At 45.1% G+C, this 60,948-nt stretch overlaps 1 protein-coding gene across 1 annotated transcript; it reads right to left on the bottom strand.

The window, feature by feature from the left end:
- Window positions 1-351: 351 nt before the first annotated feature.
- Window positions 352-16,582, bottom strand: NPFF (neuropeptide FF-amide peptide precursor). The gene is made up of 3 exons (XM_082247696.1): window positions 16,454-16,582; window positions 12,692-12,810; window positions 352-864 (listed from the first exon to the last, which is right to left on the bottom strand). Exons 1-3 carry the CDS (start codon window positions 16,577-16,579, stop codon window positions 744-746), a joined length of 366 nt encoding a protein of 121 aa, XP_082103822.1. The 5' UTR covers window positions 16,580-16,582; the 3' UTR covers window positions 352-743.
- Window positions 16,583-60,948: the final 44,366 nt, after the last annotated feature.

Here is a 60,948-nt window from a genome sequence, read left to right as displayed (position 1 = left end):
GGTAGTAGCAACTAGATTATCTAGCATTTCTATACTATGAGCATACTTTGGTGACTTTTTAATCCATGATATTTTCCATGACAGGAAAAAAGGCCACATTTTAGATATAGTTGGGAAGGATTAGGCCCTTTGTCAGTCATTAGGCCAACCTGTTATGGGACATAAATTAATATAAATACATTTAATAAATTTATATAATTAAAAAAAATTAATAAAATTTATTAAAGTGGAAAAAACACTTATCTCTGCTAAATTCAACTTTCAGATGGAATGTACCAACAAAGTATAAAGGTAGATAACAAGTAATTACCACGCTGAACTAAAAAATGTTTTAATGACACTTGAAGGCATACATAGTAAACTAAATGGTTGGCCCTATAGACTTGCTGGGCCTCATGTATAATACAGAGGAAAGAGAAGTGAAAGTGTGTGGCACAAAACAACCAATCAGATATTCACATTCATTATTTGACCTACATGAGAAGAATAAAGGATTCTGGTTACTGTCAGCATCACCTCCATTTTTTTTTTCTTTTCCTAAACATAAGGGTCAACTGTACATTGCAACAACAAATCACAAAGGTAGAATTGGTCACTGTGATACACAGGTATTCTGCACTTTGTTAGTAAACAGTCCCATTGTATCTTGTATATGTGGTCAGACTATACACAGGAGTTCTTTCAGGTTGTACATTTTGGAAGTGAGATATTTATTGGTCAATCCTGTTATTTGTCTTCTGGGTTTATTTTTTTCTCCCAAAGCGTTGAGGTACTGCCATGCTCCAAAACTGTGGTGCCGAGTCCCATCCTCGAGAATGAATCCGTCCGTCACCCAGTATTGAGCTGTGTTCATCTCTTCCAAACCTTAGGTGGAGAAGGACACAACATTTAAAAGCAAATTCCATCTTCTACCTCTGTGTTCCTAAGCAATACAAAACTTGCACACTTATGTTTTTGTTACGAAGGTGCACCTGAACTCAAACAAGTGAAGCTTCACTTATCTCACAGAGAACATCTTTGTTAAAGTGGAACTATCTAAGCACCAAAAAAAGAACGCTATTCAGTCATTTTTAATGTTTACCACCTCCTTCCCAAGCCTATTCTGACACTACTTTTTAAAATCTACTTTTTTTCTGCTAGAAAATTACTTAGAACCCACAAACACACATATATATATATATATATATATATATATATATATATATATATATTTTTTTTTTTTTTTTTTAGCAGAGACCCTATAGAATAAAATGGTGTGTGTTGCAATTTTTTATGTCACACGGTATTTATGCTGCGGTTTTTCAAACACTATTTTTTTGGGTAAAAAAAAAACACCTTCAAACACAAAAAAAAAACAGTAAGGGTAGCCCAATTTTTTTGTAGAATGTGAAAGATTATGTTATACTGAGTAAATAGATACCCAACATGTCACGCTTTAAAATTGCGCCTGCCTGTGGAATGGCGGCAGACTACAGTGCTTAAAATTGTGACGAATACTCATTGCTCCCGGTTTCCAGGGTTACAGAGAGAGGGGAACAATGTAATTTCCTCTCTCTCTCTGTCCAAAGCAGCCACGGCCGCTTGCCGGATCGCTCCCGAGCTCCGTGATGGGACCGGAGAGCCTGGGAGAGGCGGCGGCAAGACCCCCTTCCGCCACCCGCAGAAGTGATTGAGTGGGTAATAAGCCATCACTGGCTGTAAACAATGGTACTGGGATGATGCCTGTAGGTGCATTCATCCAAGTATTGCCACTGAAACCCGAGGACGTACAGGTACGTCCTTGGGTGGGAAGTGGTTAAAGAAAACTCTCCCATCCATCCATGAGGCCCCTGAGGACAAGAATTGGCTGGAAACACGTTGGGGCGGTGCTGCTCACATGACTTCACGCCGCCGCGATGGCTGTTTATGGCGGCGTTCCACATTTGAGTGGCATTTTACTTATCTATTGATAATGTTCGTTTGCACCTTGATGAATTTTAATAAATGGAATTTATCGCGACACTGTTTATTCTGCTTGGATGAAATACTGAGAGGACAGAGTGTATGACCATTCACCTACTGCATATATACGGAGATCCTGGTGACATGGCCTTATGGGCATGGTGATAAGCGCTATGATTATGTTCATTTGGTGAGTTTGCATTGCATGTGGGGCTAAAGGAGTGACGCATTAAAGTTTGTTCATCACTGGTGCACTTCTCCTATCTGCTGTGCAAGATTGCATCAATCTACTACACTACAAGTGTTTTATTTTTGTCTGATTTTTTCCCATGATCTTTTATGTGGAGGAGACTAAACTAAGTGCGAACACTTAAGATTCCCTTTCCGTGGGGAAGTATTCAGGTAAAATAATATTTCTCTATTGTTCATTGACAGACGCAGCTTCATATCTTCTTAGCCATTGGGTTATGCTCCTCCTATCAGGAAATGGACACTAGACAGGAAAAAGGTTTCACCACACCCATGGGGCTGTTCCTGCAGGCCTAACCCCACACACACTATTTTTTTGGGAACCTTTTTTTTGTACTTTATTCTTTAAGTAGAGTTCCTGGAAAACTACATGCAACAGCCGGCTGGGTTTCGGACTGGATATTCTAGATCCTTAAGATCTCCCAGCCTGGCCAATGAGCGTGAGCAGGTTATAGTCCAGCACTAGGCCTCGCCACGACAGAGCCCCGATGGACGGGGACGAGCCCGCTAGTGGACCGTCTCGCTGGGACGCGAATGACCTGGAACGCACTAAGTTGAGGCGTACCCCTTGGCTGGCAACACCCCCCCTCCTGGGTGGTAGTCTTTTTAGAGTGGCGCCCAAACGATCTGTGTTATGGTGAGTAAGAGCCCCCCATTTCTCTGGCGGTCTCAGGTGGACGTGGGCCCCCTCCATGTAATAGTCGGACCCTCGGTTCCCCTGGCCTCTTGGATATACCAGGCCCCCCCCTTCAGCTGTCCCCCCCCCCCCCATTACAGGTTTCTACCTTTGGGGGGCAGATACATTGCGGCCACGAAGGTGGTTCCGCGTGAGGGAGGGCATTTTTCAGGAAGCCTCCTGATCGGTTTGGTAAAATTTTTTTGGGTCTCTTGTGGGGTTCCTCACACACTGCTAACAGACTGTGTTAGGCTGGGACGTGCTGTACCGGCAGTGCAATTGCGTTTTTGCGACTTTTTTAAAGTGACACTACATCTTTTTAAATTTAGTGAACATGGAGTCCCAGGACAAAATTTCACCTACAGACCCCCTCAGTACAACTGTGGAACCTTCTGGGTCACAGCCCCTGTCAGCTCTTACAGCAGTTTTGGAAAACCTAGAGTCAAAAGTGGATTTGGTGTTAAAAAGTAGCACTAGCCGTAAGCACCTTTTGCCTTCGCCCCCTGTTTTTTAGGATTCAGAGGCAGATGTGGCCGCCGCAGACATGCTGGTGGCTCTGTGTCATCACAGTCTGATGGCGAAGAGGACCTTTACTCGTCACCCGCTGCACGGGAAAGTGCATTGGTGGAAGCACTTATAGTTTCAGTCCGAGAAACTTTAAAAATGGCGGATGAGTCTACAGTGTCAGGAACACAGGTGTCTTTTGGCTCCCACAACTCCCAGAAATCGGGCAAAGTGTTTCCCTGTCCAGAACTTTTGACAATATTGTCAATGAACAATGGGGGCGCATTAAGCACATGTTAGTTGTGCCCAAGCGTTTTAAATGCCAATATCCCTTCACGGATAAGGTTTCCACTCGGTGGACCGTGTCACCAAAGGTGGATCATCCAGTTTCCAGACTGAATAAGTCTACTGTGGTCCTGGTGGAAGAAACCCGTTGATAGACGGATTGAGCCTCTGTCCCGACATTTACATGTGATAGCGGACTCCATATTGAAACCAATTTTTGTGACCACCCTGGTGTCGCAGGCGGTCACTGAATGGGTAAAGTTGCTAAAATGTGTCTTAGAAATTGAACAGCTCTCCCTGGGGCTGATTGAGCTCTTGGATCAAATGGCTGAAGCCCTTCTGTATATATGCAATGCGTCGTTGGATGCGGCTCCACTGGTAGCCAGAGTGTCCGCGGTGGGGATTGCTATTAGGCGCATGGGAGAGGTTGTTTGGATCCTCCCTGGATGATGTGATCAAAGGCCTTATGGATGCGAAGAGTACTCTTCTCCCTCAACCCCAAGGGCAAGGCACCACGTGTCAGATGGGTGCCTTCTTTTACTAGCCATAGGCGGCTTTTATGTACCTCTGGGTCGCAAGAAAAAGGAAAGCCATTCAGGTCTTCTGGGAGTTCCAAGAAGAAGTGGTCAGGCAGACCGAAGACAGGCCAATTTGGGTTCTGCAGACAAATACTCGTCTGCATGAAGGGGCGTCCTCACCCGATTCTGGGGTGGGAGGACATCTTTGCTTCTTTCCGGAACCATGGACTTCCTTGTTTCAGGACAAATGGATTCACGAACTGATGCGATTGGGGTACAAAATCGAATGCCGGTCTGGACCGTCGGACAGGTTCTTCCCATCCAATCTGCTCCTATTTCCAGACCGTTTAAGGGATCTCTGAGAGGCGGTAAAAGATCTGCTATTGCAAAGGGTGATTGCGGTGGTTCCCTCTCAGGAACATTTCTAAGGGATTTATTCAAACCTGTTTACTGTGCTGAGTAAGGAAGGCATTTATTCAAACCTGTTTACTGTGCTGAGTAAGGAAGGCAAAGTGTGTCCAATCCTGGACCTCAAGGCTTGGAACTGCTTTGTGCGGGTACAGAGGTTTTGAATGAAGTCCATTCGCACGGTAGTGGCGTCCCTACACCAGGGAGACATTTTGGCCTCCATAGATATCAAGGACGTATATCTACACATCCCTATCTACGCTGGACACCAGCGTTTTCTCCGCTTCGCTATAGGAGATGAGCATTATAAATTTGCAGCGTTACCCTTTGGTCTCACCTCGGCCCCCAGGGTCTTCACCAAGGTGCTGGCTCCGGTGTTGGCATTACTGCGCCTATGGGGAATTTCGTTACTGGGGTACCTGGACGATCGCCTATTGAGGGCGGACTCTCACTCAGCCCTGTTGGGCGATTTGACTGTCACTGTCCAAACACTGCAAGAGTTTGGTTGGAACATCAATTTCAAGAATTCTACCCCGATACCTTCAATGAGACTGGATTATCTGGGCCTGACTCTGGACTCCACTTTGGCAAGGGTCTTTCTTCCCCCCCAGACAAGTTGCAAAAATTGCAGGGGGCCGTGGCGTACATCAAGGAGGCACCAAGAGTGTCTTGGCGGCCCGGGAGGTGGCTGAGATTCTGGATTTGGTGGAAAAGTTTGTCCCAGCTCTTTCTGCTGTGCACATCCCCGGGGTGGAGAACTGGCAGGCGGATTACCTGAGTCATCAGGTGTTGGATAAGGGGGAGTGGTCCCTGCACCCGGAGGGATTTCACCTCCTGTGTGTACGATTGGGGAGACCCGATGTCGACCTGTTTGCTTCTCGTCTCAACAAGAAGGTTCCGTGGTTTGTGGCCAGGTCAAGGGATCCTCTGGCCGACACCACAGACACACTGGTGGCAGACATGGTAAGGTTGGTCGCCAATGCTCCTTGGAGGTTTCCACTCAGGGAAGATCTGCTGTCTCAAGGGCCGATCTTCCATCCTTTTACAGTCACTGGCTTTAACGGCGTGGCTGTTTAAAGCCAGGTATTGAAGGATAGAGGTCTTTCTGAACTCTATCTGGATTTTTGACTTACCATAAAATCCTTTTCTCTGAAGTTCATTGACAGACGCAGCACCCGCCCCTCTAAATATGAGTGGAATGGGGTTGTTGTCTTCTAAACACTGCTAGCAATGAAACTATGGGCTGTACCAGAGTGTGTGTGGGGTTATGCCTGCAGGGACAGTCCCATAGGCATGGTGAAAGCTTTTTCCTGCCTAGTGTCCTATTCCTGATGGGAGGAGCATAACCCAATGGCTAAGAAGATATGAAGCTGCGTCTGTCAATGAACTTCAGAGAAAAGGATTTTATGGTAAGTCAAAAATCCAGTTTTTTCCCAAGACTCAAAAGAAATCATTGATTCTTTGGTGAGTGACCCTCCTTTTGATTTTTTTTAAAAGGACTATATTCATTATATATGGACTTGTGCTGAATATAATTTTTATAGGAGTGTGTTTCACCTTTTAACTGTATTTGGGTGCTGCAATCCTTGTACTATCACCTTAAAGCTATAAATTGATTCATGAAAACACAATATTCATTTACTGAAGATGTATACCAGTCTGCTTTAGCCACCCATCCACAAAGAAGGGGGCTTACAGCAATATTAAACCCAAAACCAAAAATGTAATATATTGCAGCTTACCAATCATTAGGATGTGGTGGCTGCATTAATTACATTTTTTTTTAGGCTTTTTTCCTCTTTCACCTGGTGATCTGGCCAGTAACACCTCCTGTGTTAGAGTGCCCCCACCCTGGATGATGGCATACAGGGGGCACCTTTAGACAGCAGCATTGTCAGTCTGAGGGGGAGAGTAGTGTTAGACTAGCAGATTTAGATACACTAACAAATTGAAATCAAGCTCTAGCTCAAACTGCGGTTATACAAGCAGTTACAGCAACATATTTCTTTTTTTCTTTTGGGACGAAGGTTTTATATGAATAAATAAAGCTCATCATTGTAAGCACTCCTACCAGTGGTAACTGTTACATCTGTAGGAATGCTTGTTCTGTTGGAAAAACAACAGACCTACTGGCTGGATCACCAAATGAAGAGAAAGCATAAAAAAGAAAACAAATACAGCTACCACATCTAAGAATTGGTAAGCTGCAATATAATAAATGTTTGTTTTTGGTTTAATAACTCTTTAATTACAGTGAAAGATGGCATGCCAGTCTAACTCTTGTAAAGTGTGGCAACTTTATCTTTTTAAATATTAAATGTGAAGTACTCTGGTGAGTCCTGTGTATGTATACCTTGGTTTCATTTATTCCTGGGACTGGAATGCTTCCTACACGTTTAGTATAATTATCAATTCACACATAGGCCCAAACATGCCCTCCAACACAGACAATCCTAAGGAAGGCTAGAATCTTACAGATAAAGTATGAATCCAGGCTTTTGGTCTCATCGGTTATATAAAACATTGCCTCTTCTGGTGTTTATGCCACCCCTAGATCACTTCTGTGTAGTGCAGAATTCATACTTTCATTCCTATTGGATAATACAGCTCTCAATGTACTTCTGCTATGAAACTTGCTGCCCTCATACAGGGAAGCAGTAGCATACCCCCAACTTTTTAAGATGGGAACGAGGGACACCTATTAGCAAAAGTATGTAGGAATAGGACACACACCTTCACTGCCCCCTTAAAGGAGAATTAGGAAAAAAAATGATTGCTGAAACCCACAAGTGCATTTTTTTTTTACCACTACTATTCCATTATACTGACATTTGACATCTACAAATGCAGGAATTTAGAAATTGGATGAAAGGTTTAGCACTGGGAAACACTTTTTGAAAGATAATTTTATATACCACTATATAGATCAGACCAAAATGAGGGCAAATGAGGAGGAAAGAGGGAATTTGTCCCATATCAGGGACAGTTAGGAGGTATGCAGTAGTGTGCCCCCCCCCCTTTTCCTTGTCCATTCACAGAATTCCTTGTATTCTGTGAACCATTTACAGGGGGAGGAGTTGTACCAACGAATCGGTTCATGAACTAGATGTGCGCAGTCTTCTTCATTAGCGCGTGCACCCCAAATGTATTAAAACTTGGACAATGTTAGTAGGGCAGAGGTTGTTGTCAGTAGAGCAGTGGACGGTGTCAAAAGCTTTTTTAATTTTCATAAATTTTTTAGGAGCTCTGTTGGGGGGCTTTGGTGAAATATCTGCAGGAGGAACCTGCACTGCACACCAGTGGCGGCTGGTGCTCCATGGGACGGACCACACCAGCTCCAGCCTGCACTGTCCCCCACCAGCTCCAGCCTGCACAGTCCCGTCCCCCCCAGTCGCCAGGTCACTCACCCTGGGCAGGCAGGGGCGGCTTCCTCCTAAGTCTCCTCCCTCCTCCTCCTCCGCTCCTTGGCCAATAGCATGGCTTTTCCTTTCAACCAATCGAGAAATGGGTCTCAGGACCCGCTTCCTGATTGGCCAGGAGGAGAATCAGTGTGGCAATAGCGAATATTCATTCGCTATTGTCACACAACTGGGTGGGCTCAGGGCGCAGAGCTCTTCCCCCCTGAGCCCACCCTTTTTTGAAGCCTATTACAGCCTCTGGCTCTAATCACGTTTCAAAAAAAAAAACAACCCTATTGGGATTCATGCGTCCGGCGCCCCGCATGCAGATTAGGGGGCCGGACACATGGATGGGGGGCGGCACCCCTGCGCCCCCAATGCACCAGCCGCCACTCTCCCCTGCGCACGCCTATGCTCATGAATAAGTAAAAAATTCTAGCAAGTTCAAAGACACAATGTTATTGAACTGCAAAAATAAATGAATGGATAGGTAAAGCACTGCCAGCAAGTAAAAAAAAAAAAAAAAAAAAAAAAAAAAAGTTTTTTTTGTGCCTTTACCTGCAATTACATTTTAAGTTGGTGACAGGGTCTCTAAGTAATTTTGGACTATAGGATTATGGAAAATAGGGCGATGACTATTGCACAGCTTTAGATGTGGTCTTCTATTTAGAGCTCATGGCTTGTTCTAGAGCAGTGTCTGATCAATATTTTCCTATGTGCTTACTGGTTTATTAGCCTTATGTTAACGTTTTCTACCAGATAAAAGTAACAATCATGTATCAGTGTATGTTTTTCTAGCTGTAGGCCCGACACAGATCAATAACTCAATGGGTTATATTTTGGCATCAATCATTTTAAATGTTCTGCATTGTCATTTAATATCCACCCACAGCAAGAAGGATCGTGTAATAAAGGGCTACCTAACAATAATCAATAGAAAACTTATCATTCAATGCACTTCTGTACTGGATTTTAAACAAAGAATGATGATCTCCAAGATATACTCTATATAATAGCACAACAAATGCAGCAACACAGATGTATGGGGGGGGGGGGGGGATATGAATTGATATGGTATAGCGCACAATATTTGAAGCATGAGCCCTTCATGACTAAACAAGAAATCATGGGCCTGATATTTTGTTGGACAATGAAATCAACAACTGTGGCCAAGATGTGATAATGTTCCTTAGCAAACGTTTGTTTTTACATCTAATAAATGTACCATTTTTATTGCATGAGATTGTGTTCTTTTTTCTTTATCATCGCTTTAACAACTTGACCTCTTAAAGATTTACCCCCCCTTCCTGGTCAAGCGATACAGCATAGCATTAATTTAACTGACAATTGCGTGATCGTGCAACACTGTCGTTTTCCCCACAGAGCTTCCTTTTGGTGGTATTTGATCACCTCTGCGTTTTTTTTTTTTTTTTGCGCTATAAACTAAAAGACTGACAATTTTGAAAGGGTAGAAAAAAAAAATCAAAATTTCTTCAATTTAGGCCAATATTTATTCTGCTACATTTTTTAGTTAAAAAAAAAAAATCCCAATAAGTGTATATTGGTTTGTGCAAAAGTTCTAGCGTCTACAAACTATGGGATATTTTTATTTTTTTGTTTTTATTAGTAATGGCAACGATCAGCGACTTAAAGCAGGGCTGCGATTTTGCGATGAACATTCTGACACTGACACTTTTTGGGAACCAGTTACACACATGAAAAAAAAAATATATATATACACTGGCTGAGAAGGGGTGAAAAATATATAAACTGGCTGAGAAGGGGTGTAAAATTATACACTAGCTGAGAAGGGGTTAACATCAGGGGCAGTCAAAGGGTTAACTGTTTTTCTGAACTAGGGGGAAGACATGAATCCTAGTCCCTACCTTGCAGAGGACCTACGAATCCATGCCTTCCCTCCTGTCAGAATGGCAATCTGCCTTGTTTACAGGCAGATTGAAGTTCTGTCTCTGAGGCTGATGATCAGCAGGTGCCGGCAGACATCGAGTCCGCTGTACCTGCTGATCGGCTCCCGCTGTGTGTAATCACAGTGGAAGCGCGCCACCTACCCAGAAGTGCAGGATCATGTGTGTGTGTGTATAAATATATATATATATATATATATATATATATTTTTTTTTTTTTTTCGAAATCGTCCCTACAAGTAAGCCTATATATATATATATATATATATATACACACACACACACACACACACATGATCCTGCGCACAGCGGCCACCCTGTAGCAGCAAAACTGCTATAGAGAGGTCAGCAAGTGGTTGTAAACCTCAGACATGAAAAAAGCACATCCATCTATAGTGTACTTATCTCAAACCAGAGCACTAATTGTAGTTTGTCTGCTGCTTCATTGATCTGCTATCAACACGAGTTACTTCAATTTTTCTGACACAGAGAAGTAAAAAGAAGACAGAGAAGGGAGCACCAGCACACAGTCTGTGGTTGACAACCTCAGCTTTGTTCCTGTGTGCTGTGTGTGTCTCTTCCCTCCAATTAACTCTGAGCTCTTCTCATTGAGATCTGTAGTGTAATTTCAGCTCCCAGCTTTCTGAACGCTCAGACAAGGTGTAAAAATTCTGCACTTTGAATGGCTGTAGAGAAAAGATGGCTGCAAATAAACAGGTACAACTTATGTAATGGTTTCATCTCTGTGTATCATCTGAGGCCAGTTACTTCACTAGGTCTGTGTTTTACAACCACTTTAACATAACGCACCGCCAAAATGTTTCCCTGTTCCCATGTTCATTGAGGGGAAAATGAATTCATTTACAGGGATTCTATTTGTATAAGTGTTACACAAAACTATTGTTCATATACTCAGGCATAGGAAAGTTTCTGCGGTTTTAGGTTTTGGTTGTTAGTTTGTAAAAATCAAGCATTTCTTAATGTAATTATTGTATGATTTGCTAGTCCAACCTTACATATAGCTATTTTTTAATGCCATTTTATGGTCATTTGGCTACAGGAAATTAAATGGGGGAGTTCTAAACAAACCTAACGGCACTTTTTTGGCAGCAGTTACCTTTAGAAGAACTACCTGCACCTAATTTAAGCAAGCATTTCCACCAGTGTCTGTAACATTACTGACACATGGCAAACTTTAAAAACCTATTGCTATGGCAGCAGCAAGTTCTGAAAGAAGTACTGGCAGTTCTCAGATTTTAAAAAAATAGTGGTAATTCAAGTGGTAGTAAACTATTTTTTTTTTCGAAATCGTCCCTACAAGTAAGCCTATAATAAGGATCATCTGTAGGTACAGTGAATATCTCCTAAACTTGCACCAATAGGGTTTATTTACACTGGATGCCACTGGTGACGTGACCGGTGCATGCGTTCTGAAGATCTGGCATACCGTGGCCGGATCTCCAGAGCTCTGTGCTGTCATCGCGGTTCCAGCCACTCGCACAGCCGGAGCTCATGAACCCGGAAGGAGGACCAGGGGAAGATGGAAGCCCTGTCAGCTGTGACTGCGCCGCTGGAGGGCTTCATTCTAAGGTAGGTATTCTATAATGTGCCAGTATGTGGTGCATACTAGCATATTATGCCACTGCCTTGCAGGGGATTTTTTTTATTTTATTTTACATGCCACGGGCGGTTTACTAACGCTTTAAAGAGGTTGTAAACCTCCAGTAAAAAATAAAAACCTGAAAGACAAAGGCATAATGAGCTAGTATGCATTGCATACTGGGTCATTTTGAAATACTTACCTTAGAACAAAGCCCCTGCAGGGGCGCCAGCACACCGCTCACACGGCCGACATGTTCACCTGTATTCCTTCCGGGTTCACGTCCTCCGGCCATCTGGTTGGCCAGGGCCACGATGATGTCACTCCCGCGCATGCACACAAGAGCTGCCGTTCACGGCACAGGGCTCTGAAGGAACATCACGGGTGGCCATTCCTTTAGAGCGCATGCGCCAGTTATGTAACTGGCTGCATTCAAAGTAAATATCTCCTTAATGGTGCATGTTTAGGAGATATTTACAGTACCTATAGGTAAGCCTTATCATAGGCTTACCTGTAGGTACAAGTTAGAGGAAGCTTTACTTCATCTCGAAGGCTAACTCTGAGTCAGAGGTATGCCAGTTTTTAGAACGGACTGTGTTTGGGAACCTTTCTGCACAAAGCTGTATCCCTGGAGGGAGTGATTGCACGGAGGAAGGACTGTCCAATGTGGATACTCCTTCCTCAGTGCAGACAGGAACAGACTCCTATTCAGATACATGAATCAGGCGCAAGCACCGGCACTTTTTCCGAGCTGTGCCCACACAGAATTCTAAAGGTTGCCTATGACACCCTTTATGAATTTCCCCAAATTGTGTGTACTGGTGCCATTTGTTGTAAATAAAATGCTGTATAACGCAGAGATGACAGTTCTTTATGGACCTTTGTTTTTTTGGGCATAGATACAGTTTCTGAGTCGTAGATGCTCAGTAACCTATGATGACCTAAACTCTAAAGGCTAAAGGGTTTACTCTGCACCAGAACTGTAAAACTACATTTGATTGGATGTTATTGGCAATAGCTCCTTTGGGTTTCCCTAGGCGTACTTGTCTCACTCAGATTTGAGGCTGGGTTCCTCCAAGCCAGGACGCTGTCCTAAGTTCACACAGTAAGGTGCTCTTGCTGAGATTTGGCCAGCTTTGATAAAGACACATAGACACAGCTAGGGCAAGGAGCCATGCGGCTGTTACCTTTGTGGTTGGAAGTGGAAGGAGCTGCGTGATGTCCTCCAGTGCAGAAGAGTTTTTAAAAAGGAGCTCAATGCGCCTTTTTCTTGTGAGAAGGGCTGCGATGAGATGCTTTCATCCAACTAAACAGAAGTGAAAAAAGAAACATAGATTAACAGTATTATTAGTCTTGGCTTAGTGGCTATCAGTATTGTGCTGGGGTCTTTGGCTTCAGTTCCTAGCAGGGACATTGTTTTTATTGAGGAAATCTGTAAACCCAAGAACAAAACGCATATATTGCAGCTTACCAGTCCTTAGGCTTCATGTACATATAGCCTACTTTGACCGCCAGCTGCAGGAAAACGACAGATTGTGCCACGACTTTGCCACGTTTTGCGGCCGGTGGTCAAAACATTCCTATTCTGAACACAATACTTTGGTGTTCAGGTGTGGGTGTTTGAGGTTGAAGAGCCCCTAACTGCAGCAGCTTCTAAACTCTGGTAAAAGCCTATGTGTACATGGACGCACAGGCTATGGAGTTGAGTTTAGGAGCTTTGGCAAAAAAAAACAGCAAAAGCTCCTAAACTCAGGTTTAGGAGCTGTAATGTACATGAAGCCTAAGATGAGGCAGGTGCATTAGTTTTCTTTTTTAAGGGTTGGTTCTACTCACAAAAACTCAAAAGGTCAACTATCTCAGAACAGCCTCCCCAACCCCTAGTCCCTTTAGCTTCTTTGATTATTCTCTGCCACCCATGCTAGCTGATGTAGCAGTGCCAATAATCTGAAAACCACACTCTTCTGAACCCTTCTCTCTTTTTCAGTCTCCCTCCCAGAACAAAGAGAATCTCATTGGCCAGTGAGTGTCCGCATGTTGGCACTGACCAATGACCGCTCACTATTCTAGGCTGTGTACTGCACTTTTCACTCTGCTAGCATGCATGGCAGAAAGTAATCATTGTAAGAAGGTAAATTCAGCAGGGACCAGGTTGGGGGGGGGGGGGGGGGATTAGTGTGCCGTGAGTTAGTTTATTTTCGTTTTTGTAAAAAGGTGAACATTTGAAGGCTTTTTACCTTTTTATTTATGTTTTTGAATTCTTTATTTAGTGGAATGCGTCATAATACAAAAACATGACTTGACATACAGATTGATTAGAGACAGACCTCCATAAGTATTCTGCGTGAAAAGGGCAACATAAAACAATGACCTTCCCACAGCCGGTATTCTCTTTATTTGTACCTAGTGATCCTACCAGTCCTAGGGTGACAATGCTGACCCCCTGTACTGTATCTATAGAGAAGCAGTGTTGTCAACCTAGGACAGGACTACACAACACCAGTCCCTCTTCTAATATAAGAGGACATGTTTTGTAGTCCTCAGAGAGAGCTGGGAACAGTGTAACTCATAACAATGCAGCACAGACAGAGCACGGGAAATTATTCCTGCACCATTTGTCAGTTCACACTGCGATCTGCGAACCGATCTGGGGGTATTATTAACTTTGTATTGACACCAGCAGCAGTTCGCACAGGGCATTGTGAAATGCCTGCAAGACACATGCAATGCGGGAACCTGCACAGGGTTCGCGGTGGTCCCAGCATCGCATAAGTTTGAACCCAGCCTTATACAGGCATGGTTCACTGTTGTCACCAGTAAAAACCACCCTAAGGCTCCATGCACCCTGGGCTTAAAAAAAAAAAACGCCAGTTCCCTTGGCAGAAAAAAAACGTTATAATGGAGCATTTTTTTGTACATAGTTTAGGAGTTTTGCATTTTTTGCTGCCAGAAAGCTTCAAACACAAACCAGAAGGGTTTTTTTTTTTTCCTGCCTCTAAACACTGAGCCTCTATTTGTCCTAATGTGCATGGACACATAGGATAACAATGAGGTGCTTCTACAGGCAAAACACAAAACGTATGTAGAAGCAGCCATTTTTTTTTTTAAAGAGAATGGAATGTGATCACTATCAGAGTGCATGTAAACAGGAGAGATCAGCAGCCCAGATGCAACAAATGATTAATTAGAGGGTAAAAACAAGCATTGTATAAAAATAGTAATTATGGCCCACTGTGCCTCTTTTTTTTCCAACTAAATGCCATTAATTTGGGGGTTTACATCTACTTTAATGTAAATAAACTGACATAAAGCAGGTTACAAGTCTGTGATCTTATTTAAAGTACTCTGCCATGAGAGAAATGAGACCACAAGTGCAACAAATTAAGTTAAAAGTTGTGGCTTGCATACAGGTATTTGCAGACACTGCTCTATATACACTGGGCTGCATACTGAACCCTGGGATTAGTGGCCCCATAGTGTGCCTATATGTAAAGCATCTCAATGTTCTGTCCGGGATACATGTTTTATGTGGATACTTTGCATTGCATTGGTTAAATACAACATGCACATTGCAGGACTGCTGCGGCTCATCAAACCCTATAAAATTGGATGGGTAGGAGCCCACCTTGATTTTACCAATCTTCAATAGCCTTTTAACCACCTATCTACCCACCCTACTTTTTCTAGTGGCTGAGAAAGTATTGAGGCCAAAGGATTAGCATGACAAAGAAGAAAAGACTTTCAGGGGTAGTTAGGCTACGTCTGTGGTTGTAGGAGGTTAGTTTTCTTTTTTATTACATCAACATTGGTGACAAATATATACTGAGCAATCAAAAATAAGTTTTCATAGTTCTAACTTTACTCTGCTTAATGGGGATTTAGAATTTTACACCACTGAGTATACCAAAACTTTAGAATGCCAATATGTTCTGCGGGATTATAAGCATATTAGGTCAATAGTATGACTATACAGGCATACCCCGCTTTAAGTACACTCGCGAGTAAGGACACAGCTTGTTCAGCTTGGCATGACACTACTCCTGGTTTTTAACATTGGCGTCTATAGGAAATCTTGGTCAGCTTGACATGGCACTGCTCCCAAACCATAAGTGACAGGGATACCAAACTTAGGGAGCACCGAGAGGGGACACAGGACTACAACATATCCTGTTTGTGGTCGGCCAGCTTGCCTAGGTAATCTACAATGTCATAGTCCTGGATCCCCTTAACATGCTCCCCAAGCTTGGTGTCCTTGTCACATGGTTTGGGAGCAATGCCATGTCAAGCTGACCAAGATATCCTATGGAGCTAGTGTATTTACATGCATTGAGAAATGAAAAAAGGTATTGCTTCACTTTAAGTACATTTTCGTTTTACATACATGCTCTGGTCCCATTGTGTACTTAAAAGTGGGGTATGCCTGTATAACATCAATAGCATGAGTACATTAAAGTAATAGTATGAGTATATTATATTAATAGTATAAATATATAACATCAATGGTATGGGTTTATTACATCAATAGTGGGAGTACACTAAAGTAATAGTATGGGTTTATTACATCAATAGTAGGAGTACATTAAAGTAATAGTATGCGTGTATTACAACACTATTATGAGTTTATTACATAATAAACATGAAAGGATAACTACAGCAAGATTATGTAAAAGGGTTCAAAGTTTAACATTTCAAGTTTTTTTTTTTTTCCTGCTAGAACCCATTCATAGGTATACTAAACAGTGGTTGGCCATAAGAAAAAGAAAATCGATAACAGACTGTACTGTGATCTGTAACTGTGCACATTGACTATCTTACCTGTAAGTATATTGCATATCATGGTAACTAAAAATAAAATGCATGACATCTAAACTATCTGTAAAGCACACATTCTGCTCTTGTGTGTACCTGTGGATGGTTCCTGTATAGTATGCTCACCTGGAAGCTTGTCTTACCTGTGACTCTAGGAGATTAGGAGGCACTTCCATGAAGTTTTCAGCGGAGTCCTCATCTGCTTGGTGAGGCTGAGCCGTTCTGGCACAGGAGAGGAAGGCGAGGAAGAGGAGGGCGACTATCCCCATGGCTGTGTAGGTCAGGTGTGATAGGACGGGCTCAGGTCTCCTGTATATATAGGTACCAGTCAGGGGGCAGAGCCAGCATCCCAGCAAGGTGGAGGAGATGAATCATCATGTGCAGGTGCCACATGGTACTGTCACAGCTGGGGAGATTTGGCTCTGGGGATGGAAGACACTCCCTGAAGTGCCAATAAAGCTCCCTCTAACATTATTACTTGGATAAATCCAGCTGAATTACGTTTAAAGCACTTATTTTTTGTGGATACTTAATTGAAAGCTGTTTGTCCTACTAATGCTCGGGGTCCCAGTGGAGGGAGCTGGGGAAAAGATTTGCCTTTTTATTTCACATATATTCTTGGGATGACTGCTGCTAATGTAAATGGCTGGGGAATGTAGATGTCCTTTTCTGTTATTCTAGTGTATTTAGTACATCTTGTCAGCAGAGAGGACCAAATCCTAATAAATGAAGTGAAAGCAGCGGCAGAATAAATAGTCTTAATACTTTCCTGTGCGATGGACATATGGCTCTGCCATCCAGGAGCAGCTCTGGGGAAGGCAGTACTGATGACTGTACAGGAATGAGAAGTTCCATGTCCTACTTTATATTATTGCACTTAGGTTCATCAATTTACTTTATTATATGTATTTGTATAGCGCTAACCATATACTGCACATAGTGCTTTACATACTGTACATTCACATCAGTTCCTGCACTGAAGAAGCTTACAATCCCTATCTCACATGCATACATACAAATATTAGGGGCAATTAAAATGATTGTAAAGTCTCAATGTTTTTTCCCCTAAATGCACTCTATGCAGCTGCCCCCCGACCCCCCCCTTTACTTACCTGAGTCCAATCCGATCCAGCGATGAGCACGAGCCCAGCGGCTCCAGCAGTTGTCTCTCTTCTCATTGGGCAGATTGATAGCGGCAGGAGCGATTGGCTCCCGCTGCTGTCAATCAAATCCAGTGACATGGGGGGTGGGGCCGAGTCCCGCTGTCTGTGTCAATGGACGCAGCAGTGGGACTCGGGAGCGTGCCTGCACGGGTGCCCCCATGAAAATCCGCTTTCCATGGGGCACCCAATTAGGGGAGGAGACAGGAGCTTGGTGCAAAACCAGTGCAGATAGGTAAGTATAACAAGTTTATTTTTATTAGGGAAAATAAACAAACAAACCTTTACAACCCTTTTTTACGGTATATGTGACCCCTTAACTTCTCATGTGTGTGTGTGTGTGTGTGTGTGTATATATATATATATATATATATGCAGCTTGATGAAGGACATATACATGTCTGAAACTGTGCAGTCGCTTGTAAATGTATGTTTACTTATATGTATGAAGATCAGAAGTAAAGGATATTTGGAACAACAATTGGATTGCATCTTCTATTATTTTACACACACACACACGCCACTTTATTAGGAACACCTGTTCAATTGCTTGGTAACACAAATTGCTAATTAGCCAACCAATCACATGGCAGGAACTCAATGCATTTACCCTGATCTTCTTCCACTGACTCCAAAGCAGCATTAGAGTCCGACTACGGGGGCGACTTGAAAGACATCGGTGAGGATTCATGCACAGATGTTTATTGAAGTCACCTAAAGTAGTCGCAAAGTCAGCGCCGCACCGATTGGGATGGTGCCGGATAGGCTGTGATTTGACATGTCAAATCGCGCTGATGTAAACGGGGGGGGGGGGGCGGGGGTAAGAGATTTTTTTTCTTTCAAAATCATACTTACCTAGGTGGATACAGCATCAGTCCGAAGCTGCATCTTTCCCCCACTGGCTCTGAGAACCAATTGATCAAAGACCACAGATCCTTCAGTTCTCAGGGTTCCGTTAGCAGAGAGCTGGTAACTGTCAGTTACTGCTGTCTGCTCAGCCCCCCCCCCACCCCCTGCACTGGAGCACTGGGCTGTGGAGGGGGCAGGAGCAGCTGGCTCAGGCTCTCAGTGGCTTGCGGACCGACTCTGTGACTTTAGCCTGCTATCTTCTGAAAACAGGTCACATGGGTGCAAAACGGACTGCACTCCTGTGATCCACAGAAGTACAGCAAAACAAGCGTTGTCTGTACTTCTCCTTTAAGGGGGGCATTCGTCTCACTAACCGCCAGTGTAAGAGTCATTTTACCCTGACCAACAATTAATTGGCTTTAGAAGGGGTTCCTTGAGGCCTGACAATTGTTTCAAGGGTTCCACCAAGGTAAAAAAAAGAATGAGAAAAGAGTGTCCTAAAGAATCTTGAGCTTTAATTGCAGAAGGTGGTATCATAGTGAAATCCTTTTATGCTTTGCCATTGGTGATATCGGTCCTAAATCTGTGCCCAAATGGGGAATGGGAACTTTTTTTTTTTTTTTTTATCTGCTCTACCGCAATAGGACAGAAGTGCTTATTTTGTTAGGAATATACTGTACTTCTAAACCTTTATCTACAAAGAATACATTTACCTAGGCACAGCACATAATCTATATAGCTGTCAATATACACTATATATATATATATATATATATATATATATATATATATATATATATATACACACACACTGGCCACTTTATTAGGTACACCTGTTCAATTACTTGGTAACACAAATTGCCAATCAGCCAGTCACATGGCAGCAACTCAATGCATTTAGGCATGTAGACGTGGTGAGGATGACTTCCTAATGTTCAAACCGAATATCAGAATGAGAAAGAATGGGTTGATGGTGCCAGATGAGCTGGCCTGAGTATTTTAAAAAACTGCTAATCTGCTGGGATTTTCACACAACCATCTCTAGGGTTTGCAGAGAATTGTCCAAAAAAAGAGAAAACAGTCGCAATTGTGTGGACAAAAATGCCTTGTTGATGTCAGAGAATGGGCAGACTGGTTTCGAGATGATAGAAAAGCCACAGTAACTCAAATAATCACTCATTACAACCAAGGTATGCAGAAGGACATCTCTGAACGCACAACACATTGAACCTTGAAGAAGGTCGGATACAGCAGCAGAGGACCACAGCGGGTGCCACTCCTGTCAGCTAAGAACTGGAAACTGAGGCTACAATTCACACAGGCTCACCAAAATTGGACCAAAGATGATTAGAAAAATGTTGCCTGGTCTGATGAGTCTTGATTTCAGCTGCGACATTCAGATGGTAGGGTGCCCCTGATGATGTCAGTTGTGACTAAAGCGGTTAGGCGGAAGTACACACACCACTATGAATACGCAGTTGAGGATAGGCTATCTTTGTTTTTGGAATTGTGGATTTTTGGCGTCTGCAATACAGCTACATGCTTGTACTAATCTGAGAATGTGTGAGTGCATTTGAGCTTAATAGTGGCTTTCAACAGCAATACACTATTGTGGCCATTTTTTGCTTCGTCTACCTGAACATATCTGGTGTTCTGGAATTTACCCACTGACATCTACCTTGGGATGTGCTTCATACCGGATGGTGCTTTATGCTGGATGATTGTCTGTGCTGATGAGCTGGAATACACACAAGCGCAGATTGACCACTCTAATGGGGGATCACTGGCTATCTGGTAAGCAGGATTTGAGTGTGTGAGGTGCCACCCAGTTTTCATAGGTTTCCTACTAATCAACACTGCTGAGGGACTACTGTACTATTTTTCTCTCTTGGTTTTTTATTGGGACATTTTTTTAAATATTTGCTCATCAGTGAGATTAGAGTCAGAGGTTTTCACTTTTAGTGCTGTACTTTCTAATATAATTTTTGCTGCTGCCACAAAGCATGGCATCGATATCCTGGCATGTGTAAACTTCTGCCTGGCTGCCTGTGCGGCCTAAAGGGGATGGGAGGTTGCGAGGGGAAAATGCGGCTCAACTGCAACTGTATAGAAGCCCTTAAGAATCTCTGAACGTGCGTTTCCAAAAACCCACTACTAAACCTCTGCCTTTCCTACATATGGGAGTCTGCAAAATGCTATTACTCTTTAAGATCAGTTTCACATATGTGCGGCTGCGGTTCCCAGCATGGGGTCCGGTGCGTCCCTGTTTACTGATTCAAGTGCAAATTTTTGCCTGAATTCGTACCTGAACCAGACCCAAACACACACAAGAATGCAGACCACTGCCACCCTGGACCTGTGTGAATTGGCTCCATTGCGTGCTGGGCATTCGCACATACAGTATCTCTAAGTGAGTACACCCCTCACATTTTTGTAAATATTTTATTATAGCTACAGTTCATTGAGGGAACCATGAATGCCAACATGTACAGTGACATACTGAAACTTAGGCCCCTTTCACATGGGCAGTGCGCCCAACGGAGTCCGTTTTGCTCAGCGGGGATCGATCCGCCGATCCCCACTGAGCAGGCGGGTGACCAGTCCCTCTACGCTTACTTTGAAGAGACGGAGCTGTCAGAGCCCAATTCTCTTCTATGGGAGATCTGATTAAAACGGACCGCCTGTCCGTTTTCATACGATCTTATCCTCCAGACAGATGGAAATAGGGTTTCCATCCATCCAGATTTCACAGACAGGATTGGATCGGATAGCCGCGGATGTCAGCAGAAAGGTCTCCGCTAACATCCGCTGCTTCATAGGGCTGCATGGAGCATCTGAGCAGGTCCGCCTGAAAAACTGACAGGCGGATCGGATCGGAAAGCTTGCATGAAAGGGGCCTTAGGTTCTGCTCTCTGATCCTCGAGAAGGCTGCTCACATTTGGGCTATCCGCTCTTTAATAATTTGTCCAACTGAATTTCTTCTAAGCAGTTTATATACAGCTTTTCAGGAGCTCAAAGCTGTTCATGGGAAGTTTTCCAGGTTTTGTGACAAGGGGAGCAAAAGAGTGTATTTAGTTTGTAAGCTGCAGTCAGTTCTTTTGCTCTATAAAAAATTGCTACTGGAAGTTATTTAATAGCAGTCAATGAAATTCTGCCTGCTTCCACTGATTATTCACAGGTCTTAATGTGGAAATGGTCCATGTGGCACCAATCTAGGAAAGACAAGCGAAAAATACTGCCTATAACAGACATCAGCTTCTATTCAATAAGCCGAAAAGAACATGAAACTCGCTCAGCTAACTTTTTTTTTTCTGGTTTTGCTTTTTCTCACAAAAGGTCAACTCCATTCTGACATATCTCTTCACCAATCACCAAGAGGCAGTGAGATTATGTTATAAGAAACCTGTACTGATTATCAGGATTATTTAGGCTGATTTTGGAAGTTCTAGTACTTTGAACAACAGTATAAAATAAGCATACATACAAGTGAAGTCAAGTGGCAAAAACATTATTCTGCACCTTTAAACGTTTAAATAAAATAGTAAAAAAATAAATAATAATAATAAAAAAAAAAATATATATATATATATATATATATATATATATATATATATAAAGCACCTCCTGTGCCCTTATGCTTGCACACAAATGCAAACGGATACTTAGGTTCAGAACCACACGTGGGGTATTGATGCAAAAAGAGTGAGAGCAATAATACTGGTGCTCCCACATGGAAACACTTTGATCTGAGGAATCATTCTTTCCACACCGTTGCAACAATAGTAAGTTGGAAATGATTATGTCCTTCACCTGATGTTTACTCTATACTGCTTTCCTTATCTCCTCTTGGTGCTTCGGGGACCACTTTTATTATTTTTGATTTTGGCATTCTGGAAAACTGAGCCTTTTCTTTTTGGTAGAGTCTACGTAGCTGTAATTCACAGAAAGCCTCCGGCTGTCCTTTTTTGGACACACTGAATTAACATACCTTTTCCACTGACAGTGTCTACCTTTGGCTGTTAAAAGGTTCTGTTTTTTTCTCATTGTCTTATCTTGATATATTTTCTAATACTAAAGTACATGTTGTGCATCATATATATTAATTGTCTATGTGTGCATTGTATGTATTTTGGTTCATTTACCCCTTTCCACCTTTGAACTGGTGTTCGTTTATAGGACAACGTTCATCAGTCATCTCCCATTTCTCTTTTCCATTTTTTCTTTCCATTCTCTCTCTCTCTCTCTCTTTTTCTTCCCCCTTTTTCCTTTTCTTTTTTTCCTTTCCTTTCTTCTCTTGTCTTTCAGGTAACAGGACACATTGGGTGTTTTCTATCATCTTCCACAGTCACTAGAATATAGACATAGGTCTCCTTTCCCTAGTAAATGAACACTAATATTTTTTCAGGCTGGTATTTTGCCCCTATGTGGTAGGCCACAGATGTGGCTTCTTGTAGTCTGGTGCATCTTCTCGACCACCCCTTGCGAGAATGGAAATACCTCCATTTTGGGAGACGACTCTTCAGTCACGAATATGTTCTCTTGTCCTTGATTGATATCGCTAATATGGTAAAGTTTATTCTACATGTCTGTATGCATTGATGTTATATCATATAATCTTTGTATGTGCCTTAATTGTAAAACATGTCTTTTGCAGACATCACAGACCCCTTGAGGAAGACCTTACTCCATAGGTCGAAACGCGTCATGTCGCTAATATGGTAAAGTTATTCTACATGTCTGTATACATTGATGTTATATCATATAATCTTTGTATGTGCCTTAATTGTAAAACATGTCTTCCAGACATCACAGACCCCTTGAGGAAGACATTACTCTATAGGTCGAAACGCGTCAGGTTTCCGCATTCCATTGGATGATCTGCATTATGCGATTGTTGTTCACTCGTGCAAGGTCATATTGCTTTGCTTGTAACCAGAGCTCATAATTTACAAACTTTCCCTTTCGGGATTTTTACTATTTTTCTCTATTTATCAATAAAGAATTTTTTATATATAAAATTTTAGTCTTATACATTCTATATAATTCTATACATTTTTTTCTGCCATAAAACCCCTGGTGGTTTTTGCTCTTGTTCTTCTAGTTCATATTTGGGGTGTGCAGCCTCTCCATTATATGTGTTGTTTTTCTCTGGTGCCATAGCTAACCTTTCTAAATGGATAAATAGTTAAGGATTTTAAAAGGTCTATGGACAATTTTATGTACTTTTTTTGTCACCATTTCACAGGCGTGTGCAGTTTTACATCTTGACATGCCTGGTATCATCATCATATTTTATATTTTGCCACAAATTCAGTATCATATTGTGTTTGTGTGCACTAAATTAATTTAAGTGTATTTTTTTCCTGAAAATTAGCATTTAAGAAAAGGGTGCGCAAATATCGTGTGACATAGATTCTAACAGCCACCATTTTATTCTCCAAGCCCTTTAGAAAATATATAATGGTTGGGGGTTCAAAGTAATTTCCTAGAGAAAAAAAAAATTTGATTTTAACATGTATGTGAAAAATGTAACGATTGCCCCAGTAGGCAAGTGGTTAAAGCCATACTATTCCCCATAAGCTTCAGCCTAAAGTGTAAGTCCAGGCAAAATCAAACAACACTAAACCTGCTCTGTGCCACATTCTAAACCTAATCTATCTAACCCTGTAAAGCAAAAATCGCTGTACTTACCCATTCTACACCCAATCCGGTCTCCAGTGACAGAAGCTCTGTGCAGGAGAGGACCGACAATGGCTATGAAATGAATGGGAAGTGACGTCACCCATAAACTTACAATGGGGCTTCCGTTGTTGAGTGCCTCCTGCACCCGCCTCCACGCTGAAGCCGTCGCTGACAGCTCAGCGTGGGACCAGACCAGGTTTGGCTGCAGAATAAGATAGGTTCAATTTATTAGGTTCCGAATGTGGCACAGAAAAGGTTCAGCATTTGTCAGGTTTTGCCTGGACTTATCCTTAAGCCTACATTCACATTGGTCCAACTTGACATGCGATTTGACAAGTCAAATCGCATGTCAAATCATAGCCAATTGCCGGCATTTGCATCGTCTGAATCGGTGCGACGCCAAGTTTGTGGCACCGCATCGATTTCCTACTTTTGGAGACTTCGGGGACAATTTCAATAGGTATCTGTGCAGGAACCCGCAGTGATGTCTGTGAAAGGCAAGTCGGACTGAAATGCCGGTTTCACAACGTGCAAGTTCAGCTAAATTCACATCATTTCAAACATGCATTCAATGTGACCCTAAGCTTAAAAGACTGATAGGCTTTGTGGTGATGGCCAAACACAGCTTACTTTTTGACACCAGCTTGAGATGCTTTTGGGATTATTTAGAATTCAATGACAGGCACATTCGACCTGTGATTGACCTGCATTAAGCTGCTTTTGCATTCTGAGAAACTTTTAAGGGATGAGAAGCAGTTTTGACATGAAAAAAAGCCTGTCGGCATAAGCCCTAAATCAGATGACAAGCAAAACTTTACACAAACTTGTTGAATCATACTTTAATATCTTGCATTTTTTTTTCCAGGTAGTTGTGTGACCCAGCCAATGGTACCAACAACACACTGTCACCGCAAACAGTTTATACATTTAAAGAGCATCTGTCACTATCCTGATCAGGAACATAGAAATGAGCGTCCTGGGAGAACAGTTACATTACATTGTTAATGAGCTAATAGTGAAGAGCAATATATCAGATGATTATCGACAGTGTGTTCTAGAGGGAATAGTAGATAAAGAGCCAATCTCATATATTGGCTGACTGTTTACACTGTGAATTACTGCAGATAACAGCAAATACAAGAATAGTATCTGTATTTTTTGTGCTTTGTTTCCTCCAGGTTCATCACGGGAGATGCTGGCTGGATTTTCCATCAAATAGCCATTCTAATGTGATAGAGGACATTATCAAGCCTCAGTGTAGAACACTGTGACAAGAGACAAGCTTTGTGCGCATAATTCCTCTTACACTCATAGTGTTAAACTATTGGTGCGCACCAAGTACCCCAAAGAACTGGACTCAATACAGGTTTGTTTTAGGGAGCTATTCCACAGAGCTAGAACAAATATGTTATTAGTAGCTAGGTAGGTGTGCAATAAAATAAATTGTCCCTTTATTATAAATTGCGTCACTGCAAGTGAAGAACAATAGGCTCTCAGATGCAAACCTTCAATTTAGCTGATTGTTTCCTTCAAATTAATTACTAATAAGTTATTTCTGTTTAAAGTTCAATAGAAGGCTTGTGTTTTTTAAAATGATTAATTCATTCCAGGCTTTGAGATGATCTGGGTAGATGTAATAAAAATCCAGAGGTTAGGTGGCCTGGTGGCTCCATGTTTTCAGACTGTGGGACACTAGTTTCTATCTTTTGCTACAAGGCTTGCATTGTGACAGAACATAAAAGTGGAAAATAACTTTTAACTGCTTGCCAACTGTATACTGTACATATAAGGCGGCTCTCCTGTGCTGGATCACGTACCTAGTACGTGAACTAGCAATCCCAGGTTGGGGGCGCGCTGCTGGCGGCCCACTTCCGCTGTGATAATTCACAGCGGGAGCTGATCTGCGGGTACCGTGGACTTTATGTCCACCAGCACCCGGTGATCGTTCCTTACACAGGCAGAATGGCAGTCTGCCTATGTAAATAAGACAGATTGCCATTCTGTCAGTAGGGAAGGTATTGATCCTGTATTTCTGTAAATCAGAAACACGGATCTATGCTTTCCACTTGTAAAAGCACCTCCCACAGTTTAGTAAAAAAAACAGCTAGGAACACATTTAATCCGTTGATAGCCCCTGATGTTAACCCCTTCCCAGCCAGTCATTAGTACAGTGACCGTGCGTTTTTTTAGCGCTGATCATTGTATTAGTGTCACTGGCCCTCAAAAAGTGTCAAAATTATCATTTAGTGTCCTGACTGTCCACCACAATAGCGCAGTCCCGCTAGACTAGTAAAACATAAATAAATAATAATTCTATAAAAATATCCTACAGCTTGGATTCCCACTACCTGTCAACATTATTACTAGTGATTAATTTAAATTAACCAAACTGCATCTTAAGAGAAAAGCTAACATTCCAAAATATCAGATTGGCACAACAACTTAGCACAGGTGCCTCCCATTTCTCTTGATTGCTGCTGAGATGTTTCTACACCTTGATTGAAGTCCACCTGTGGTAAATTAAATTGATTGGACATGAAAAAGCACACACCTCTCTATAAGGTCCCTTTCACACTCACAGACTGATTGGGTCCATTTGTCTGTTTTTTCGGGCGGACCGGATTGGACCATCCAATGCTTTCTATGGAGCGATGTGTCCGCTGACACCCACCGACATCTGATCCTGCTACTAAAAACAGACAGATGGCATTCCCTATCCGGTCCATCAGATTGGATGACAGTCAGATGCAAACAGAAAAGCGGTCCATTTCTATCTGACACCGCATAGAGGACAGCGCTCTGTGTCCGCTGATGCGGAGCAGACACGAACTTGCCATCTGCCTGCTCAGCGGGGATTAGTGGAGAGATCCCCTGCTGAGTGGACAGATCTGCTGGCAGGCTCCGCCAGTGTGAAACGGGCCTAAAAGGCTTCACAGCTGACATTGCATACTGTATCAGAGCAAAAGCCATGAGGTCAAAAAGAAACTGCCTTCAAAGCTCAGAGACCGGATTATTTCAAGGCACAGATCTGGGGAAGGCTAGATAAAATTTCTGCTGCACTGAAAGTTCCCAAGAGCACAGTGGCCAGCTTCTATATTTCTCAAATGGAGGAAGTTTGGCACAACCAGAACTCTTCAGAGAGATGATTGCCCTGCCAAACTGAGCAATCAGGGGAGAAGGGCCTTAGTAAGAGAGGTGACCATGAATCCTATGGTGACTCGGTCTGAGCTCCAGCGATCAGGTGTGGAGACGGGACAAAGTTCCAGAAGGACAACCATTCCTGCAGCCCTCCACCAAACTTGCACTGAGGAGAGGCTTCCATCTAGTCCCTCTGCCATAAAGCCCAAACACATGAAAGCCCGCTTGGAGTTTGCAAAAAAAAAAAAAAGCACCTAAAGGACTCTGACTGTGAGGAACACGATTCTCTGGTCTTAGGAAACCAAGATTAAACGGTTTGGCCTCAATTCTAAACATTATGTCTGGAGGATACCAGGCCCCACTCCTCACTTGCCCAATACACCCCAACAGTGAAGCATGGTGGTGGCAGAATCATGTGGTGGGGTGTTTCTCAGCCGCAGGGACTGGGAGACTAGTCAAGGTTGAAGGAAAGCTTAATGAAGCAAAGTACAGAGATATCCTCAATGCAAAATTGTTCCACAGCGCTCAGGACCTCAGACTGGGCCGGGGGTTCACCTTCCAACATGACAACGATTATAAGAACACAGCCAAGACAACACAAGAGTGGCTTAGGGACAACTCTGTGAATGTCCTAGCGTGGTCCAGCCAAAGCCCTGGCTTGAGCCTTATTGAACATCTCTGGAGAGACCTGAAGTTGGCTGCCCACCAATGATGGTCCTCATCAAACCTGACTGCGGTTGAGAGGATTTGCAAAGAAAATGGCACAAAATCCAGGTGTGCAAAGCTTGTCTTGTCTTACCCAAAAAGACTTGAGGCTGTAATCGCTGCCAAAAGTGCTTCAACAAAGTACTGAGTAAAAGGTCTGAATATTTAAGTAGATATGATATTTCAGTTTTCTTTTTAATAAATTCACAGACATTTCTAAAATTCTGTTTTCACTTTGTCATTATGGGGTACAAAGTGTAGAAAAATAAGGGGAAAAAAAAGAATACAAACAACTGTAGTATCATGCTGCAACATAGCAAAATTGAAAAAAGTGAAGAGGGTCTGAATAATTTATGAATGCATGGTATTTAAAGTGAACCTTTTCTTTGCTTATGCAGAGTTGATCTTGCAGGGCATCCATAATACACGTGCAGGCTTCTGAGTGTCTCATAACAAGAACAAAAAGTGGATATAAGGCAGCCCATATATTAATATTTTTTTTTTGTTTAACCAGCAGGTTAGGTGGGAATCCTTCCTGCTGTGGTATTCTATTCTGACAGCGGGGAGCCTTCCCACACAGCCAGAATATAAGTGCTGCCAGCTCTGATCGTTTGGGATAAACCCGACAGGCTGATTGTACATATGTCGATTGATAGATCGACTTGTGTACAACCAGGCTGCCCATACATGTTGCTGCTGCTGAGCCGGCGGAATTTCAAATTATGTATGGCCGGCTTAATTTGTGCAGAGTACAGAAAGTATTACATGTGTAAAAACTGTAAATAATGACAACTGCAAGCTAGACATATGAAAACCACACAGAATAATTACTTCTATATTAAGATATGACTACACATTATTTGAATTCTCTAGAAGCTAGTAATTGGGTAATCCTATTCAAATAAGTCAAAATAGCACAGATGGGAAAACCCTAACTGTATTTACTGTGTAGTAAAATGTGATATGAAGATTATGATGACATTGCTTCTCCGTGACTTACAGTTTATTACATCGAGATATTGCGAATATAAAATAAGTTGAAATTGTCGCCATAAAGAAAGTGGGCAGATGCAGACAGAGCATGTAGAAAGCTGTAAAGTCTACAGGGAGAACATCACTTACACAGGGCAATGAAACAGGTTCAGTTTAAAGCCCGGCACTGCTACCTGCATTTATTTACCTTACCTTTGTTCCACCACTGCTTGTTTCATTGCTGGTTTTGAAGAGAAATACCCGATACTTCTGGGTATAGGGACCATGTAAATTCACTCCCCTTTTCTAACTGACCCAATGCTGACATGTGGACAATCCTCAGCCATGTGTAAACCCTTGTTCAGAGCTTACCCAGGGCATTCTAAACTTAGCAGGGAAAATGCTAGACGAATGGTCATTCTTATCCACCTAGCAATAGAGTTTTTAGATGTCGCTTTACCTTTTTGTTATTGTAAAGGACAAGTATTGCTGCTATCTTTCTGAATGGTTTAGAAACATTTACGTATCTTAGGATGCAGATCCTGACATTCAGAGATAAAACATTCTGTTTCCCTTTGGTTCTTTGGATTTTTGGCAAAAAGAATGGGATAACAATCTCCTAGGAGCGAAGTAAATTTGGAGCTACCTTGGGTAGAAATGTGGGGTCCACTTTCAGGATTAACATGTTGGAAAATACTTCAAAATATGGTTCTTTTATAAATATAGCTTGTAGTTTGAGCTGATGTGATAGCAATCAAGAATGCTACCTTCATGGTCAAAGATTTCACAAAAGTTTCTTCCAGTGGCTCAAAAGACCAACTAAGACTAAGGAGAGGTCCCATGGAGTCACCACAAGGATGGTTTCTAGTGATCCTTTTTACTATTGAAAGAATTCCAGCACAGTAGATATTTAGTTGGGATTTTGTCCACTTGCCATGGCTTTTTTTTTCCAAACTTTGGCTGTCACATAACTTCTTTCTTATTCTTCAACAGAGTAAGAGTATCTACAACTCTGGTCTAGAATCCTTTGTTTTATAAAAATGATTGTTCAGGATTCAGGCTGACATTTTCAATGTACCTAACTGGGGATGAAACATTCCTTGTACCAACAGATCCTTGCTCAGTGGTAGAATCCAAGGTGGCTCTTCTGCCAGTGCTTTCAATAGTAAGACCAGGCTCCTTTTGGCCAGAAGGAGAGATGACTATCACTCTCACTTACTCAATCTTTTTTTCAGAACTCTTGGAAGCAGATGTAGAGGTGGGAAGGCATAAGCCAGTTGGAAGCTCCATGGAAGCACCAGAGAATCTGTGCCCAGTGCTTCTCTCTCTCTCTAGAGAGAGAGAGAGAGAGAGAGAGCGAAAAATCATTTAATCTTCCTGTTTTCTGCCGTAGCAACCAGACCCATAGCAGAAGTTTGTTATCTTTGTTTCAGCTTATTGAAAACTTCCCGATGCAGTTCCCATTCTGCTGGATCCAGGGATACTCTGCAGAGAAAGTTTGTCAAGATGCTGTTATCCCTTTTAATGTGGACTGCTGAAATTGAAGCCAGATTTGTTTCTGCCCATGTTAGCAACTGATAAGCTCTTCTTATAAGTTGTTTTGACTTGGTGCCTCCCTGTTGATTGGTGTAGGGCACCATAGTTCAGTTGTCTGAGAAAATGTGAACATGCCAGCCCGCAATTTCTCTCTAAAATCCTAACAAGGCTCTGAAAAATGCTGAAAGTTATTTCAGGTTGGATGAAGCCAATGACATCCTTGCTTCCCAACTGCATTGAAGGAGCGAATACTCTTGATAGGTGCGTTTGCATCTGTGGTTGCACACACTTGAATCAGGGGAACCCAAATCTTTTCCTGTCTCAGCAACACAAATGTAAACAGTGTAGGGTTTACAATGGCCTGTGTATCAACTCATATTCTGTGCATCTGCACATTACCCCCTTCATCTCTTCCTTCTGTGTAAGACCTATACATTTATATGCAGTGGTGGCTGGTGCTCAACATTTTTTTTTGGGGGGGGGGGGGGGGGGCAAACAGGAAAATGTAATAGGCATTGCTTTGCGGCAAAAAACGCTGTAAAAAATTGCGTGACTTTGAGGTCGCAAAAGTGTGAAAGGGGCCTTCAGTAATTAAGGTATAGTGTGTCCCCTTTCAATGCAGAGAGACCAGCCTGCCCTCTTTCAATGCAGTGACCAGCGTGCCCCCTTTATATGCATAGTGACCAGTGTACATGCCCCCTTCAATGCAGTGACCAGCGTACATGCACCCTTCAATGCAGTGACCAGCGTACATGCCCCCTTCAATGTAGAGATCAGCGTACATGCCCCCTTCAAGGCAGAGATCAGCATACATGCCCCCAATGCAGTGACCAGCATACATGCCCCCAATGCAGTGACCAGCATACATGCCCCCAATGCAGAGATCAGCGTGCGTGCTCCCTTCAATGCAGTGACCAGCATACATGCCCCCAATGCAGAGATCAGCGTGCGTGCCCCCTTCAATGCAGTGACCAGCGTACGTGCCCCCAATGCAGTGACCAGCGTACGTGCCCCCAATGCAGTGACCAGCGTACGTGCCCCCAATGCAGTGACCAGCGTACGTGCCCCCAATGCAGAGATCAGCATGCGTGCCCCCGATGCAGAGATCAGCGTGCGTGCCCCCAATGCAGAGATCAGCGTGCGTGCCCCCAATGCAGAGATCAGCGTGCGTGCCCCCAATGTAGTGACCAGCATACATGCCCCCAATGCAGTGACCAGCATACATGCCCCCAATGCAGTGACCAGCATACATGCCCCCAATGCAGTGACCAGCGTACATGCCCCCAATGCAGAGATCAGCGTGCGTGCCCCCAATGTAGTGACCAGCATACATGCCCCCAATGCAGAGATCAGCGTGCGTGCCCCCAATGTAGTGACCAGCATGCGTGCCCCCAATGTAGTGACCAGCATGCGTGCCCCCAATGTAGCGACCAGCATACATGCCCCCAATGCAGAGATCAGCGTGCATGCCCCCTTACTTACCTGGAGCTGTAGCGGCGGCGGGCGGCTTCTCCTCAGTCCCGGTGACCGGCGGCACGTCTCCTCCAGTCCTTCCGCTCCCGCCTCCTCCTCGGCCAATGGCATGGGGTTAGCCTTGCGGCCAATCAGGAAGCGCGTATCGGACGCATTTCCTGATTGGCCAGGAGGATCGGTGTGACAATAGCGAATTTTCATGCAGATTAGGGGGCCGAACGCATGGATGGGGGGCGGCGCCCCTGCGCATTCAAAAATTTGTGGCAAAAAAAGAAAAAGCGCCTATGGGCATCTAACTTTCCAAAAGGAATCATTTTGGGGGGATTTTATACAGTACTGGCATTTTTATTTGATAACTTTTAAAAAAAGTTCTGAAACTTATTTTTGTTTTCTGTGACATTATAAAAGGCGAGGTGATTGATGGATGCTGTGTGTCACCTTGCATGCGTTTATATGTAGGAAACTAGGGTGGAATCTGGTCTGGGTTTTCCAGGCCACCTTGGCAGTGCTGGTTTCGGACCAGATTTTGTGTTCCACTAGTGACCACCAGCAGGTGGTATACCTAAAGAAGTAATGGAGCTAGAGGTTTCTCTTGGCTTCGGACTCAGGAGGCCAAACCTGAAAGCTATCGATGTGAGGATTGCTTTGTGAGAGAAGTAAAAAGGTTTGCACCATATTTGTTTTGTTGGTGATTGGGAGAAGCTCTTCAAATGTGAGATAATCTCTTCTGTTCGTTATTTTCAGTTTTGTTAGATCTTCATGCAACCTTTTAAATAAAACTGACTACAGGTCAGACTTTTAAGAAAGTTCTGCCGTCTGGCCTTTTTCCCAGGGAAAGTGATCCCCATTTGAGCTAACCCCCACATATGGTGAAGGATGCGGGCAACTTTCTTAGCAAGGAGGAAGGAGGAGGATATAATAAGAGCCTTGCTGCAGGCCACTGCAACCCAACAAGAAACCAACCGCTATTTCGCAGAGACCACTGCAGCGCAGCAGGAGGCGAATCGCCAGTTTGCAGAGAACCAACAAGCGGACCAAGAGCTCTCCAAGGAGGTGACCTAACACCTGATGGAATTAAAGAAGAAGTCCACAGGTGCGCTGCCGGTAAAACAGAAAATGATGCGTGCCAGCTACTACCTGCAGAAGATGACACCTGCAGATGTGGAGGCCTACCTCACAACTTTCAAGAGAGTTGCTGTTCAGAAAGAATGGCAAAAAGAGCAGCGGACCAGACTGCTAGCACTTTTTCTGATGGTTGAACCCTAAAAAGCCTATTCTGACCTAAAACCAGAGGCTGCCGGGGATTACGAGACAATGAAAGTGGAAGTTCTGCAGTCAGAGCTCAGTGGGTGCATCAGTGGTCAGATAGTTCTGACAAACCCTCCCTCTCCCAGATGTTTGATCTGCAGCCACTTACCAGGAAGTGGATACAGCCCGAGACTGTCAGCCCTTAAGATTGTGGAGCGTGTGGTCATGGATCACTATCTGCGTGCGCTCCCTGCCACTTTAAAGAAGTGGGTCAGCCATGGAGACCCTAAGTCTGCAGACCGGCTAGCGGACCTGGTGGAGAGGTATACTGTTGCTGAGGACTTGATGAACTTATCTGTGCCCCACCCCAATGTATTTAGCAGTGAAAGACCACCCAGATGACGCGATACACCTGTTCCAGGGTTCAAAGGCTTGGGGGAAAATTGCAAGACTGTTGGTTGCTACAAATAATGAAACTGTGGGCTAAGGACTTGGAGACTGGAAAAATAGGTCAGGAGGGTCTCTGAGGCAGTTTAGAGGACTGGGTACAGAACCCATAAAATGTTATCGTTACCATGCGTTAGGTAATATTGCTGCTGTTCCCTAAGTGATGAACCAACGCAGTGCAATAATGCTTATTTGAAAAAAGCATGTCTTTTTTTCACAGGTAGAATGTACTGCATCATGTCAGGGACACATGGAAAAACAAATGTGTGCGATTTTAGTTGATGGAAAGCCAGTCACTGCTCTGCTAGACTTTGAACCCTGCAAAGTTACACCCTAGCACTATTGGGGTTACTTGCATATATGGTGACACACGACTACTAGACTGCTATGGTTGAGACTGATACCCCTTGGGGCATTTTGACACATAGTGGGAGTAGTACCCTCACTACTTCATGAAGCTATAGGGGGGAGAGAGGGAAAACAAAAGAGTCAGGAGGATAGAGCTCCCCCTGCTGAGGAAACATCTGAACTCCCTTAAGACTCTTGATTGCAAAATTGAAAGGGAAACTGTTGGTGTGCCTAAGGAAGAGGTAGATCCTACATAGCTCCTAAAAATAACTTGCTGTATCAAGTGGTAAAGCGAGGGGAGGAGGTGATAGAACTGCTAGTGGTCCCGAAACCCCATCGCCGGATAGTATTAGCTTTAGCCCATGGTCAGATAATGAGTTGGACACCTGTGTATATAGAAAACTAAGGAGAGAATAACCCAGTGATTCTTGGTTTACATGCAGGTATCAAAGAATCGTGCCCGGATTGTCAGTAGTCTGCACCATCATCCCATTTCCACAGTCCGTTGGTACCTTTACTGATAATTGAAGTGCCTTTTGAAAGAATTGACATGGATCAGCACATACTGGTAATACTGGACTATGCCACAGGGTATCCTGAAGCCATTCCTTTGCGTAATACCTCAGCTATTGCCAAAGAGCTTGTCCAGGTATTTGGACATAAAAAGTGTGCCCTGTTCCATTAATATTTATTTTAGAATACCCACATGACTGCTCTTTTGCTGTCCGCTTTTCTGCTCTTTTGCCCTCAGCTCTTCTTCTTCCTCCGGTCCTCCTCAGACGATGTCTCCGGTGATTATGCCAGTCTCCGGTCTCTGCAGCTTGTTATATAGCCAGGTGACGTCATCAGGAGACCCCACCCCCTCATGTCACAGAAGACCAGAAGAGCGGAGAGGGAGAAGACCAGAGCGAAGAAGACCTGATGAAGATTTTTAATAAACTTTCCAAAACGTCTCCTGTCGTTATTTGCATACACTGCCTTTTATGGGGTGAATGGGTAGGGGTACAGTGCACCCCATACCCATTCACATAGGGAGGGGGTCTGGGATCTCTCAAGATATGGGGAGGGCGTGGGGCTACCCTCAAATTTCATACTAGACCCGAAGGGCCTGGTTTGGAACCTGGGGGGGACCCCCACGCAGTTTTTTCCCCATGTTTGGCCTGGAGTTCCCCCTCAAGATTCTCACAGCGCAAGTCGCACCGCAAGTCGGATCATCCTGATCCGACTTGCGGTGCGCCTTCCATTGAAATCAATAGGCTCCCATAGGGAACCATTGATTATGAATGGAGGCAGAAAAAACGCTGCTAAAAGCAACGTGGCCAAACGTGCAATAACGCCAATGGAAAAAGCTACTGAAAGCACGTTTAACAGCTGCTTTTTCCCGGCGTCAGAAATAGCTTTGCAGTACGTTTTTTCTAACGTCCCGTGTACATGGAGCCTCAAAAGGAGGCTTATGGAGGACCAAACTGGAAGAACCAAATGTTGGACACCCTGAAGAAAGGTACGCACCAGGGAGTGTGTGGCCAAGGATCATTGGAAGAAGACCGCTAAGGCCGACAGCTGGCCCTTGATGGTACTCAAGGCCAATTTCTGCTCCACACGCCCCCCCCCCCCGTCCCGTTGAAGGAAAGCCAAAATTCGAGCCACTGAGAAGGAGCGAGGATGAACCCCAAATGACTCACACCGTGCAATGTACGTCTTCCACATACGATGGTAGATCATCCTAGAAGAGTAGATTTCCTAGCTTTTAACACCGTTGGAATCACCGACTAAGATAAACCTCTATCCATAAAAACCTAGCTTTCAACAGCCAAGCTGTCAAAGCCAGCGACTGTAAAGCAGGATGAAAGATTGGTCTTTGGGACAGCAGATCCCCTCCTGAGAGGAAGCTTTCAAGGAACGTCGGCAACCAGCTGCACCAGATCGGCATACCAAGCTCGGCGAGGCCAGTCCGGGGCCACTAAGATGACTGGAATCCCTTCTGCCTCAATCCTGCATAGAAGTTTTGGCAGAAGCTTGCGAAGAGAGAAGGCATAAATCAGACGATGTGAAATTAATAAAATTAAAACCCGCGCTGCTGGTGTTAAAATAACTCAATCCTGTGTACAAAATTAAATTACTGCAGCTGCTGTGCATCTAAGTTAATCTTAGAAAAAAATGTGAAGTCTCTGACACAACGCGTACGGGGGAGGAGCCTGCTCGTCACTACGTTGATTCCCAGAGGCTACAGGCAATATTTTTGATGCTCTGAAAATCCGCACTACTTGAAGTGCTTTAGAATGTAAGTGTATATTCATCTGTTTTGTGAGAATAAATAGCCTATTTAAAACAGAGAGCACTAGATCTCTTTTTCTTTCCACACCGGATTCCTTATATACTTGGAGAGTGTTTGGAGGCGGTGATAGGAAGGGACATCAGGAGGCTGTGATTATCCCAAAACGTGTTTGACTCTCAGGAGTCTGATTTCAAGGTGAGCTGCTAATCTTACACCAGTCACTAGGAGCACTTGGAGTGGAGCACTTTTGATCACGTTCACAGATGAAGATTGTTTCGTTTATTATCATGTCACTTCTATATTCACTGTGAATTGGGACTAATATTATCACTTGCTGTCACAGTTTATTCATTGGTTTTGAGAAGCTTGATATTTATTTTTGACATTATTTTACATCGATTGATTTATCCACTTGGCGCAGCAATATTATTTATTAATTTATCACAGGTGTTTTGTGTTTGGCACTGATTGTTGGCAGCCTTGTGCACAATATTTTATAATTTTCACTATTTTTTTTAGGGTTTGCGCTGATTAGTATCACTGTAAGTTGGAAGGAAAGAACCTTGCAAAGGGACAAGAGTGATCTTATAGCCGGACCAAATTATTTAGTGGACCCACTTGTCTTGTACCAGGGAAGTTCACGGGTCTGGAAACCAAGAAAAATGTCCCCCACCCCCGATACAGGTGAGGGCACACCTTCATGTTGAAGGAGCCCTGTCTGTGGGTCTGGAAAAGCCCGCCCTCGGCTTGCCAGACCAGGTTCGTTTGGATCCTCCAGAGGAGGCCCTGAAAGGCTCCGAGCCCTTGTCAGGCGACCCTGAGGGACAAAAAAAAACTTCCTAGGAGCAGAGGAGGACCCAAATCTAGGACGGGGTTCCTTGCCCTTAGTAGCCTGCAGAGGAAAAAGTACTCTTTCCCCCAGTGAGACCATTATTGATGTCATTCAGGGTAGCCCCAAACAGATGATCCCCTTGAAAGGAGAGATCAGTTCAGTCAAGGCCTTTTTAGAAGTCTGACCTGCATACCAGCATTTAAGCCAAAAGACACGCCGAAGGACCACTGCCGAAACAGAGAGACAAGCCACTAGGGGAGCCTAATCCAAAGAGGCTTTATGGATAAACTGCAGCCCCTGGACCAGCTGGTCCGCCAGCTCAGCAAAGGCAGGAGGGAGCTGTTCTCTCTTCAGGTCACGGTGTAAAAGCTTAGCCCACTCGGTCAGAGTTTGCGACACCAGGGCAATGGTTAATATCGGCCTCAGTGCCGAACCAGCCAAAGTGTACATATTGCGGGCCAAAGCCTCTGCTTTCCTATCAGCCGGATCCTTAAAGGCCAGGGACTCTTCAACTGGAATCATGGTTGCCTTGTTCAATCTGGAAACCGGAGGGTCCACCACTTGTGGAACAGTCCACTTCTTAATAAGGGACTCTTCATAGGGGTAATGCCTAGTAAATCATTTAGGGACCCCAAGTAGACACTTTGGTCATCCCCACTCTTTAGCAGCAATTCTGTCAAAATATGCTGGGAAAGGAAACACCTTCGTCACTCTTGATGGCTTGTGAGTGCCAAAGGGAACCTGTGCCTCTGTCGCAGCTGCATGCTCTATTTTCAAGGTCTCACACACATATACAATCAGTGCTTCTACCAGCACATTTTCATGCGCGGTTGCAATGTGGAGGAATCATCCTCACTATCTGAGGATTCCAGGTGCGTGGTCGCAGACCCAGCAAGGGTCTGGTCGCCAGCAGCGCATCCCGCTGGCACCCATTACCAGCGCCACTATATTTAATGGCAAACCACAACAAAATGGCCACCGTGCATAGAAAGACAGGCTATAGCAAAATGGTGGCCCCGCAAGGCTCCCAGGGACCCAGGAGGTATTCCTAAGCCTCAAAGACAGACCCAGACAGTACGGAGGGCCCTGGCAGGAGCCCCCACCAGATAAAACCCCCCGCCGAACAGCAGATCATCCGGTCGCCAGCGGCGCACTCCCCCCGGCCCCCATCACCAGCAGAGTGCAATGACAGGACCAACCACACAGCCACAGAATAAGTGGAAGGGGAGGGGGTAGGATGGGGGACAGATGAAAGGGGTTGCCTGACGGGAAGGAGGGGAACCCAGGGGTCGAACCGTCCCAAGGAGGGGCCCACGTCCACCCCAAAACCCTCCAGGGGGAGATAGCTATTCACCATACCAGGGAACCGGGGGGGGGGGCATCGCTCCAGACAGAACCCCTCGCCATCGAAATGGTGGGGCTGTCGGCCAGGGGGAACACTGCGACTCAGGCCAAGACCCGGTTGTTTGCGACCACGCGAGGCGTTTAACTCGCAGGCCACCCCCTGTCCAGTGGGGCTATGTCACGTCCAACCTAGCATGGAGCTGAGGTCTGCGCAGGCTTGCTAGCCAGACTGGGGTGACCACTGGATCTAGATTATCCAGCCCGTCGCCCAGTCCGGCAGTTGATTGTTGATCTCACAGGAAAAAAACAGGAGACAGAAATTTCTATCCAAAAAAAATTTGCCAGGACCAGAGATTCCAGCAAGGAACTAGGTCCTTACTCCTGACTAGGCAGAAAAAATACTGAGTACCTATAGCAGGGAGAGAGAATAAACCCCCTGGGACTGCCAATAGGCGTAGCCAGATTCTTTTTCTGCCTAGTGTCCTACTCCTCGGGGCAGTATAACTCAATGATTATTGGGATCAGGAGCAGTTTGTCAATGAATGAAAAAGAAATTGATATTTTTAGTTGCCATACCTCACGTTTGAGATACAAGAGGTACCTCAGACATCTACAGGTTACTCACCTTTTGAACTACTGTATGGCAGACATCCCAGGGGATTGCTAGAGGTTGCAAAAGAAATGTGGGAGAGCGATACCCCCGCCCTATAGAAGAGTCACTGAGCATATTTCGCTGATGCAGGATAGAATCTCAGCTGTCATGACGCTTGTACAGAAACATATGGAGCAAGCCCAGAAGGCCCAGAGAAGGACTTATAATCGGAGTGCCAAGACCCGGACTTTCAACCAAGGGGATAGAGTGCTGGTACTAGTACCCACAGTTGAGAGTAAATTTCTAGCCAAGTGTCAAGGTCCCTTTGAAATTCTGGAGAAAGCAGGGGAAGTAAACTACAAAGTTTACAAGCCAGGGAAAAGGAAACGAGAGCAAATATATCACGCTAATCTCTTAAAACCTTGGAAGGACAGAGAGACTTTATTGGCAGTGCCATCCCCCCAAAAGGATGTGGCCCCTGTGACACCTTAGATACCCATAACTGAAACCTTGTCAGTGGCCCAATAGAATGATGTACCGTAAAATCCTTTTCTCTGAGTTCATTGACGGACGCAGGCTCTGATCTTCATATCAGTAGGGTTATACTGTCCCCTACAGGAGTAGGACACTAGGCAGAAAAAAGTTCTGGCTAGGCTAATGGGCAGTCCCAGGGGGTATACCCTCTCTCCCTACTATAGGATGTCAGTTTCGTATCAAGGCAGTGTCAGAGAAAATAATACCAACCCAACTCAATAGAGAGGAGGGTACTGCGTCCGTCAATGAACTCAGAGAAAATAATTTTACGGTCAGACAAAAATCCAATTTTCTCTATCGTTCATTGACGGATGCAGTCTCTGATCTTCATAACAGTAGGGATGTCCCAAAGCAGTGCCATAAAAATGAGGGGTGGGAACAGCAGAAAAATAATTCCCCAAGGCTAAACCATAGCCAACCAGGCAACATAGGACTCTCAGAACAACAAGATGAGACCCACCTGAAGAAACTTTAAACACCCTCAAGGGAGACTAAAACACCCTTATACGGCAGCCTGCAAAACTTTGCGGCCAAAAGAGGAATTTGCAGATGCCAGCACATCCACCTTGTTTTTACCTGCCAAGTACATCCTGAGTGCCCGAACCACATCCAAAGTATGTAGCGCAATTTCCTTAGGATGTTTAGGCTTAGGACACAAAGAGGGTAACACATTGTCCTCATTTAAGTGAAAACTGGAAACCACCTTCGGAAGGAAGGACAGATCCGGACAAAGTATCACTTTATCCCTGTGAACCACCAGATAGGGAGAATGACAGGACGCCGCCAGTTCCGACACCCTGTGCGCAGAAGTAATAACCACCAAGAAGGTCACCTTCTGGGATAAGGTAAGCAGAGGAATCTCCCGAATACTTTCAAAGAATACTTTCAAAAGGAGGTTTCTGGAGAACCGACAGCACCAAATTAAGGTCTCAAGGTGGCAGCGAAGGTCGCACCAGAGGTGCCAAGTGTCGCACTCCCTGAAAAAAGCTATGCACCAGGGAATGGGCGGCTAGTGGCCTTTGGAAGAAAATTGTCAAGGCCGATACCTGTCCAGTTCTGGTCGCCAGTCCTCAGGAGGGATGTGTTGGAGCTGGTGAGAGTCCAGAGAAGGGCAATTAAACTGATTAGGGGATTGGAGGACCTTAATTATGAAGAGCGTCTGCAATCGCTTGATTTATTCTCCCTGGAGAAGGGACGCCTGAGGGGGGACACGATAGCAATTTATAAATCTCAATGGGGACCTCAGCTTAGAAAAAAAGCTGTTCAGTTGAAGGGATTGCATGAGGACTTGAGGGCATACAATGCGATTAGAGAAGAAGCGTTTTAACCTCAGGCAACGTGGGGGTTTTTTTCCTGTTAGGGCTACAAGATTGTGGAATTCTCTACCACAAGAGGTAGTTTCTGCGGGTAGTATGGTGGCTTTCAAAAGACTCTTAGACGTACATCTCAAGGATCAGAACATTCAGGGCTATGTGAGATGATTACAGCCACACACACCTACACAGATTGAACTGGATGGACTATTGTCTTTATTCAACCTCACCTACTATGTAACTATGTAATATGTAACCTTGATAGTACTCAAAGCTAACTTTTGATCAACTCCCCGTTGAAGGAAAGCCAAGATCCGAGCCACCGAGTAAGAGCGAGGGGGAACCCCAAGAGACTCACACCATGCAATATACGACTTCCATGTACTATGATAGATCTTCCTAGAAGTCGCCTTTCTCGCTTTAAGCAGAGTAGGAATCACTGAAGCAGACAAACCCCTGTCCTTCAGCACCTGGCTTTCAACAGCCAAGCCGTCAAAGCAGGATGAAAGATTGGCCCTTGAGACAGTAGATCCTCCCTAAGAGGAAGTCTCAAAGGAGCATCTACGACTAGCCTGACCAGGTCGACGTACCAAGCTTGGCGAGGCCAGTCTGGAGCCACAAGAATGACCGGAATCCCTTCTGCCTCGATCCTGCGAAGGTCACAGCGTAGCAACTTAACCCATTCAGTCAAGGTTTGCGAGACAAGGGCAACTGTAAACACCGATCTTAGTGCAGACCGCTCCAGGGAGTACATATTGCAGGCCACAGACTCCCCCTTTCTATTCGGCGGATCCTTAAAGGACGGGGAATCCTCCACTGGGATCATGGTAGCTTTATTCAGTCTTGAGACCAGAGGATACACCGTAGGTGGCACAGTCCACTTCTTTAAAAGGGACTCCTCAAAGGGGTAGCATCTAGCAATCCGCTTAGGAACCCCAGGGGAACGCTGTGGGCGGTCCCATTCTTTTTTGAGCATGTTGTCAAAATACGCAGGAAAGGGAAAAATCTTTGCCGCTCTGGATGGCTTGTGAGTGCCAAACGTAAGCTGCGCCTTTGCTTGCGTGGTGGCGGAGGTAGAGACGTCATCCTCACTATCAGAGGAGACCGGGCGCGAGGTAGTACACCCGGCAGGGGAACCTGCGTCTGTGGTGGCTGAATCAGATTTAGAATCTGACACATCAGATGAGGCAGAGGGCGTTTTTGGCACCTCGCCCTTTAAAGGCCACCTCCACTTGGAACACAAAGGATTCCAGGACCGCCGAAAGTGCATCTTTGGATAGCTGGGATCCTGAGGACCCTGCGGCCTCCCTGAAGGGGGTCAGGTGGGGACGCTTGTTCTGCAGGGTCCATGTTACACCAGGGAAACCCGTCAGCAAAAGTTAAGAAAAAAAATTTTTTTTCTTTTTTTTTTTTTAGAACGACCCACCGCGCTATAGCGCCCCCAAGAGGTCAGGCAGAGCGTACTGAAGACCCCCCCAGCCGAGAGAGAGAGAGAGCCCCCCGAGACTCACCACCCTTCACCAAAGATGCACCAGGAGGCCCAGAACATCTGCACAGCACGTGTCTGCAGCAATCTCGATCTACAGAGAAAGATCTGAGTGTCAGCACTAGGGTATAGGGAGGGGCTCCACCACCAGAAAAATGCCTCTAGGAACTCCCAGAATATGGTCGCCAGTGATTCTCAATAGAAATCTACTGTAAGATGGCCGCCGGGTGTACCAATATGGCCACCAAATCTTGCAGAGCACATGGGCTACAAGAAAATGGCGGCCTGCGGAGCTACTGAGGGCCCTCGAGGGGACCCCCCCAGCCTCCAGGACAGGATTGACAGGAAAGAGGGCCCTGGGATTGACAGGTAAACCCCCTGTCCTTAGCGGCGCCCCCCCCCCGCCCCCACCATCGGGCCTGAAGCTCGGTCCCAGCCCCTGGGAGTAATTACAAATGTCCCATAGCCCCAGTAGTGAGGGGGGGAGGGGGACAGGTAGGTGGGGGGGTGCCTGACAGGACAGAGGGGAACCCGGGGTTGTAAGGGTCCAACCATCCTAGGAAAGGGCCTGCGTCCACCCCCAAATCCACCAGGGGAAGAGGGGGGAACATTTACTCACCATATCAGGAACAGGTGGGCGCCATCTCCTGACAGAACCCCTCTCCGCCGAAGTAGGGGGGCTGTCAGCCAATGGGAACGCTGGGACTCGGGTCTAGACCCAGTCGTATGCGACCTGGCGAGACATTTAAATCGCAGTGACGGGGTCCTCCCACCTTTCTTACGCTGCCCTGAAACGTTTCAAGACGCTGTTCCAGGGGTTCCGTCTGGTTGATCCTTGGCGTGTTCTTCATCCGGACACGAGGGACTACACCTTTTACTCCCCCCCTCATGCCTCTTATTCTCGTATCGACTTTTTCTTGTTGCCCCAGACCTTGCTGCCGCGCGTCGTCGCGGCGTCCATCGGGTCTATTACAATCTCCGACCATGCCCCGGTCCTTTTGGATCTGGATCTGAGCTCCTCAGACCGCCCGCAGTGGCAGTGGCGGCTGAATGATAGTCTCCTCAATGACGCTGCCATAGTGGAGGAACTGTGTTCGGAGCTTAGGGGTTTTTTTACCACTAATGCCACGCCCGAGACCCCTCCCCTGATGGTATGGGAAGCGCATAAGTGTTACATGCGTGGCGTTCTCATCAAGCTGGGATCACGCCGCAAGAAGGAGCGTATGCAGCAGGTGAGTGACCTCCTCTCTAAAATCAGCGCTCTGGAACTGACCCACAAGCGCTCTCTGGCTCAGGCTGCCCTGCAGGAGCTGACTGTTCTGAGGGAGCAGCTACGGTCCTTGGTCCTTTTCCGGGCTAAGGCGGCGCTGGCCAAGTGCAGACGAACCTTTTACGAGCATGGAGACAAATGTGGGAAGTTGCTGGCTCGAGCACTCCGTGTGCAGAGGGCCCGCACCTTCGTGCCTGAGCTCTCGGCTTCAGGGGGTCGCAGGGTGCATTCTACAACAGACATCGCTGAAGCCTTCCGTCAATATTACTCGTCTCTTTACAATTTGTCACCGGACTCACCGTCCCACTCCGGGTCTGGGCGGCTCGACGCGATCCGATCCTATCTTAGTGCTTCGGGCCTCCCCTCCCTTCCGGTGGAAGAGGTAGAGAAGTTGGATGAACCTTTGCGCCCTGGGGAGCTGCTTGCGGCTCTGAAGGCGACACAGCCGGGGAAAGCCCCGGGCCCAGATGGCTATTCCCTCCGTTACTACAAGTACTTTAATGACATCCTTTCTCCCCATTTCCTCGCTGCGTTTAACGCTACGGGTGAAGGAGTCACGTTCCCGACGGACTCACTTAGGGCCCACATCGCGGTTCTTGCAAAGGAAGGTAAGGATCCACTGGTCTGTGCCAGCTACAGGCCTATCTCGCTCTTAAACGTTGACCTGAAGCTCTTTACTAAGATTCTGGCCTCCAGGTTGGCCCCGTTGCTTCCGCAATTGATCCACGACGACCCGGTGGGCTTTGTCGTTTCCCGGGAAGCCCGAGACAACACCACCAAGGCGCTTGACCTGGTGCACTTTGCCAATACCCGTCGAATTCCGACTTTACTTTTATCCACCGACGCGGAGAAGGCATTCGATCGGGTGAACTGGGAATTCCTCTTTGCTACCATGGAGCACGTTGGAGCGGGGGAGCGGCTCATGTCATGGGTTCGAGCAATATACTCAGTCCCGTCAGCGAGGGTGAGGGTCAATGGTCATCTGTCTGACCCCCTAGTGATCTCCAACGGGACAAGACAGGGCTGCCCACTTTCCCCGCTGATCTTCGTCTTAACCCTCGAGCCTTTCCTGCGTACAGTGAGGGCTAATGTTGATATTGCTGGGGCATCGGTTTCCCCGACGCTTTCCCCTAAGGTGGCGGCATACGCGGATGATCTCCTCTTCTTTCTTACGCAACCTCTGACCTCCTTGCCTAATTTGCTGAGAGAGTTCCGCGTTTATGAATCCCTTTCGTTCTATAAAATAAATCAATCTAAATCAGAGGCCCTGGCGGTGGCGATTCCACCCGCTCTCTCCGCTCTCCTTCGGGCGGACTTCCCCTTTAGGTGGGGATCGACCCATATTCGCTATCTGGGGATTTCCCTGCCGCACTCACCGGACCGAGCCTTTGACTGCAACTTCCCACCCTTATTGACACGAATCAAAAAAGATCTTGATGACTGGCAAGGGGGACGATTTTCGTGGTTCGGGCGATGCAATGTCATAAAAATGAACGTGATGCCCCGCCTGCTGTATTTGTTCCAGGCGGTACCGGTAACCGTTCCGGTCTCCTTCCTCCGGAAGGTTAATCGGGTGTTCCGGGAGTTTCTGTGGCGCAGGGGTTCCCCGAGGCTAGCGTTGAGAGTCCTGCGTATGCCTAAATTGAGTGGTGGCATGGCTCTGCCGGATGCGGTCGCCTATTATGAGGCATGCCACTTGTCCCGTATTTTGGACTGGTACCGCCATGGCCCCCTGAAACAGTGGGTACGATTGGAGTGGGGCTCGGTGGGGACCCCACCCGAGGCATCTCTGTGGACTCCCTCTGCGGTTCGGAGGGAGCTTTCTGACCACCCGACTATTGGCCCTACCTTACGGGTGGGGAGACGGCTGTGCCACGGGGGCTCATTGGCTGCCCTGCCGTCCCCCCTTCTCCAGGTGGTTGACAGCCCTGATTTTCTTCCGGGGGTGGACCAGCCGGGATTCAGGTCTCTGCAGGACGCGGGGCATGGTCGAGCCTGCCATTTCGTGCGGGACGGGTCCTGGATCACTAGGTCTCGCCTTCACTCAGACGCCATCTTCTCCGAACTGACCTTCTGGCAACAGGTCCAACTCTCGCATTTCTTGCAGTCTCTGCCAGCGGCACCCCTATTTACCAGACGACTGACCTACTTCGAGGAACTTTGTTCCGTTCAGTCTCCTTTACGTCACACTATTTCCCTCATGTACAGGACTCTGGTCGCCCCTGAGGCGTCATTCCGACCTCCCTACGTTGTACGGTGGGAGCGGGATCTCGATCTGTCTTTGACGGATCAACAGGTGGAACGCATACTTTTTTTCACTTATAAAACCTCGATTTGCTCTCGCTACCAGGAAGTAGGATATAAGTGCCTGACCAGGTGGCACTATACCCCGGCGCGGTTGAGTCGGATGTTCCCGACCAGTGTCGACACTTGTTGGAGGTGCGGGAAGGAGCGCGGGACGTACCTCCATATTTTCTGGTCATGTGAAAGGGTGCAGCCATTCTGGACATCTGTACGCCTCATTGCCCAAAAATTCACGGACCACCCTCTGACGCTTGACCCTGCGCTTTTCCTGCTCCACCATCACGAGTTCCCGAGGGCATCATACTGGAAGTCCATCTTGCCGATACTGTTCACGGCAGCGAAGAGTTGCATCCCCCCCCTTTGGAAACAGACCCAGCCTCCGACCGTGGCCATGTGGCTTGAAAAAGTCAAATGTATTAATGAAATGGAAGATCTGATGGCGACGGAGAGGGGAACCAGAGAGAAATTTACGAAACGCTGGTTCTACTGGCACGAGTTTACATTCTCTGCGGAATACCGCGATCTGTTGCTTTAAATGCTCTACATGTGGGTACCGGTGTGCTGAGCAGTCCCCCACTCCCCCCCCCCCTTCTCTTTCTCCCTTACCAATATTTTTTCTTCCCACTTCTCTTTTCTCCTTGCTGTTTTTTATTTATACTTCTTTGTTTTATTACCCTGTCTGGATTACTCTTGTAGGCGCATTTATCTGCTTATCTGTCAAGATACACGCTTTGCTCCCAGACGGACATACTGGTATTGATCCCCCCCTGCCCCTGCGAAGTTCTTGGGAGTCCGTTGGGGGGAGGCCCCCCCTGCGCCTGATACCGGCCATGTGTTGGATGCCGGTGGTGTCGGGGGTGTGCCCCGCGATGGCCCTTGAACTTCTGACTTTGCACTATGTACCATGTTTTCCTATGTAAGGGGTTCTGGGGGGTCGGAATGCTTTTGTATGAGTTTAAGGGGCTATACGCCCCCCTTGTTTCATTGTGTTATTGTCCTGTTATTCCATGAGATATGAATGAGCCGAAAGCTCTGTTTTCTACCTTTCCATTGTTATTGTTTACTGTGTTTATCTGGTGGCTTGTAAAGTGCCTTATTGTTCTATTTGTTTCAATAAACGAATTTAAAAAAAAATAAATCGCAGTGACAGTCCCTGTCCGGTGGGACTATGTCCCGGCCGACCTAGCGCGGAGCTGGGGTCTGCGTGCGCTCGCTGGCTGGCTGGGGTGACCACTGGATCTATATATCCAGCCCCTTGCCCATATCTGGCTTAGTTGCTTGTAGATCTCACAGGAAAAAATCTGGAGAAAAAGCGAACTAGAAAAAACTATCTAGAAAAAAAACTTTTTGCCAGGACCAGAGATCCCAGCAAGGAAATAGGTCCTTACTCCTGACTAGGCAGATTAAAACTGACTCCTATAGCAGGGAGAGAGGGTATACCCCCTGGGACTGCCCATAGGTATAGCCAGAACTTTTTTCTGCCTAGTGTTCTACTCCTGTAGGGGGCAGTATAACCCTACCGATATGAAGATCAGAGACTGCGTCTGTCAATGAACGATAGAGACTTTTTCTCTCACCTACCTGGACTTACTAGTTATACAGCATGACAATTATGAAACCAGGTGTCCACATAAATGTAAAGCCCTATAAAATCTCTGAGGCTAGGCAGGAAGCACTTGCAAATGACAGTATGAATATGTTAGAGTTGGGAGTAATGGAGGAGTCCCACAGTGATTAGTCAAGTCCCATAGCGTTGGTCCCAAAGCCAGACCGAACAATATTTTTTTGTAACGATTTTAGAAAATTGAACAGCGTGTTCAAACTCGATGCATACCCAATGCCTCGGGTGGATGACCTTGTTAACCAATAGGCAAAGCCTGGTACATAAACTACTTTAGATCTGAGTAAAGGTTATTGGCAGATACCCCTAACGGAATCTGCAAAAGATAAGGCGGCATTCTCTACCCCCAAGTGGTCATTCCAGTATAAGTAGATGGCTTTTGGTTTGCATGGTGCTCCTGCCTCATTCCAGAGAATGATGGACAAGTCATTAAGCACTTTAGGCCCGGAAGGATTTGCCCCCTTAACGACCAGGCCACTTTTTTCAACTTGGCACTGCGTGACTAACTGACAATTGCGCGGTCGTGCAACAATGTACCCAAACAAAATTTACGTCCTTTTTTTCCCACAAATAGAGCTTTCTTTTGGTGGTATTTGATCACCTGTGTGATTTTTATTTTTTGCGCTATACACAAAAAAAAGAGCGACAATTCTGAAAAAAAATCTATATTTTTCACACTCTGCTATATAACGTTCCCAAAATTTTTTTGTTTAACATTTTTAGGCCAATTTGTTTTCTGCTACATATTTTTGGTAAAAAAAATAAAAAAATAAGGGTATTTTGATTGGTATGCGCAAAAGTTATTGCGTCTACTAACTACGGGAAATATTTGGGCGGAGCGCATCGCAGCTGCCCTCCCTCCTGCTGTCTGTGCTTTGCATGGCTGGGAGGAGCGTCAGGTGCCTGCGAATGGGATCCGCCTGTGAGAGAGAGGCTTGGAGTGCCTCATCTGACTTCCTGGTATGGCGAGATGCGTCCCACGTCTTATGGGACACTTGTATTCAGCACAAAAAGCAAGACTCCTTAATCAAGCTGTGATCTGCAATCCATGTGAATTGTACCCCAGGTTGAGAGGGGTTAGTAACAGCCATGATGTCCCTAGGATTATCGGGGGAGATGTCTGTTTATATTATGCATTTATTGGGTTTTGCTAATTTGGTCCACAGTAATGCTTTCCCCCCGCCCCCCTCACCTGTTAGTGGAATGGGTATGCCTAGCTAGCAACTGTTTCGGCTCTTCCCTGCTGGCCATCAGTTCAAAGAGGATTATCCAGGCTATTGTGCTGTGGGTCATCAGTAACATGGTCACTATATATTATGCATACTGTATGTGTAGGAGATATGCTGCGTATGTGGGTCACCAGCAGCAGGGCCACTATCATATGTGTTATATATACTATATACGTAGGAAATATGCTGTGTATGGAATCTATGCACTGGGCTGACCAGGATGATTGTATATAGCTTGTGTTTTTATCACTCACTTGTCATTTTCTTTCTTTCCCTCCTTTTTGGAGGTGCCATTTGGAGGTTGCTTTCTTTGCTCGAACTTAGTTGTCTTTTTGTAACGCTCCTGCGTTTTTATAGGCTGGATTTACAGCTGCAAAATCTCCACTCAGTAGTCATGTAGAGATGTGTTGAATACCAGATCCAACTCTCCAGGACTCATCACCGTGGGCCTGTCAGCTTCAACATACAGATATATACACACTCAATGAGATGTTCCTGGAGTGATAGGATGTATATGCTAGTATGAAGGTGATGTGCTGAAGGGACAGGTGTGAACAGTGACAAGGATGGTAAGCACTTGATAGGTTTGTACAGGAGAGTTCAAGATGGTATTTAGGAATGCAGATAGGTTAGTATCGAGTATGCTAACAGGTGGTGAGGACAGCAGATGACAAATACAGGATAGACTAACCCAGTGCAAGGATAGATAGTAGTAGACAGGAGAGCTAGCAATCTATGCAGCAGTGCAGATGATAGATGGTAGTAGACAGGAGAGCTAGCAATCTATGTGACAGTGCAGTTGATAGGATAGTATGGATAGGTAGTAACAGTCCTTAATGCAATAGTAGTAGTGTAAGTTATGGAGGTTTCCCCTGCGGGGTACTTATCACTATAGTATAGTAGTAGAAGGGTCCGGTGATGAGGAAGTGATCCAGTAGCGAGATACAGGGATCAGTAGCGAGGTTCGGGTCTGAGGAAGTGATCCTGGTAGCGAGATACAGGGATCTGTAACGAGGTTCCACAGCGAGACACGCTTGTAAGCATAGATGCAAGGCAGGTTGAACGAACATGTGAGTGAGAACGCCGGCGGTTGAAATAGCCGCTCTGCGGCGCTCAGTGATGACAGCATCGGTCTTAAAGGTGTATGCGCACCTACCAGAAGAGAATGGTGGGACGCATACACGGAATGGAAAGTGGAATAAGGGTACCAGAACATTACAGTACCCCCCCCCCCTTAAGGCCGGCTCCGGAAGGCCTCTAGAACTGGTTTTTCCGGGTATTTCGAGTGAAAATTGCGAATCAGTCTAGGGGCATGTATATCAGAGGTATCCAGCCAGGTGTCGTCTTGGGGCCCATAGTTCTTCCATCGTACTAGATATTGGAGTCTTCTTCTGTGGATACGAGAATCCAGAATCTCCTTTATCTCATATTCTTCTCCGCCTTCAACTTGTACAGGAGGTGGAGGTGGGATGGTAGGCCTTATTCCTTGGTTAGGAACATGTGGCTTCAATAGCGACACATGGAAGATGGGATGGATCTTGAGATCTGCCGGTAAGGTGAGCTGTACTGCAGCTTTTCCAATTAGTTTCCTGATTGGGAAGGGTCCCAAGAATAAAGGCCCAAGCTTTTTGCTAGGGATCTTTAATCTTAAATTTTTTGTTGATAGCCAAACGAGGTCCCCAATAACATACTGAGGAGAAGGTCTTCTACGAAGGTCGTAGTACCTTTTTTGTTGACTATGAGCGTGTGATATGGTAGTATTGAGTAAACCCAAAGAGTCTTTTATTTGGGTAAGGTAATCCGAGGCTACTAGGTTACTCGATGGCAGGATGCGTGGTGGAAGAAGAGTGGGATGAAACCCATAGTTCAAGTAGAACGGACTTTGCTTCGTAGTACTGTGGGTTGCGTTGTTGTAAGCAAATTCCGCTAGAGGAAGGAGATCCACCCAATCATCCTGCAGGTATGATGTGTAGCAGCGTAGATATTGCTCAATGCACTGGTTGACTCTTTCAGTCTGTCCGTTGGTCTGAGGATGGTAGGGAGAAGTGAGCTTTCGCTCAATGCGTAAAATTTGACAAAGTGCTTGCCAAAATTTAGAGATAAATTGTGAACCACGGTCGGACAAAAGAGTCTTTGGAATTCCATGCAACTTGAACACATGTTTCATCAGTAGTTCCGCTGTTTGTTTGGATGAAGGTAGTCTACGGATAGCGATGAAATGTGCCATCTTTGTCAAGTGGTCCACTGACACTAGGATGGTATTAAATCCTTTGGAAGGTGGTAGTTCTACTATGAAATCTAAGGACACAAATTCCCATGGAACCTGGGGTATTGGTAGACTACAAAGTAGTCCAGATGGTTTTGTAGTGTCAATTTTGGACCTTGCACAGATGTCACATGAAGAAACAAATTTTTGTACAGACGTCTTCATATCAGGCCACCAAAACTGCCTGGTGAGCAAATTAAAGGTTTTCGTCATACCCATATGTCCTGCCATGGGTACATCATGCGATAACGCCAAGATCTTGGTGCGCATAGTAGGGGGTATGTAAAGTTTGTCATTGTAATAGAGGAAGCCTTCTGCATCAGTACTTAGTTGTGGTGGAGGTGAATCCATTCCTATACTGTGCAAAATCTCTTCCTTCAAGGATCGGACAACACCAATAATGCGTTCATAGGGTATTATGGGAATGGAAGGGATTTCGGCGCAGTTATCTTCGGTTAGTCGTGATATCGCATCCACTTTTTTATTTTTGTCTGCAGGCGTATAGGTCACTAAGAAATTAAATCTTAAAAAGAATAATGACCATCGTACCTGCCGGTGGGAAAGAGTCTTGTTAGTCTGGAGGTATTGAAGGTTTTTATGATCTGTATATATGAGTATTGGTAACTGGGTACCTTCGAGCAGATGTCGCCAATTCTCCAGTGCCAATTTTATGGCAAGCAACTCCTTTTCACCCACTGGGTAATTCACCTCTGGGCTGCTTAGTGATTTTGAAAAAAAAGCAACTGGGTGGAGTGATGAAGTGTTTGTTGGTCGTTGGGAGAGAACTGCTCCTACTGCCATATTTGACGCATCTACCTCTAGAATATATTGGAGGGATGGGTCTGGATGGCGTAGTATGGTAGCAGAAGTGAAGCTTGATTTTAACAAGCAGAAAACTTGATTTGCTTCTTCTGACCATTTGAATGGTTTTTTTATACTTGTCAGTTGTGTGAGAGGTCTCACAATGGCGGAAAAGTTCTTGATGAACTTCCTATAGAAGTTCGAGAATCCTAGGAATCGCTGTAGGGCCTTACGAGTTGTTGGTATAGGCCAGTCTAGAATACAGGATATCTTACTCATATCCATCTTAATTCCAGTTTTAGATATGAAGTATCCTAGAAATAATATTTCTTCTTTATGAAATAGGCATTTTTTTAATTTCACGTATAGACTGTGTGAGAGCAGTCTGGACAACACAAGTCTTACATGTTTTATGTGTTCAGGCATAGATCGAGAATAGATAAGTATATCGTCTAGGTATACTACAACACAGACATCAAGTAAGTCTCTAAAGATGTCGTTTATGAATCTTTGGAAAGCTGCGGGAGCATTACATAGCCCGAATGGCATCACAAGGTATTCGAATAGTCCGTATCTGGTTCTGAATGCTGTTTTCCACTCATCCCCGTTACGGATTCGGATTAGGTTGTATGCCCCTTTCAGGTCTAATTTGGTGAAATAAGTAGCCCCACGCACTTGTTCAATAAGTTCAGGGATAAGCGGCAAAGGATAGCGATCCTTTATCGTAATCGTGTTTAATTGCCTATAATCGATAATAGGCCTGAGACTGGAATCCTTATTGCGGACAAAGAAAAGTCATGCAGCAGTGGAAGAAGTAGAGGGTCTAATGAACCCTTTTGTCAAATTCTCATCCAAGTATTCCTTGAGGTGAGAAAGTTCATCCTGTGAAAGGGGATAAACATGACCGAAAGGCAATTTGCTGTTAGGGAGTAGATCGATAGTGCAATCGTAATCCCTATGGGGAGGCAACACTTGAGCATTTTTCTCAAGGAACACTTCGGACAGATCCTGATAGCATAGTGGTGCAATTTCATCTGATACCACAGACAGAATCTTCCCATAAGATGGGAGGTTACACGTATTCTCACAATAGTGAGGGAAAACCAAAGTCCGTTTTTTCCAATCTATGATTGGTTGGTGTGTGTGTAACCAGGGAAGTCCCAAAATAATAGGAAAATGGGGTGAGGATAGTATATCAAAAGTGATGGTCTCCACATGTGACTCGTTGGTAGTGGCAAGGAGTGCCTGTGTCTGGTTGGTGATTGGACCAGAAGACAGTGTAATACCATTAATGAAACTAACAGAAACAGGCTTAGATTTTGAAATAATAGGTATTTTATTTAAGGTAACAAAGCGTGTATCAATATAGGTTCCACAAGATCCAGTGTCGACCATAGCCTTGGTGGTGATCCTAGTTTGGTCCCACTGTAATATTAAATGAACAAAAAGATAGGGGTTAGAAAAGGAAGTCGTTAATCCTCCCAGCAAGACATGTGAACACTCACCCTCTTTTTTGCGAACAAGGGGACAGGTGCTTATCAAATGATCCGGGGATGCGCAATACATGCAGAGATTTCTGGATGTTCTTCTAGCTCGTTCAGTAGTCGTTAAAGGTGGGCGTATGGTTCCTACATCCATGGGAGTAGGGTCAACAGCCGAAATCCGAGAAGGACTAGACAATGGCATTCCCATCTTTTCAGCTCTTCTTTCTCGCAGTCGTCTGTCGATGTTGATACTAAGTTGTATCAAGGCCTCCAAGGTGCCAGGTAAATCCGCTCGGGCGAGCTCGTCTTTAACAGCTTCCGATAACCCGAGTCTGAATTGAGTTCGCAAAGATGTGTCATTCCACCCTGAATCAAGGGTCCATCTTTTGAACTCAGATACAAAGTCTTCTACAGGTCTCCTTCCTTGTTTCAAGGCCCTCAACTGCATATCAGCAGTACTCTGCCTATTGGGGTCATCGTATAAGCTGGTGAGTTCCGCTAGGAATAAAGAATAGGTGTTGAGAATCTGATCATTATTCTCAAAGAGAGAGTCTGCCCAGGCCCGTGGATCACCCGTCAAGTATGAAATAACGGTACAGACTTTTATTTGATCAGTGGGGTATGTATGAGGCTTTAACAAAAAAAGCAATTGACATGCGTTTTTGAATTCCCGAAATTTTTTTCGGTCGCCTGTAAACACTAGAGGGGGGTTTATTTTAGGTTCAGGAGGCTGAACAGCAGTAAGCCGTGAGAGCTGGGTTACCTGCTGTGTTAAAGTCTGATTCTTTTCTTGTACGTCAGTCAGAGCAAGTATTAACGCTTTTACTTGTTGTGTTAATTGTGTCGCTTGAGTGGGTAATTCTGCTGAATCCATTTTTAAGGTTCGTTCAATCTGTAACGCTCCTGCGTTTTTGTTATAGGCTGGATTTACAGCTGCAAAATCTCCACTCAGTAGTCATGTAGAGATGTGTTGAATACCAGAACCAACTCTCCAGGACTCATCACCGTGGGCCTGTCAGCTTCAACATACAGATATATACACACTCAATGAGATGTTCCTGGAGTGATGGGATGTATATGCTAGTATGAAGGTGATGTGCTGAAGGGACAGGTGTGAACAGTGACAAGGATGGTAAGCACTTGATAGGTTTGTACAGGAGAGTTCAAGATGGTATTTAGGAATGCAGATAGGTTAGTATCGAGTATGCTAACAGGTGGTGAGGACAGCAGATGACAAATACAGGATAGACTAACCCAGTGCAAGGATAGATAGTAGTAGACAGGAGAGCTAGCAATCTATGCAGCAGTGCAGATGATAGATGGTAGTAGACAGGAGAGCTAGCAATCTATGCAGCAGTGCAGATGATAGATGGTAGTAGTCTCAAGAGCTAGCAATCTATGTGACAGTGCAGTTGATAGGATAGTATGGATAGGTAGTAACAGTCCTTAATGCAATAGTAGTAGTGTAAGTTATGGAGGTTTCCCCTGCGGGGTACTTATCACTATAGTATAGTAGTAGAAGGGTCCGGTGATGAGGAAGTGATCCAGTAGCGAGATACAGGGATCAGTAGCGAGGTTCGGGTCTGAGGAAGTGATCCTGGTAGCGAGATACAGGGATCTGTAACGAGGTTCCACAGCGAGACACGCTTGTAAGCATAGATGCAAGGCAGGTTGAACGAACATGTGAGTGAGAACGCCGGCGGTTGAAATAGCCGCTCTGCGGCGCTCAGTGATGACAGCATCGGTCTTAAAGGTGTATGCGCACCTACCAGAAGAGAATGGTGGGACGCATACATGGAATGGAAAGTGGAATAAGGGTACCAGAACATTACACTTTTGGATTGTCGTCCCCACCTTCGGGTTTGCTAGCGATTCTAGTAGTAACAATGGTTATCTGAATAGTCGCATTCACCACCATATTTTAATTAAGTGCAACCCCATCTCAGCCGATACCGGTGTTTCTCTGTATGTATATATATATATATACATATATACATATACATATATGTATGTGCGCATGTATATACACATAAAAATTTTTTAGGTTTTAAGTGTTAACTATTTGTGTACTACAACAGGTTTATATAAGCTAAACCATTCAGCTTCCACCAGAGTTTTATTTTTTTATTAATTTAATTATGACTGGGTCCTCCCTAGTCTCTGGGGGTATGACTCTATCCTTGATAGACGATAGCTTGTGGGTGGGTACCTCATGCACACGCCCTGGAGTGGGAGGGACTCCACCTAATTGTACTGAATCCACTGAGTCTTTGTTCATTGTTCATATATAAAGCATGTGTTTAGACATGCTCTTCAGGCTCTGAGGAAGAGGCGCCGCCTCGAAATGCGTAAGCCTGCACAGCTTCAGGGGACGATTCAATCCCAATCTTGTTGCTGAGGATTTTATATCTATTTGATGTGCTTTTTATCAAGAAACTCGTTTGTGAGTATTTTTAATCAATTATTTTAATAAACCTGTTTAAGAGATAATGCACTAGGCCGGTGCGCCCTTGTGTTTGTTGTCGTTTATAGTGTTTCCGGACCAACCTGGTCCAGCGAGGGGCTGCAAGGCTGAAATATTATCAAGTTGCCGTGTCATCTGTTCTCATCTACAAGTCTACAGTCAGGTTGGATAGAGGACTGCACCACTCAGAGCGCAGGGAATAGGTGCTGCACCGACAGTACATTTGCTTGTTTGTTACGGGAAAGATTTATGTAAATTTTTATTGTTTTTTTTTTTACTAGTAATGGCGGCGATCTGCATTTTTTTGCGGGACTGCGACATTGCGGTGGACAGATCGGACTCCTGACTGACATTTTTGGGGGGACCAGTGACATTACTGCAGTAATCAGTGCTAAAAATATGCAGTTACTGTAATAATAAACATGAAGGGGTTAACATTGTGGGTGATCAAGGGGTTAAATGTGAGCCTAGGGGAGTGATTCTAACTGTGGGGGGCGTGGCTTGTGAAATTACCATAGAGACCTATGTTCCTACATAGAAGGATCACAGGGGCTCCATGATCATTCCAGGGAGAAAAACGGTCAGCTGTGTTTACAACAGCAGACCATTCTTTCTCAGCGGGGAGCGATCGCGGGTGTCAGGCGACAATCGGAGCCACCTGCCCGCTGTATCGGCTTCCTCGCTGATGAGCGGGGCTGGGAGCGTGCTGCCAGCGGTGCGCGCTTGCCCACTAGCCTCTTGCTCGCGACCGACGTACAGTTACGCCGGTTTGCGCAGGAGTGGCTGCCTGCCGCAGTACATCTGCAGCAGGTGGTCGTAAAGAGGTTAAGACCACATCGACAATACGCATCACCCTATTTGGATGATATAGTTATCCACAGCCCAGATTGGGAATCTCATTTGCCCCAGGTGCAAGCAGTAGTAGATTTCCTTAGGAAAGCAGGAAATACTGCCAACCCCAGAAAGTGTGCCAAAAGCTTGGAAGAGGCCAAATACCTTGGCTACATTATTGGTAGAGGGCTGACTAAGCCTCAAAAAGGTTTTCTGTGAGAAATCCCCCTGAGGAAGACACGTGAACCTGTGTCGACACGTGTAGAGGAGGGGCACAGATAGAGAAGACACCTGGAACTAGTGTGGAGCTGGTTTGCCAGGTGTTTGCGAGGCTTGTGTGGAATGAGGGAGAGACCTCTGACAACAAAGTTTTAATGCTGGTTATAGACTGGTGCACTGGAAGCAGCAGTGAAATGGGAGTACCCTGTGCTTTTATTAAAATAGATCGTTTTTGAAAATATATAAGCACTATTAGATTTTCTTTTTTTCCATACTGTGGATGATACGGGCCATCTGAGAGGAGATATTGGAGAGGAAGCTTGGAATGTGCTATGTTGCAGCCCTGGAGAGGCTGAAAAGCTGTGTTTGACCCTACTTAGCTGTAGTGGTTGCATTACATCAGATGAGATTACTCTCGGAGGGGGGAAGACTTTGTGGTAGCTCCGTATTTTTTACCAATTTTTAAGCACTAAAAGGAGCAGATCGAAAAAAATACCACTGTGTGAATCTTCTTTATGTGGTGAAGGCTGTTTCCTCTATTTTGCATGGACACTTTTTTTTTTTTTGCTTTGATTGCACGAATCAGAAGCGGTTTTGAAATATCTGGATTTTTGTCTTACCATAAAATCCTTTCCTCAGATGTCCATTGACAGACACCGCTTCAGATCTTCATTTGACAGATGGGTTATGCTGCTCCTCCTAGGAGTAGGACCCTAGGCGGAAAAGGGTTAACAAAGCTTAACTACGCCTATAGGGCAGTCCCAGGTGGTATACTCCCACTTCCTGCTCTAGGATCTCAGTTTTGTAACAGGCAGTGTCAGATGAATACATAACCCAACTCCGCAGGGGTGGGTACTGTGTCCGTCAATGAACATCAGAGAAAAGGATCTTACGGTAACATGTGGGAAAATAAAAAACCACAGCAATCAACAAATTTCCCCCCAAAAAAAAATCTCAACCAGGAACAACTGGAGCTCACCTACCAGAAAAAAAACACCCTCAAGAGGCAGGAGTCTCTGCCATAGCAGCCTGCAAAACTTTGCGGCAAAAGGCAGCATCTGCAGATGCAAAACTATCCACCTTGTAGAACTTGGAGAACGTGTGTACAGACACCCAGGTGGCCGCTTTGCAAACCTGGACCACTGACGCCTGATGACTGAAGGCCCAGGAGGCAGTAAGCGCCCTTATGGAATGCGCCCTAACTGGGAAAGGAGGAACCTGACCCTTAATTGAATAGGCTTGCACCACCGTTTGCCTGATCCATCCATTGGAACCAGGCGTGGGTCACTCTGGACAGTTTACCTCCCCATCTCGGCAGCGACCAGGTTGTGTGCGTCCTCGTGAGGTGTCCCACTCGCAGGCTAGTCCCTCCAGTGGGACCATGTCGCAGCTGATCTAGCGTGGAGCTGAGGCCTGCAGGCACTCGCCGGCAATATTGGGACGACCGTAAGGATCTATGATATCTAGTGCGTCGCCCAAAGTTCAGTTTAAAAGGAAAAAATGCCAGGACCAGAGATCCCAGCAAGGAGCTAGGTCCTTACTCCTGACTATTCAGAAAACAACTGAGATCCTAGAGTAGGAAGTGGGAGTATAGCACCTGGGACTGCCCTATAGGCGTAGTTAAGCTTTGTTAACCCTTTTCCGCCTAGTGTCCTACTCCTAGGAAGAGCAGCATGACCCATTTGTCAAATGAAGATATGAAGCTGTGTTATATAATTTGCTTTTTGTTCACATTATTATTTGCACATAGTAATTGGTGTGTTAATGAGCACTATGGCGCTGCATAGTTTGTAAACTATTATCTTTTGCAATACATTTATGGGATTGTGAATAATGTCAGCAGTACTTGTACACAATTTTAGACACATTTTTTAATAGGGCACAGGTTTGTTATAGGGTGGAATCCGATGAGGGTTTTCCAGGCCACCTTGGCAGTGTTAGTTTCCGGACCAGATTTTGGTTTCCACTGGGGACTATGAGCAGGTGGTATAGAAAAAAAAAAAAGAACTTAAGCAAGAGGTTGCTCTTGGCGTAGCACTCAGGAAGCCAAACCTAGGAGAGAGCTATCAATGTGAGGATTGCTTTGTGAGAGAAAGAAAAAGGTTTGTACCACATTTGTTTTGTTGGTGATTGGGAGAAGCCCTTCACCTGTGAGATAGGAATCTCTTATGTTTCATTGATTTCCATGCAACCTTTTAAATAAAACTAGCTACAAGTCAGACTTTTAAGAAAGACCTTACGTCTGGGCTGCCTTTTTCCCGGGGAAGGTAATCCCCTTTTGAGCTAACCCCCCACACTTTATATAGTAAAAAATTTAAACAAACAGTGGTTCTTAACCACTTTAGGACCGCCCGCCGCAGTTATACTGCGGCAGGCAGGCGCTCCTGCCCGAACCGCCGCAGGCATAAGTCGGTCGCGCGCAGACAGTTAGGGGGCGAGGAAGCCGATGCACGGGGCAGGCGGCTCCAATTGTCGCCTGCCACCCATGATCTCTCCCTGCTGAGAGAGAAGAACGGTCAGCTGTTTTAAACACAGCTGACCATTCTTCTCCCTGGAATGATCACAGAGCTCCTTTGATCCTTCTATATAGGAACACAGGTCTCTGATCATTTCTATTTGTGGGGAAAAAAGGACCTCAATTTTATTTAAGTTCAGCGTCGCAATTGTCCGTTAAAGTAATGCGGTGCCTGATCACTAAATATGGCCTGGTCATTAAGAGGGGCAAATATTTCTGGTCCAGAAGTGGTTAAATACCCCCATAAGAAAGCTATAAAAAAAAAAAATATATAAAATGTATTGGAGTACAGTGTTGTATGACCGAGAAACTGTCAGCCAAACAGTTGAAAAATGGTCTGGTAATTGAGGGATATTACAGGCTAGTACTGAAGTGGTTAAAACAGGACTTCTCAAGAAGCTGGCAATTCTGTTAATTATTAAAATAAGCCATGATAATACAAATATGGAAAGTACAGGCTTTATTTACTGTGTAGTAAAATGTGATATAAAGCAGGATGACACAGCTTTTCCGTAACTTACAGTTCATTACATGGAGATCGTGCTAAATTAGAATGAGTGGATATTGTCTGTATTACCAAGGGGGCAGACAGATTACACAGTGTGTAGAAAGTAGCAAAGTCTCTGCAGAGATGATCACTTATTAAGAAAGTCAGACAATCAGGGTACAAAATAAATTCTGGCAACTGCTAGGTGTCACATCCCTCACAAATACTCAGCGCACTTGGCTTTTAATATTTAAACTTCCGCCTGTTAGGTCTAATCAGTCCTCTAATTCAGAGAGTAACATGCTGTTATTAAAGCCATTTTTTCCCTCACTATCACTCTTCCTTGTAAAGGCAATAAACATTCAGGTTTGACGGGGATCTACTTTTTCCTTGTTGCCTGTATTTAAAGGAAACCGGTTATTAAAAGATAAGTATGGCCATAGCTTTTTTGGTCATACTTCCCTCCTAGGTCACAGGAGTGCACTTACATTTGAGCTCGTGACCCAGAATCAGCAGACAGCAGCTAAAGCCTGCTGTCAGCTGATGTGGCAGAGCTGCTTCAAGCTCTGGAAGGATCCCGACTATATTGTTGGGATTTACCAATCTGCCTGATTGACAGCTGCCTCTGGCTCTCATTGCGTGGCTGAGAGCCAAAGCCAGCTGTGCCCACCCTCCCCCTGCTCAGTGCTCTAGAGCAGGAAGCAGTGACTAGCAAGTATAGCTCTCTGCTCCGAGAAGACAGAGAACTGAGCAATCAGCGGATATGTGAGTGCTCAGTTCTCAGTCTTTGAGTCAATGTGGGACAGCTGCAGCATCACATCATTGCTGCAGATATAGAGCCGAGTATGTATTTGTTTTTATGTAACCCCAAACATCTCCTTTAAAAAATATTATGGAGACTGCCATTACAGACTATCTTCTGAAAATGCTTTAACCACATAAAGACCGCCCCAAATACATTTACAGCGGCAGGGCGGCCCTTAAGCGCAACATTACATACCTGTATATGAGTCTCATATTCGGCTCTGGGGCGAGTGCTGCTGGAGCCATGCTCCCCCTGTGATTGGACACAGTGAGAGCCAATTAGCGGTCCAGTGGCCACCGTGACCAGCCGATTGTTCGTAGGAGAGACAGAATGACCATCTGTAAACAAGGCAGACTGACGTTCTGTCACAGAGACACAGAGAGATCTTGTGTTTCTGCTAATTAGAAA

The sequence above is a fragment of the Pelophylax lessonae genome (genome assembly GCF_965119305.1).
Source record: "Pelophylax lessonae genome assembly, chromosome: 2".
Lineage (NCBI taxonomy): Eukaryota > Metazoa > Chordata > Amphibia > Anura > Ranidae > Pelophylax > Pelophylax lessonae.
The sequence above is the reverse complement of the archived record's forward strand: the minus strand, read 5'-3'. Positions and strand labels throughout refer to the sequence as shown.

What these genes read in the sequence shown, in the direction of transcription:
- NPFF (XM_082247696.1), bottom strand. Translation starts at nt 16,579, where the DNA reads ATGGGGATAGTCGCCCTCCTCTTCCTCGCCTTCCTCTCCTGTGCCAGA. An exon ending in CTAATCTCCTAGAGTCACAG is followed by an intron (nt 12,811 to 16,453) that starts GTAAGACAAGCT and finishes ACTTCTGTTTAG; the next exon opens with TTGGATGAAAGCATCTCATC. An exon ending in TTCCACTTCCAACCACAAAG is followed by an intron (nt 865 to 12,691) that starts GTAACAGCCGCA and finishes TCTCCACCTAAG; the next exon opens with GTTTGGAAGAGATGAACACA.